The following is a 71494-nucleotide window of genomic DNA, read 5'->3' as shown; positions in this document are numbered from 1 at the left end:
ACTGTCAGTCCACTGATGGACCCTGATGACGACTGCTTGTCCACTGATGGACCCTGATGAGGACTGTCAGTCCACTGATGGACCCTGATGAGGACTGGTGGTCCACTGATGGACCCTGATGAGGACTGGTGGTCCACTGATGGACCCTGATGAGGACTGTTGGTCCACTGATGGACCCTGATGAGGACTGGTGGTCCACTGATGGACCCTGATGAGGACTGGTGGTCCACTGATGGACCCTGATGAGGACTGTCAGTCCACTGATGGACCCTGATGACGACTGTTGGTCCACTGATGGGCCCTGATGAGGACTGTTGGTCCACTGATGGACCCTGATGACGACTGTTGGTCCACTGATGGGCCCTGATGAGGACTGTTGGTCCACTGATGGACCCTGATGACGACTGTTGGTCCACTGATGGGCCCTGATGACGACTGTTGGTCCACTGATGGGCCCTGATGAGGACTGTTGGTCCACTGATGGACCCTGATGACGACTGTTGGTCCACTGATGGGCCCTGATGAGGACTGTTGGTCCACTGATGGACCCTGATGACGACTGTCGGTCCACTGATGGGCCCTGATGAGGACTGTTGGTCCACTGATGGGCCCTGATGAGGACTGGTGGTCCACTGATGGACCCTGATGACGACTGTCGGTCCACTGATGGACCCTGATGACGACTGTCGGTCCACTAGGAACAGTCTCAGTCGGGGTTAGGCCTAACAATCAGTCATTAATGTTGTTATTACCTGATAATCTGAATTCCATGTAAAGGATTGTCAAACATCATCATCAGTTTGAATGATTTTCTTTTTGTTGATTAAGATGTGAATAAATCAGTTTTCTCTCCGTCACGTCTGTGAACTGGCCCTGGACACCAACACAGTGAACAGATTTCTCACACTGTCGGACAACAACAGGAAGGCGATGTTCGTGAAACAGATCCAGGCGTATCCTGATCATCCGGATAGGTTTGACTACTGGCCTCAGCTGCTGTGTCGGACTGGTCTGACTGGTCGCTGTTACTGGGAGGTGGAGTGGAGAGGATGGGTTTATATATCGGTGAGTTACAGAGGAATCAGACGGAGAGGAGACATAGACGACTGTGTGTTTGGATAAAAAACGATCAGTCCTTGAGTCTGTACTGCTCTGATGACGACGGTTTCTCTGTCTGTCACAATAATAGAGAGACACACCTCTCCTCCTCCTCCTCCTCCTCCTCAAACACAAAACCACAAAGATACAAGACATATTGTCTAAAAAACAACTACTTTGAGTATTTTCTGAAGCACAGAGTTGTTGACTAGAGATGATACGCCGTCTCATGGTGGTCACTTCCTGTCAACCAGCAACTTTACAGAATAGAACATTGACAGTAGTTTGTTTCTTTCAACTTGTCTGATCGTGAATCTTTGGTCTGAACTGGACTTTACACTTAATTGGTTCTTTTCTAATGACTTTCGGCTTATACTTTTATTTACACACACACACACACACACACACATATATATATATATATATATACATATATATATATATATGTATATAAATTGTACATTTCTGTTAATTTACTTTAATTTCTTGGTCTGGATCTCTTGTTCAGTTCTGCAGTCTTTGCTTTTATCTTTCTGCTTTTATGCATGATTGTTGATATTTCATAGAGGAGGTATTTTCATGAGCCATTTTAGCTCCGAACCTCTGCTGCACAATGTTTTAACTTCTAATTTCTTTTTCCGTCTTTTCGATATGTGTATGTGCAAATAAATAAACTAAACTAACATGTCAGGAGGATTTATTTCTCTTTCTTCCTTAGCAGCATTACACTAGTTTAAGAATACCAACAGGCCTAATAAAAATGACAATTAAAAATAATTATAATAATTGGTCGTTGTGCTATATAAATAAATAAAGTAAGTAATTATTCCTTTTAGCAGACCTTACTGAGATAAAAAACAAAAATCCGTGGCTGTCTCGGCACCACAGATATAAAATATAAAAGTTTCAGAACATGTGACTCAAACTTATAGTACGACAGGTAAATTAAAAAAAACTCTGGAGATCACCAGGAGAACATGTGGCGGCTTTATTTACTTGTATATTTCAGTGTTTGTTTTTGGTGTTAAACACACAGACTGCTTACACAGCTGCTCACCTTTGTTTCCTGTGTTGACACTGTGTGCCGTCACAGAAGGGTGTGACGCAAGAAGGGGGGGGCGGTATTTCCAGGGTGAGATTAAAAGATATGACATGAAGAAAAGTGCGCTCTTCATCTTATTTTTTATTGTGTGTTCAAGATGTTTTCATCAACAGGGAGCGGCAGAGGAACACGACGCTCTAACCAACAGGTCTGGTGTTTGTGTTTGAAACCTTCTGTCGCTCCTCGAGTCGCTTCGTCTTCGTCAGGATAAATACTGGATCATTGGACTGTGTTTCTGAAGCTCAGTTTCAAAGGTCAAAGTCATTTATTGTCAAATGTGCAACAGTTACTGAAGCAGGGGTGTCTGACTTCCTCCAATCATGCAGTTTAAATAGTAAAAACAGAAAAAATGACAATGATGTAGCTGGTACAGAAAATACCCAGAGAAACTTTGGGTGGAAACATGTCTAATGGCGGGTTCAGACTACATGATATCAGCCTTATTACAGCTCGTGTCGTACGGTGTCGGCTCAGATCATGAAAGACAATGAGTGTCTTACATGATAATCCATGGTTTCATCTCGTGTAGTGTGTCATAGTAGACGACAACCAACGCCACGTCTGAGACGCCTCATGACATCCCGACAGAAACTCTAGCATGTTTGATTTTCCTTTTGTTGTTCACGACTTCTCCCGTCACAGCCGTCGCTTTGACCAATAGGAACACAGAGCGATCTGTTTCCATGGAAACTGTGGGACAACAACAGCCCAGCCTTTTAGATATTTCCTGTAGGGATGTTAGCACACAGAGTAAAAAGGAAACAGCAGAGGCACTTTATCAACCCGCTGAGTACTGCCATTAGCATCAAGCTAGCAAACAATGTTCTTTCTTCATAATGGAGGATATAAAGGAATCAAACTCACGGATAGTGTCTGGGCCTTTACTCAGCACAGCTGCAGAGGCTACCAGCTGCATCTCAAACACACCACACCATTTATCATTCTGGTTTTAGTTTGAATCCTGTTACATTTAATGCATCACGCTGTCATTTCAAACTCAGCACTTCCTGTAGGTGTTGTTGTTGTTCAGCACTTGTATTTGTCCTCCGTGATGGTTGGTCTTCATTGTGTTTGTCCTGGCTCTTCTTTGCTGTGATTGGACAGCTGGTGACAGTGACGAGCGTTTTACCCAACATTTTTCAACTCTCATATTTAATCGGAAAACGGATCACAGATCACCACCAGCTGAACCAGCACCCTGCTAGGAACCGTACCAACATTCATCAGGAACTGAAGTGTCTTTTGATCAGTGGTGTAGTTTAGGGTATACGGAGGTTAACAGGGTATACCCACTTCTTCTTCTGGCTGTTTACACTGTACCCACCTATCAGACAAAATGCCATTGGAATATACAGGAGAGCAAACCGACTTCCACCTCGGTAACTTACCTCTCTGCCTAGAAGTACACTCACCTCGTCAACTACCTCTGCACCACTGCCTTTGATTCACAGAAACTTGGCTAAATCCTGGACAGCGCCACTCAACCAGGCAGCTCCTTTTCTATACGCTGATCTGATGGAGCAGAGGACTCTGGGAGAGAGGAAGAGAAGGTGAATAAGGACTGGTGTGACTGTGGGCATGTGAGCTGCGGTCCTGTTCCTGCTGTGGATCACTGCTGTACACCGTTCAGAGGTGACTGCGGTGATCAGGAAGAGCAACCGTGCGGATCGTGTTGTTGAGGTCTGGATGTGTGGACAGTTAAATCATTCATCCACCAGAACTATCCAGAAACATGGACGATTATAAAGCAGCAGCCGACAATGTAGGAAGTAGAAAAGGACTGAGCCACAGTGAACAGGTTCAAGGAGCTGATGGATCACATGGAGTCGCACCGCGTATTATTTCCATTTGACTAAATGTATGATGATGATGATGATGCTGCAACAACTACTGGATGAATCGCTCTTAAATTTAGAGGATGAATCTTCTGGCAATGTGCGAATGTTGCCATGCCAACACGCTAAACTTAGATGAAATAACGAATAAAAAGAAAAAAATAAATTCGACTTGCTAGACATCAGCATGTTAGCATTGTCGCTAATGCAGCAACTGTGCTCTTACAAAACAGGTCCGGAGGATGTTTGTTTTTTGTGAATTATTTGCATAGTAGGAGACGAGCCTCGGGGCACTTGCTTCAAAATAAACAAGTGGTGCTCAGATATGGAGATACACGCTAAAAAATACTAGTTCAACTCACTAACCTGGTTTCAGGGTACGTGGGCTCTGGGTTATTATCTGATGAGTCATGAATAAGACCCAAACACTGGTTCATATATCCGACCTCGTTGACCCAGTACACCTGTACTACAGTTTTTTACAATCCCTTTAGCACTAATTTCAGAACCTTGATGTCATTTTTCACAACTCTAGACACAAAACTCAAAACGGTCATCCCTTGTAACGCAGGCTGTCCAGTGCTCAAAACATTGCATTGTGCATCCATATCTTTAAAGAAACCGTACACCTGCAGAATCACTGTTTCAAATGACGCATTGTATCATGAAATACCATATGAACTTAATTTAGATCACCCGCACACAAGATACAGATAGTTTCATTGTTTATCACTTTGAACAATCATTAAATATTGTAGTTCAAAATATGTGAACGATGTTTCATTATGGTACTACATCACTCTAAATGAAGTTTACTGAAGTTTACTGAAAAAATACAACATAGATTTCTTTGAATCAAAGCAAAATAATTGGCTACAAAAAAGAAAAAACCGACAGTACTATAAAATGCATGTAAAAAAATAAATAAATAAAAATCACTCAATCCGAAAAAAGGATTGATTACTGTACTGCGATTTGGCCACAGGTTCTCATCCACATCACAGCTGATCTTCTGAGGTTTGGTTGAATCATTCTCGCTGCCTCAGTCATTGTCATGCCATGATTTACAACATGGTCTACAACTATTGCCTGGATTTCATTGGACACTCCTTGCTGTTGCTGTCTTGGTCTGTGGCCTTGTCCTCTACCACGTTCCCCCACACTTCTCACACAACGCCCACGACCACCTCTCAGAAGGGGTACGTGACCCCTGCCAATCCTTTGACCACAATGTCTTCCTTGTCTTCCTCTTCCCATTGCTTGACCTCTGTTGTGATCACCTGCCGGCTCCATGTTACTGAAGTCGCTCGTGCTGTCATGGATCCCACTCATTTATACTCATAGCACAAGGTGAAATCAATCATCAGTAATGAGGCCTTTCATGATCTAAACATTACTGTAAATGTTGTTCAGCAGTTTCCATAAAACTGTGTGTTAAGAGAAATGCAAGTTTAACTTATTATTTTGAGCAGTTGTGTCCATTGATAGTTAGATCATTGTAATGAAATGAATAGACAGCCATCTCACATGTAATGTGTGAATTGCATTTTGAAATGGTAATACTTTGATGTTAAGTTGTGTCATTTTGAACTCGTGATTTTAGTTAAATGAATAAATGATCTTAGGTTAATGTGTATAGTATCCAAGCAACTGGAAAAGTTGTTTGAAAAAATGTGCATTTTGATCATTAGTTTGTGTCTAGAGTAGTGAAAAGAGATATCAAGGTTCTGAAATTAGAGCTGAAGTCATTGTAAAAAAACTGTAATAACATAATGCATCAAGCCGTCATTTCAAACTGTATCTGTTTCAAATCAAATGTCCCTTATCATTTCATTTTTATTTTATTTTTTCATTTTGTGTTTTTTTTTATCTTCTTCTGAGTAATAAATAATAACCCAAACATTGGTTCATATATCCGACCTCGCTGACCCAGTACAAATATGGCCAGTTTGTTTTAACCACCATTGGGTCATTTTTCACACCATTGTTTTTCTGCCCCTGCATCAGCTGGACTGTGGAGGAGGGTGTAGAAACAACAAACCCAGGGTGCTTAGATGAGTTACACAGAACAGATTAACACAGAGAGCAGATCTCTCTGATTATCATCTACACGGATATATTTCACATTTTAAGTGGTCTCTTATCCAGGTTTCCCTTAAATGACCAGCTGGATACAGGAAAACAGAAGCCACATTATATTTCATCATTGAATGGATCTAAATCTATAAAAACTAAAACGGTGTGTGACAGACGTCAGTGGGAGGATTTTGATCCACAGCTGATAAAAACATGCGCACACACTTACAGTTACCTTTACAGAGGTGACAGTAGTCAGAGCCGCAGCACAGCTCACACAGCAGGGATGCATGATGATAATGTTCATCATCTGTAGGTGTTTATTTTTAACCTCACCCTGAGCCTCAAGGCCCCGAGACGCTAACATCTTGGGGCCAAAACTGCCGATCAGTAATGTTATTTACAAAGGAAAACAAAACAAACAATGACGATCTTTGCTGACAAATACATTTCTTAGGTGACAACGCACAAGGTAAACTCTGACTCCTGCTGCTTTTAGATAGCGAGCTTCTCTCTACCGCTGTGTCTGCTGACAGGTGTGACACTGAAACCTGAGACCTGTCAGATCCTGTGACCCGGTACCAGACTCCAGCAATACACTGATGGGTTGTGTGAGCTGTTGAGTGGTCAGGGTTATGAGTTTCTTGGCTGGGTCACAGAATCTGACGGGTCACAGAGTCAACTGTAACACCAGCAACATTGTGTTAGTGACATAGCTGCTGATGCAGTATGACCTGAAAGATGGGAGGCAATGGATCGTAAAAAACCTGGTGGACGTGATGGCGGAGTTGTGTCCTGCTGCTGTCCTGTTAAAAACAAATACGTTTAGCGTGTTGGCATGGCAACATTCACAGATTGCCAGAAGATTCATCTTCTAAATTTAAGAGCGATTCATCCAGTAGTTGTTGCAGCATCATCATCATCATCATACAATTAGTCAAATGGAAATAATACGCGGAGCGACTCCATGTGATCCATCAGCTCCTTGAACCTGTTCACTGTGGCTCAGTCCTTTTCTACTTCCTACATTGTCGGCTGCTGCTTTATAATCGTCCATGTTTCTGGATAGTTCTGGTGGATGAATGATTTAACTGTCCACACATCCAGACCTCAACAACACGATCCGCACGGTTGCTCTTCCTGATCACCGCAGTCACCTCTGAACGGTGTACAGCAGTGATCCACAGCAGGAACAGGACCGCAGCTCACATGCCCACAGTCACACCAGTCCTTATTCACCTTCTCTTCCTCTCTCCCAGAGTCCTCTGCTCCATCAGATCAGCGTATAGAAAAGGAGCTGCCTGGTTGAGTGGCGCTGTCCAGGATTTAGCCAAGTTTCTGTGAATCAAAGGCAGTGGTGCAGAGGTAGTTGACGAGGTGAGTGTACTTCTAGGCAGAGAGGTAAGTTACCGAGGTGGAAGTCGGTTTGCTCTCCTGTATATTCCAATGGCATTTTGTCTGATAGGTGGGTACAGTGTAAACAGCCAGAAGAAGAAGTGGGTATACCCTGTTAACCTCCGTATACCCTAAACTACACCACTGATCAAAGGACACTTCAGTTCCTGATGAATGTTGGTACGGTTCCTAGCAGGGTGCTGGTTCAGCTGGTGGTGATCTGTGATCCGTTTTCCGATTAAATATGAGAGTTGAAAAATGTTGGGTAAAACGCTCGTCACTGTCACCAGCTGTCCAATCACAGCAAAGAAGAGCCAGGACAAACACAATGAAGACCAACCATCACGGAGGACAAATACAAGTGCTGAACAACAACAACAACAGCTGTCGATTTTCAGCTCAGTAAAGAAACACTTGAACGCAGCGGCCTGATTAAAGTCACACCAGCGACGACCAGTGAGAATTTGGTCAAAAACCACAACAACCAAACGGTCGACTAATCAACCAGAAGTTTGGTACTGGACCAGAGAGTTTCACCTGAGTCCAGTTTCTAATGTCAGGTTCAGACATTGTTGTTGGTTTCAACAGTTGCTCTGTCAGATTAGACCAGTCATTGCTGGTCATGTTTCACAGCGTGCACGATGTCATCAGGTTATTCTTGTCCTATTTTTATGATTGTTATTATTATTATCTCAGTCACTGTGTGTGTTCATGTCCCAGCTGAACTGTTATTATGGTAACGTGAAAAGTGTCACCAGATGGGCGGAGCTACATTTGAAGTACCCCATGAAAACTATGCAAGTCACTGAATCCACCACAGGAAGTTCCTGCAAATGTTTCAAAATAAAAGCTTGATTCTGACGGGTGTCAGAAAAATGTTAATGTTTCCAACTAAGCTATGTATATTAACATTTACCTTTAATGTTTGCAACGTTTCCCAGAAACATGTCTATAAAGTCAAATATTAACAATATTAAAGCTAGCCAAACATTAAATTTCATCACAAATATTAACGTACCTTCAGCGGTGTTGAAAAAACATTAAACAAGGCACCGGTTTCACCGGTGCAAATATCTAAGAATGATTAACGTATGTAACGTTAACATAAGGTAACATTCATAACATCTTTTACACTGCTGCTGAAGTGTCTAACATTAACGGTTAAAGAGTGTGTTAACATTACTGACTAAGCTATGTACCTTATTGACAGTTACCTCTAACATTAGCTAAGTTTACCCGTAAACACGTTGAGACAGTCAAACATTAACAATATTAAAGCTAGCCAAAGTCAAATGTAACCACTAAATAATGCAAATTTAATATTAACGTATCTCCAGTGAACAGTTCCTCTCACTCCTCCACAGTCCAGCTGATGCAGGGGCGTACGAAAGAAAAAAGGGACAGAGAAACAATGGCGGGAAAAATGTCCCAGTGGTGGTTAAAACAAACAGGTCACATGTGTACTGGGTCAGCGAGGTCAGATATATGAAGCAATGTTTGGGTTATTATTTATTGCTGATCAGAAAAGAAAACATGAAAGTATGAAAAAAAAAAGAGCAAATTATATGGGACTTTTAATTTGAAACAGAAACAGGAAGTGTTGAGTTTGAAATGACTCAGTGATGACTGATGCTAATGGCAGTACTCAGCGGCTTGAAAAAGTGCCTCTCCTGTTTCCTTTTGCCATTGATTATCACGCACAACACTTGTCGCTCACGTTATTCCAGGCCGACACTGTGCGACGCTGTGTCGGGTGTTATTAGTTGGGGAGTTTTGGCTGTGCAAACAGACGGCAACTTTGAGTCTGTTCTCAGACTGGTATGATTCAACGTTAGCTTAACTGTGTCAACTAAAATGTTGCCTGTGGCACATCAGGACTTTGTTATCTGAAAAACAAATGTTTGCGAATGACAGCCAGCGAACTATTGAAGTGATCTGCATGTCAGACAAATATTTGATGGCGGGCATTTTCTCTGAACATTTGACATGACATTTGATTTCTACTTCAGCGGTGTCTCAACCCAAATTAACTTCAGTGCCCACGTTGATCGTAATAAAGAAACACATCACTGTGTGTTTTAAATAGTTTATAGACGACAGTGGAGCTGTACAGCACAGAGCTATAATGTCAGGGTTTGAAGACACAGACTGCTGCGGGAACAGCTCATTACTGGTTTGGGTCTTTACATGGAAATTACAGTCAGGTTTGTTGCCAGGTGGGTTTTCACCCTACAGGCCTTGGTATCCTGGTGCATTATGGTCACAATAAACAGTCAAAGAAAAGGAAGACTTTGAACAGAAACAGAAAGAGTTCTGCACGTTGCAAAATGCAAGGTGCACCGCACTGCCTTTTTTAATTGAATGCCACTAGTGGAAAAAAAGCTTGCTGCGCCTTTTTATTGTTGCCAGGCAACCACTACTGTTTATTTATTTACTGTGTGTATCCTGCAGTAATCAGTGTGTAGCTGCTGCCATGTTGAGGCAGAGGGTGCTGTCTGTAGCTCTGGTTGAGGGTGAGAGGCTGTCAGCAGATAAACAGAGATCTGTGTGGGTACATGAGACCCTAAAAAAGAGGCTGGATCATGGGGAGTACCACCAGTTGGTCCAGGAGCTTCTCCTCCATCATGGACGTTTACAGTACTGCACTTATCTGCTGTTTTCTATTCAGATGGTGCTAACTGTGCTTTGTAAAGTCGTATAGCTCTGGGCATCCAGCAACCACTACTGTTTATTTATTTATTGTATGTATTTTGTTTTAGGATGACTCAGGGGCAGTTTGACAACCTATAGCTCTGGGTATCCAGCAACCACTACCACCAGTTTTTCCTCCATTGTTTCTCTCCTGAAGGAGAAGCGGAGAGTTTTTAACTCTGGAACCAAGGAGGAGCTGAAGGCCGTGCAGAAGGAGCTACAGAGAAACATCAGGCGGGGAAAGGAAGGATATAAAAAGAAGATGGGGGAACAGCTGCTGCAGAGCGACGTCAGCGGAGTCAATCAATCAATCAATCAATTTTATTTATAAAGCCCAATATCACAAATCACAATTTGCCTCACAGGGCTTTACAGCATATGACATCCCTCTGTCCTTATGACTGATCACAGCTGATCAGGAAAAACTCCCCCAAAAAAACCTTTAACGGGGAAAAAAAACGGTAGAAACCTCAGGAAGAGCAACTGAGGAGGGATCCCTCTTCCAGGACAGACAGACGTGCAATAGATGTCGTACAGAACAGATCAGCATAATAAATTAACAGTAATCCATATGACACAATGAGACAGAGAGAGAGACAGAGAGAGAGAGAGAGAGAGAGAGATGCAAGTAATGACAGTAGCTTACAACAACATTATCGAAAGTAATAATATTATAATTATAGTACTACTATAGTGCTATTGTGGTACAATATGTTGAAAGTATATATTAATATCTGATAGTATTTCATTTTCATTTATTTGTTTATTTGTACAGGGACAGTGCACATTAATGAACATTTCTATAAATGTGTTTTAGCTGAGTAGCTAGTTTCCAACTGCAGTCCCCAGGCAAGGTGTTAAATGCCAGCTAAAAGAAAAAACATTACAATCAACATTTCGTAATAACAGTAAAATATACAGCACAGCACGTATAAAAGCACATGGATCAGAATAGAAAGCATAACACACACAGTAAAAGACAAGAAGTGGCACATAATCACAATGGAAACCACATCAAGCACATTAAAAGACAGGAAAATAAGCTTTGGCCGGCAGGTAGGTTACATCAGGCAAACAGACAAACATAGTAGCAATGCAGCATATTGGCAGGACACCAGGAACAAACAGTACAGAACAATACAAAACAGAACGCAATGCACATTTAAGCAACATGTAAGCAAGCGAAACAGACAAGCAGATAGGCAGTCAAGCAGGCAATATGGAGGCAGAGAGGTACATGTGTGACAATAGTCATATGTGTATAATAACAGTAGAAGTATGACTAATGACTAATGATGGCAGCAGCAGCAGGAGGCATCTGGCAGGACCACGGCAGCAGCACAACCACACACGTCACGCTGTCCAGGCACCGCTGTGATATGAGTTAATCTGAGAGACAGTGGAGCACAAAGGCTCCGGAGAAGAAGCCGAGTTAGTGACATCCAGAATGGCCGAGTTAGCAAGATGCAGTAATAGGAGTCTGGAGAGGTCTGAAAACCATCTCAGGACACAAACAACCGGACTCCCAGGCCAGAGGCGACCAGCAGTGGGTGAATGATCTGAAACTGTTCTTCAATACATTTGATCAGTCTGCCCCTCCCCTGGCCCAGACATCACTGCTGCAACCCCCCTCATCCTCCCCCAGACATCTCACCATCTCACTTTCAACACCATACAGCCTGCGCTTCTGAGGGACAAACTGGAGCACATAGGGGTGGCTAATCACCTCACATCCTGGATCCTGGACTACCTCACGGACCAGCCGCAGTATGTCAGGACCCAGGATTGTGTATCGGACTTGGTTGTCTGCAGTACGGGGGCCCCGCAGGGAACAGTACTGGCACCGTTCCTCTTCACCCTCTACACTGCAGACTTTTCATACCACACCCCCACCTGTCATCTGCAGAAGTTCCAGGACTTTGTGGACTGGTGCCTGAGGAACCACCTTCAGATCAACGCGGGGAAAACCAAAGAGCTGATGGTGGATTTCCGCAGGCGCAGACTCCTCCCCCCAACACCGGTGAACATCCAGGGAAAGGACACTGAGATGGTGACATCTTATAAGTACCTGGGTGTTCATCTTAACAATAAACTGGACTGGACTGATCACATAACAGCACTGTACAGGAAAGGCCAAAGCAGACTCTACCTGCTGAGGCGGCTCAGGTCTTTTGGAGTGCAGGGGGCGCTCCTGAAGACCTTCTTTGACACTGTGGTGGCATCAGCCATCTTTTACAGAGTGGTCTGCTGGGGCAGCAGTGTCTCGGCTGCAGATAGGAAGAGACTGGACAAGCTGATCAAGAAGGCCAGCTCTGTCCTGGGATGCTCTCTGGACTCTGTGCAGGTGGTGGGAGAAAGGAGGATGACAGCCAAGCTGTCGTCTCTGAGGACTAATGACTCCCATCCTCTGCAGGAGGAGATAAAAGCTCTGGAGAGCTCCTTCAGCGATAGACTGATTCACCCAAAGTGTGTGAAGGAACGCTATCACAGGTCCTTCCTGCCTGCTGCTGTCAGGCTACATAACCAGCACTACTCAATATGCAAGCACTAAACAGGGCCAAGAAGATCCTGTCTGACCCATCCCACCCAGGCCATGGCCTCTTCAATCTCCTGCCCTCTGGGAAGCGATACAGGGTATTGGAGAGCAGGACAAACCGGCTTGGAAGCACCTTCTATCCATGGGCAATCAGACTTTTGAACACTTAACCTACAGCGGGTGGTGAGGACCACAGAAAAGATCATCGGGACCACACTGCCTCCTCAGAGACACTTACACTGGCCGACTTCTCAGGAAGGCCAGAAACATCAGCACAGACCCAACTCACCCCGGGCATTCCCTATCCTCCCCCCTCCTCTCTGGAAAGAGATACTGCTCTCTTAAAGCCAGAACAGCCAGACTCATTAACAGCTTCTTCCCCCAGGCCGTCAAAGCCATCACCCCAACCCTCCTCCCCATCCCACCCAAAAACTGACACTGGAACACACTAAAATACTGAGTGCAATACACTCAGTATAGTGGTTAGTGTGGGTAGTCAGACAAGCATGAACTGCTGAAGCCTCTTGGATAAGAGGTGAAAGGTCTTCTAAGACAAAACTAAGTCCAATTGTGTTCGATTCAATTGCCTTGAGAATGTGAGTTCTTCTTTGAACACAGGCGTATTTCCAGGTGGCAGTCGGGCCTCTCCACCCCATGGGCCCCAGTGCAACCCCACTGCCTGCACTGTCTATATTTACGCCCCTGAATATAAGAATATATGATTTCAAAGTCTTGTATTTATGCAACATGTCCTTTAACTGCCCGTCCACTCTGTGTTCTCCATAAATATTGAAATGCTGTGTCATGAATAAACAATGTTTCTGCCTCTGGCTATTTGCTTCACACCTGATACTTTTATGCCTCAGGACTTTTACAGTGGAGCCCTCTCAGTATGGAAATGTTTTCTCAAGACTAATAGGTTTGTTATTGGTTAGGAACAAAAGTGGGCAGGGAAACACCAGGACTGACAGAATAAAATCAGCTTATGAGTGCCAGACGTGTGTCAGTGCTTACTGTCAGACATCCAGCTCTGTTTTATAGGAATGCTTAGGTGACACTTAACTCCAGTTTGGAATTGAAGAGTTTCTGGGTTGCATCATAATGGAGGACAACATGCGCCGAGGTAGGATGGAAGAAACTCTAAGTGATGTTTAAAGTGATGTAACGTGTGATCCAGCCTTGAATTAACAGTATGTATTTATTAATTTTATGCTTTCGTCTTTTTCTTGCAGCACCACTGACTACGAACGGATCAGTCATTTTCTCACCTGAGAGTTGTGACATTGATGTTTTAGACGATGGGAGGACCATCAGTGACTTCATAGACTATAAAATAAAAGAGCGTGGTTTGTTGGTGAGTATCACAGAGTGTACACTTAAGTTTTCCCAACTATGCGCCCCAGGAGTGAGTCCTAAACCTGGAAATGAGTTCGCATTCTTGCACTTCCAATTCCTTTATTTCAAGGTCAATGAGTTCTTCGAATGTTCTTTTGGTTAGACGTCTGAAAAAAGGTCTGTGGTAACACAAGCTGAAGACAGTTTTACATTTTGCGCTATGAAATATATTATGTCAGTAAATAGCCCACTGTGAATTTAGGAGCTTTTAAGTGTCTTAAAAAAGTTGGTCACAAACAAGTGACTAAATGAGACTATAGAACATCATCACGCTGAACACGGCTTTACAGCCTTGTTGTGGTGGTGCAACACGTTCTCATCCCAAGTCGTCACGTAGTGCTACTTTGTCAGTGGACTTTCATGTCTACATATTACATGCTAGGTATCCTCCTGCGTCTGCTGCTGATATTCTGGTTTGCTGCAGCTAACGCCAGGACGTAAACCAAAGCACGTGGTTGGGTTTAGAAATAAACGCCATGATTTGGCTCTACATTCACGTAGGAAGCAAACTTCGGCTCCCAGGTGAAAGTCTGGGGTTTGTTGGACCCACCTACCTTATAAAGACTCTCCAGCTCCTTATCTGACTCTTTCCCCTTGACTGCCGTAACACTGGAATTTCTCACTTGTGGGATCAATAAAGGTGTATCTTATATTATCTGATCTTATCTTATATTACATTGTTACCGGCAGCGTTTCAAACTGACACTGTCCAGCTTTGAAATTTGCATCACCTGGCCTTTCCTAACGATGACTGTGAACAAGCTGATTAAAGGGATAGTGCACCCAAAAATGAAAATTCAGCCATTATCTACTCACCCATATGCCGAGGGAGGCTCAGGTGAAGTTTTAGAGTCCTCACATCACTTGCAGAGATCCAAGGGGAGAGGAGGTAGCAACACAACTCCACCTAATGGAGGCTGATGGCGCCCCAGATTCAAACGTCCAAAAACACATAATTGAAACCACAAAATATCTCCATACTGCTCGTCCGTAGTGATCCAAGTGTCCTGAAGCCCCGACATAAAAAGTTGTTTGGAAAAACCTCATTTGAACTCTGTTTTTAATGGGCACTGCCTTCATGTGTGTTCACGTGCTTTCCCGTGCAAGTGCACACACATGAGCACGGTGCCCAGAGAGGCAGTCAGAGCTACAGGCTACAATGAGGCTAAAAACAGAGTTCAAATGAGGTTTTTCCAAACAACTTTTTATGTCGGGGCTTCAGGACACTTGGATCACTACGGACGAGCAGTATGGAGATATTTTGTGGTTTCAATGATGTGTTTTTGGACGTTTGAATCTGGGGCGCCGTCAGCCTCCATTAGGTGGAGTTGTGTTGCTACCTCCTCTCCCCTTGGATCTCTGCAAGTGATGTGAGGACTCTAAAACTTCACCTGAGCCTCCCTCGGCATATGGGTGAGTAGATAATGGCTGAGTTTTCATTTTTGGGTGCACTATCCCTTTAAGGTCTGAGGCCCTGGGAAAAGTTGTCTGAGAGCTCAAATGCCTTGGGGTGTCCAAACATTTGGATGGTGCTCCTTATAAGTTTTTTTTTTTTTTTTCACTCTAAAATTGTTCAAAACAAAAAAAGTAAAACACTGATCTTGATTAAAATGTTGAAAAGCATGTTTAACGTCGTGTCTTTATGAGATCAGTTCATCTTCTACTCACTTAACTGCTCATAGTAAAGGAAATTTTGACCAAACTCTTGCATACCACTGTTTATTCTTAACAAAATATATAAGTATCATAAACTTAAGCACGATATCTTTGCCAATTGGACCTGCTTGAGTTTCTTGAACACGTTTCACCTTTCATCCAAGAGGCTTCTTCACTTCTAACGGACTGGTGCAGAGTCGCAGGCATTAAACTCTGTGTGGATGTGAACCCTTACAGTGTCAAGAGTCAACATTTCACACCCACAGAGTTTAAAGCCTGCGACTCTGCACCAGTCCGTTAGAAGTGAAGAAGCCTCTTGGATGAAAGGTGAAACGTGTTCAAGAAACTCAAGCAAGTCCAGTTGCCTATGATATAGCACTCAGGACTACCATGACCTGGATGACTGAGAATCTTCACCGACAAGTATCATAAGTGTTTGGTTGCCACAGAGTTTATTTTCTGCAATAATCCAAGATCCAATGGAAAAGTCCTGTTGGCTTTTTGATGATGGCGACTCTAACTTCCATGTTAACCTACAAATAAACGCCCCTACAGCACTCTGTTCTGTCAAAGTATTATGAGGTAGCTGAGATTCCTGAGATGTGCATTTTAACAATGAAATGTAATCTTTGCTTTATTCCTCCAGGACAATGAAGAGCCTTTCCATGTGGCAAATCTAGACAACATAGTGTCGAGGTACTACAGGTGGATCACTAACCTCCCCCGAGTCAAGCCTTTCTATGCAGTGAAGTGCAACAACACAGCAGCAGTTCTGAGGATGATGAATGTTTTGGACACTGGTTTCGACTGTGCTAGCAAGGTATCTCAGAGATCGTCTAGCTCTGTTTTCTTTGTCATAGAGAAACGTTGTCTCCTTCTCAGCTGCTCATCTGAAACATGTTTGGGTCTAACACAGGGTGAGATCCAGATGATGCTGTCCCTCGGAGTGACACCTGAGAAAATCATTTACGCACATACAACCAAACCGATGTCACACATCAGATACGCCTGTGCTCATGGAGTCGATAAGATGACTTTTGATAATGAGGATGAACTCCTAAAAATTTCTCTGTGCCACCCCAAAGCCAAGTAAGTGACCAACTACTAATGTTTTTGTTTCTGTTGAGTGTAGACTCTTTTTAGTGTATTAATACTTTTGAATCTTTCCAGACTGGTACTCCGCATCGCAGTGGATGACTCCAAATCGTTGGTGAGACTCAATTCAAAGTTCGGAGCCAGTCTGGAGTCAGTTGGTAAGCTGCTGGAACGTGCCGGAGAGCTCGACTTGGAGGTCATCGGGGTCAGCTTTCATGTCGGCAGTGGCTGCACTGACGGCGGGGCGTTCAGGCAGGCCATAGCAGATGCACGACGTGTCTTTGACATGGGGGTAAGTCATTGTCGTAGCAACAGAACACAAGAATTAAACTGAATGTTTTGGTCAATTTTGAGTCCTTAGGTCTTATTTGGAAGATATTCACCCATTCTTCCTGCAGAAGGCTTCTAGCTCTGTGAGAGTCTTGGGCCGTCTTCATGCTCTGCTCTTTGAGGTCTGTCCACAGATGTTTAATGATGTTCAGGTCGGGGGACTGTGAGGGGCGTGGCTCTCTTCATCCCTCTACCCGTGAAATGTTTCCCGTGCCAGTGGCTGCAACACAAGCCCAAAGCATCATCCATCCACCCCCGTGTTTAACAGTTTTTTTTCTCCAAACATACCTTTGCTCATTGTGTCCAAAAAGTTCTGTTTTACCTTCATCAGTCCACAGGACGTGTTTCCAGAAAGCATCAGGCTTGTTTCAGTGTTTCTTTGCAAAGTTGTGAGGCTGAATTTAGTGGTGAGGACACAGGAAAGGTTTTCTTCTGATGACTCTTCCATGAAGGTCATACCTGTCCAGGTGTGTCTGCACAGTAGAACAGTGCACAACCACTCTTCCTTTCTAACAATCAACATGAACACTAACAACTGATTGTTGTCTTTTTCAGAATTTGCAGGGATTCCAGATGAGACTCTTGGATATTGGTGGAGGGTTCTCTGGGGCCGGAGGTGTTCAAGGATCATTTGAGGAGGTGAAGTTAAAAAAATACACAGTGGTAGCGCTCATTCATGGTTGTGCTGCGCCTTTATTATGCCGGTCAAACAAATGACAAAATGAACAAAAAAACAAAAACATATATAGGTCCACAGAATGATGCAGAAGTAATGACTACATCTAAACGCCCTGATATTGACCTGGTGATGCTGTTGGGTCATTTTCCTCCGAAGAGCAAAATTCATACATATCCCATGTATTTTGAAAGGCTGCGATCATGTGACCAATGGGGTGATGGCGCTAAACAAGGAAGCAGTCCTGAGTGCTTGTAAGGAGGCAGGTTGGGGTGGTGGATGGGTCACATAAAAACAGACTTTAGCCCGGGACTTTTCCCTGGAGTCACGTGTTCATCCGTCTTAACTTTGAGTCATTTTAAGGTGCATCCTCACCATGTTTGTTTTCCTAAATCTAACCTCCGCACCTTAACATTAATTACATAACTAAGGATGTGACATCATTCGTGGGGCCCAATACGTTGCAACATTTAATGCAATGTTGGTGACGTTTTATCCAACATTGTCATTTGTCATTTGTCAGTATATAGTGTAGATGATGACTAGGCTTAAACTGTTGTTGTTATCCTGCCGACAATGCCAAATATGTTGTAGCATAAACAAGACTTAAAATGAGAGAGACTAAGACATGGAGTTACACATTGGAGCGTCCACTCGTGAGAAAGCCAAATAATTAAATCGTCCTGACAATTTATAGTGTGTGACAAACAAGCATTGTAGGAACTGAAGGTACTGTCCAAGGGCCATTTCCTGCCATTATAGCTCAGAGAGCAATTGATTCTCCCAGTTTAGCCAGAAACATGCCAAACCATGGCTGAAGTCACTGCAGGATAACAACAGCAGTTTAAGCCAGGTCATCATCTACACTATAGTTTTCATCCAGGTTTTCTGTGATGCTGGTTACAGTTGGTCACTTCGTATTGAAGTGTCAGCAAAATGTCTGGATTATTGATAGAATATTTCACAGGTCATAAACTATCAACCCATTGTGTTTTTCCCTCCTAGTGTTCAGAAGTCATTAATGAAGCACTGGATAAATTCTTCCCGCCTGACTGCGGGGTGAAGATCATGGCAGAACCAGGCCGATTCTTTGTGGAATCAGCCTTCACAGTGGCACTGAACGTCATTGCCAAAAGAGTAATCTTAGATGATATGGACGACCACAGCGGTAATGTTTATGTGTCTTTTGAAGCCACATGACTGTTGAGTATCTAGGGTTAGCGCAATCAAGACTTGCAGTACTTACTTTGTGCAGAACTCCAGATACCTGGTTGCATGTGGTGTAGGGGCAAAGGTACCAACGATAAAAAGGACCATTAGGGCTCAAAATCTGACCAGTGCAAGGAAGTATTATTATTTATTGACGGGCTAATGATGCTCGAAAAGATGCTTAAGAGAGCCCCCCTACAACATTTCAACAAAGTAGCACTCACTGTATGTTTCATCAAGATGTATGAAATTTAGGAGACACAAGTCCCTTGCAAAGAATCAAAAGGCCTCTTGGAGCCCTACGCTAACGTTAGGTCAGCCGTTTTAAATCACTGGTGCAATTTTGGTGTATCTTTGGCCATTAAAACTGGGCTGTCACATCATAAGACCATTAAACACCATTAAACACCATTAAACAGGAAGCTGCTGTAACTTGGGGGGACATTGTAATTAATGAGAGTTCAGCTTGAAGGCATCTGCATACCAATACTGAGTCAAAGTAACTGTGCCACCCACTGGCAACAGTGGATTTACAGGAATTCTACGTTGTGTAATTGACACTTGACATGTAGCGACTTCACGCATGTTCAGCACATGTGTTCTGGCACCACATAATGTCCAATTTGTGCGCGCAGTATCAAACGGTCCCATCGACCAGCATCCTGCCAGCACCCCCGACACACAGGAAGCTCCAAGGGCCTGTTGATCGCTGCTTACAGCTTTAATGTTTATTATAATTGTCCTTTTATTTTCAAAGTGTTTGCTGAATGAATGATAGTTGCCATTTTAATAATGTTTATTTGCATGTATTTTTTCCAGATGATGAGGAAAAGGGCTGTGACAGAATGATGATGTACTACCTTAACGATGGAGTGTACGGTTCCCTGAGCTGCATTATCTTTGACCCAGCTAACGCCGACCTTAAACCATATCCTCACAGGGTAATACAATACATCCTCATACCTTACCAGTGACTCCCAAAACAACATACATGACTGCTGGACAGCGCCAGCAACTTGTGCTTGTATTAACGATTGCTTTAACGAGAGACGATCCTGCGATGGGATCACTTCAGCCACGATACAGCAATATGAGACCTATATCCAATGTGGGCCAGGGGTGTACAGTGGGGGAGCCAATGGCCCTTTTATCACTTCCTACCCAACCTTTTCAAGCCCCTTTGCTCAGACCACATTCATCTTTGAACTCAAGCTTCATTTTCATCTCAACTACACACCTGTAAAGAAGGAAGGTGAATCTTGCGCAGTGGTGACACTGTTGGGTTGACAACAAATGTCCACAGACAACCAGACATAACACCTGGCAAAACACTCAAAACCAATTCTGTGGTAGTTGCCTCTGCAGTAGGTGCCATCTAGACCACAATTTTCCATGACAACTCACAAGGTGTGAACCATGCCAGCCATCACAAAGTTGTCACCGCTGGTAAACGTGGTTGCAAGGTTGCTAACGGTCCCAGTCATGCACCAGAAGTACTTGGTTATGTTTTGAAAAAAAGGTCAAAGTTTGGGTCAAAGTCATTATTACATTGACTTTTAGTTTCACACGGGACATGAACACCAGTCTCCAGGGTGAAAGTCCTGTGTTTGTTTGACCCATCCGTCTATGCCAATCTTGCTCCTATGTGATCTTTGTCAATCTTTATACTACGTCATCGCTCATGTCATAATTTACAACTGCAACGAGAGGTCGCCACCTAACAATAAATGTAAATATGGGTCATAATAAGTTACTTGCACCTATAGGGCCATTCTTTGGTTGAGGGCGGGCTGGTTAATATCAACCCTGTCACCATGTAAGAACTTCAGTGTTTGAAGGTTCTGTGAAACAAGATTATGAATGGAGCGTGAAATGGATCAGCGGTTTGGCATGGCATCTGCAGTGATGCGAGCGCTGTGCTGGATGTTCCTGGTGAAGAGAGAGCTGATCGCATCTGATCAGGATCCTCCTGGGTGCCTCCTGTTAGAGGTGTTTTCTGGACATGTCCAACTAGTAGCAGGCCCCGGGGCAGACCCAGAACACACTGGAGGGATTATGTATTTCGTCTGGCCTGGGAACACCCCAGAGTCCCCCAGGAGGAGCTTGAAAGTGTTGCAGGGGAGAGGGATGTCTGGAGTACTTTGCTCAGCCTGCTGCCCCCGAGACCCGGCTTCAGATAAGCGGTTGAAAATGAATGGATGGATGCTTAGGTTCCTGAGTTATAAATGAACAAACCTGATGTCCTCTTCATGCACAGTTACTGAGAATTGTTTGTTTAAAATAAGATCTGGAACAGTAGGTTGGAGGCTGTCACTTTCCATCTGGCCGAGAACATTTTAAAACTTGATGTCATATATGAGATGAAAGGAGTAGGTTGAGAGAGAATATGACAACATGTGTGATGTGGATTTTTCTTTTTACTGTTTGTGCAGGCTGTTGAGAACGGCGAGCGGCGATACCAGTCTGTCATCTGGGGTCCAACCTGCGACAGCATCGACAAAGTAACAAGCAACTACTGGATGCCTGAGTCTTACGTGGGGGACTGGCTTCTCATCGACAACATGGGCGCTTACACTCTTAGTGCATCCACTGACTTCAATAGCTTTGAAAGAGCTCACGTCTATCCTGTCGTGACAGCTGAGACATGGCACGCCTTAGACCTTTCTCACCTCTACAACATTTATTGATAAGTCTGGGGCCGTATTCACAAAGCTTCCTCGTACGAAGAGTTGCTCCTAGTGACGAAATTCTTAGAACTGTGAAGTTTTCTTAGAATTTCCTCATAACGTCAAGCCTAGGTCCTCGTAAAGATGAAAGTTATTCACGAGCATCTTAGACCTGAAAAGAGCTCAAAAGGTGAAAAACTGTTCAGAGCAGGAAGGAGAACCTTAAAGAGGCTTAAGAGTTTCTTAAGCAGGGGAGAAAATGGTGGAAACACAAAGAGGTCTGAGATGTTTTCTCCAAACCTTAGATCGTGCAGGGATAATATGTGTGGTCGATCCCAGAAGAGATATGCACACGTTTTCCACCTAATGCTGGAAACACATTGGTGCTGCACCGCCATGTGATGCCAAGTGCTGGTCCTAGCACACTGGACACGTCGTTCTGCAGCTGGTCAACAGACGACCACGCAAAGTTATTGTTACTGAAAGATGCATACTTCTTCCACCTTTGCGTTAGCTTCAAATTATGTGTGGACAGCCACTAAGTTGATTTCTCACCTGAAGAGCCAATCAACAGAGCTATGACTCGCCAGGAAGTATCTGTCTTTATAATGACAGGACTGTGGGTCGTTTAGCTCAGGATATTTCTCGACCTCAACAACGAGGTCTCTCTTCATCCATTCGTCGTCGCACAGGAGACACAGCAATAGCTACAGAGCTCTCTTTATACATCCATGGTAAGGAGAGGAGTCGAGCTGCTACAGGAGCTTGTCTGTACAAGCAGAGAGCGAGTGGGGAGAAAAGCATTTAATTCCAGGTGTAGTGAAGCTGAAAATAGGACAGTGGCGTGAAGTCCTTTCACAGTCTCATACTGTGATGCAGTTCATTTCATGTCCACTGGGGGTCCTCACACCTTACAGGCTCACAAAGGGTGTGACTGTGACAACCAATCACACCTGTTTATAAAAGCATACCTAGCAACAGGGTCAACCACACCTCCTCGCTACAGTAAAACATTTTGTCCCTTCCTTGCTCAGCGTTGCTCTGAGAACTTTCCTAAATCCCTCAATCAGGACTCTTTATTAAAACATTTAGGCTGAGTTAGGAGCTCTCTGACATGATTCATAGGATGTTTGTGAATACGGCCCCAGATGACTTCTGTTGGACAATGACTCAATACATGGTAAATGGTAAATGGTAAATGGACTGCACTTGTATAGCGCTTTTCTAGTCCTCCAATTACTCAAAGCGCTTTTACACTACATGTCACATTCACCCACTCGCACACATTCACACTCTGATGGCCGAGGCTACCATACAAGGCGACACCTGTGACTCAGTAACCATTCACACGTGCTCACTCACTGATGAAACAGCCATCAGGAGCAATTTGGGGTTCAGTATCTTGCACAAGGATACTTCGACATGCGGACTGGAGGAACCAGCGATCGACCTGCCGATCTTCTGATGAGTGGACGACCCGCTCTACCTCTGAGCCCCAGCTGCCTGAACAAACACAGGCATTTAACATCTGTCATCGATTGTTCAGTTTGTCAGGCCTAGTGTGAAGATTTTGTCAGGTATATTAATTGCGCTGCACCTGCAGTCAGGGTACCCAAATATGCTCTGATTGTGTTGTCAATGTGCTAACTGGCTAACTAGCATCAAGACGCTCTTCCTGTTTCCCTTTTTCAATGATGAATACAGACGACCGCCATCTGCTGCTGTGGAGACTTATTTCCTCTCAGCAGGAGCACACCATATGTGCTGGTTGGCTGTCAGCTGGAGTCTTTGCTGTGTGTTGATGTGCAAATTTTTGGCCGGGACACAGGCAACATAAAGCAACACAAAAGTCCGCTTTCGTTGATGCTAGTTCTGTGAAGTCGGTTTGGTGCATCTGGGCCTTGATCAAGACATCTTTCACCCTTCATCCGGTTAAAACATGTAGTTAAAAATGACTAAGATCTAAAAAGTCTATCATAAAAGTAAGTTTTTGACAGCTTTTGTGAGAAATTGAAATTTCATCTGAAAAATTTGTTCTTTTTTTTCTCTTTTTAAACATCTTGATGTTTTGTGGCAGTCTGATGTAAACAAGAGTTATCTCAACCAAGTTTGTTGGCCCAGATCTGGATCTGAGTCCTCTAACTTCAACACATTCTCACTCCCATCACGTCAAAAAACAACGGGCTCGGTAGCCGCATGCATCAGTTTTGGACATTTAGGGATGGCGAGTCAGTCTTTGCTCGTTACATGCATTGTCTCTTTTATTACACTTACACTTTTGTTGGAAATGTAAAGTTTCTGTTCGTTAAATGTGTACAGTCTTTTTTTTAAATAAAGTCTCATGTAGGCAAAACACTTTTTTTGGTTTACTTCCTTAGGTTTGGAAAAACCCCCACAATGGTTTGGCTTAAAAATAAGGATGCTTGTAAGGAACATAATAACATTATGTGACATACGACCCTAGCCTAGGATGCTAAACATTCTACGTTGTTATTGAAACAACTCCAACACGACACGAACAGTGGGCTCCCAGATTAAAGTTTACTTCACCCATCCACCTCCCCTCTTTCCTGCCCTGTGCGGACTTTCTTGCTCTTAAACTGCCCTTGTTGCCTGGATTGTTAACAAATGCTGCCACCCAGGTCATCTTGTAACGCTGCTAAACGGTGCGTCAGTTTCTGACACCGATGGGCCAGTGAAAGAGCATCTGTTTTCGACGAGTTGGGAGTAAGACAGGGTTGTTGATTTTGGGTATCTTGTAAGACTGAAGATGTTTCACAATGGAGATGTTAAGACTTCAATAAAAGTCCACTCTCTGCCGAACAGTGGTGTCACAGAGTTGTGCTTCTTTACCACAGACACACAAAGAGAAAACACAAACCTGACAATAGAGACCTTAATTTTAAAGGGATAGTGCACCCAAAAATTTAAATTCAGCCATTATCTACTCACCCATATGCCGAGGGAGGCTCAGGTGAAGTTTTAGAGTCCTCACAACACTTGCAGAGATCCAAGGGGAGAGGAACTGTGTGCACACACGTGAGCGCGGTGCCCAGAGAGGCAGTCAGAGCTACAGGCTACAATGAGGCTAAAAACAGAGTTCAAATGAGGTTTTTCCAAACAACTTTTTATGTCGGGGCTTCAGGACACTTGGATCACTACGGACGAGCAGTATGGAGATATTTTGTGGTTTCAATTAGGTGTTTTTGGACGTTTGAATCTGGGGCGCCGTCAGCCTCCATTAGGTGGAGTTGTGTTGCTACCTCCTCTCCCCTTGGATCTCTGCAAGTGATGTGAGGACTCTAAAACTTCACCTGAGCCTCCCTCGGCATATGGGTGAGTAGATAATGGCTGAATTTTCATGTTGGGTGCACTATCCTTACATGGAACTAAAGAAGAGTCTTTCTATTTGTCTTTGAGTTTGTGCATTTTCAGAAAAAAAAAAACATTTCAGATTTCATGTTTTGTTTTTTTGCATTTCCTTTCGTCAGTTTGAAGTGTATAAATGAAAACAATGATAATAATAATGATGATGAAAACAATATTCTCTTTGAGGTGTAGCGGACAAGCTGTCACATTCAGTGATCTGTTGTCACCATCATGGAGATCCCATTTCGTCCCACCAAACTCATTTGCTTCTTCGTCCAAACAGATTTAGAATGTTGATCAAAACAGGAGCGTTTTGCAGCTGAGTGTGAAGCAGTGGGGATGAGAGTCAGCACCTCCAAGTCTGAGGCCGTGGTCCTCTGTCGGAAACCAGTGGTTTGCCCTCTCTGGGTTGGGAGAGAGTCACTGCCTCAAGCGAGGGAGTTCAAGTATCTCAGGGTCTTGTTCACAGTGCCGGTCTGTTGTGGTAAAGAGGGAGCTGAACCAGAAGGCAAAGCTTTCGATTTACTGGTCCATCTGCGTCCCAACCCTCACCTATGGTCATGAGCTCTGGGTAGTGACTGAAAGAATGAGGTCACAGATACAAGCGGTGGAAATGAGTTTCCTCTGTAGGGTGTCTGGGCTCAGCCTTAGAGATAGGGGGAGGAGTCAGACATCTGGAGGGAGCTTGGAGTAGAGCCGCTGCTGCTTCATGTTGAGGTGGCTCAGGCATCTGATCAGGATCCTCCTGGGCGCCTCCTGTTAGAGGTGTTCTGGGCACGTCCCACTGGTAGGAGGCCCCGGGGCAGACCCAGAACACACTGGAGGGATTATATATCTCATCTGGCCCTCGGAATATTTTGAAGTCCTCCAGGAGGAGCTGGAAAGAGTTGCCGGGGAGAGGGACGTCTGGGGTGCTTTGCTTGGCCTGCTGCCCCCACAACCCGGCCCCGGATCAGCGGATGAAAATGGATGGATGGATGAAAACCGGAATTGTCAGACTTTTCCATTTTGTCTAAATAAATAGAAAGACTGTGTATGTAAATTATTACCTTTGCATTTCTATGTTTACACTGTGAGCTATCATGTCCTCATTCGCTGAAGGTTGTGTGTCTCTGATCAGGTGACATGGACCGCCTTCTTGTTAGGAGGGTTAGCACAGATACACATCCAGGCATCTGTCATTCCCATACTGGACTTAACAGTTCATTTTAGAGTCATTCTGCTGTTTCACAAAACTGTGAAAACTGAAATTCCATTTTAGACAAGGAGAACATGACACAAGGGCAAGGCACCGTTTCTTGGATGAGAGAAATACAACTGGCACCACGTAAGCCCTTCATTTTATTGCAATGAATTATGCCTTTAACATTTTCCCATAACATCCTGCATGTAATGGCAGAGCAGTGTTTTGACAACACAGATTGGGAACTGTTTGCAGGGGGAAAGACTGAAGGAATATATGGTTTCAGTTTTGGGATACATTAACTTTTGCATAAAGAATGTGACAGCACTGAGAACAATAAAGGTGTTTCCCAACCAAAAGCTATGGATGAACAGCAATGTCAGGGAGCAGGATGCAGCCTTCAGGTCAGGAGACAAAACGTTAACTGACTAGTCTGGTGTGTGCATGTTAAGGTTTTAGTTTTAGTTAAGGTAAATAATGGATTATTGTACGAGTGTAATGGCTTTGTATATAAAAAAGCTGTATACAAGGTTAATAGTTCAAAAGCTTGTGACCCGTTTAAAGTTTAAGAGAAGTTTGTAGCTTAAAGTGTGTGGTAGCAGGAGCATTTCAAAGTGGAGTAAGTTTAAGAAGTTTTGAAGATTTTCTCCATAGTAAAAAAAAGTTTAATAGCATAAAAAGTTGAGTACGTCTGTAAGGTTTCTGTAGCTGGAAGTATGCAGAAGTAATGTGTATGGAAGGTTGAATAAGAATAAAGATTCAAATCTCAATAATGATAATGCTAAATCAGCATTCACACACGTAAAATATATGTTAAAATGTAAAAAGCTGTACAGAGTGTTAAAATGAAGAGGATGGAGTGTGCAGAATACTGAATAGCGTACAAATGCTCACAGTGTGAGAATGTGAAAATATATGCAATTAAGAATTTAATTTATGTAATATGTCCTTTAACTTCCCCATACTGTACCTCCTGACTGTGACAGAACATCAACAAAAATGCCGTAACGACCAGAATAAACAGCTTGTTGCCCTCTGGCAAACGGATTAACACCTAATTTGTTAGTTTGTTTTAGGATACTGAGAGACCTCTCAGAGGAAAGGGAAAAGTTAGTTGGATGTATGTCAGTACTTTATGTCAAACTCACTTCCAGCTAATAGTTTCATAGGAATGCTAAGATAACACTTACACTAATTTGGAATTTAAGATTCTCAGGTTTGCATCATAATGGAGGGGCACTTGGGCCTTGGTAAGGAGAAAGAAAAACTTGAACTTGAGCATGAAACTCTGTGATGTTTAACGTGATATAATGTGAGGCAGATGTTTGATATGTTGTGATATTTTGGGTTTTTAAAGTGTCTAGCATGGCACAATAAAGGTAAATAGCTCTTAAATACATTTAAGGCTGATTTTGATTATGATCCAACCTCAAATTTACAATATGTATTCATTTTATGCTTTTGTCTTTTACTTCTTATCATCTCTCTAGTGAATCAGAACTTTGTTGAAAAGCCACGGTTAAACAAGTGTATACAAAAAGTGTGCAAGAAATGTTGGTTCTGGTAGTAGAGATGATGTGGGAAGTAAAGATATTCAAATAAAAACCTCAGCGTTTATTGAGGGAGCAGATTAAAAAGAAGTTACTGATATTGTTAAAACACTTAAAGGGATAGTGCACCCAAAAATGTAAATTCAGCCATTATCTACTCACCCATATGTCGAGGGAGGCTCAGGTGAAGTTTTAGAGTCCTCACATCACTTGCAGAGATCCAAGGGGAGAGGAGGTAGCAACACAACTCCACCTAATGGAGGCTGACGGCGCCCCAGATTCAAACGTCCAAAAACACATCATTGAAACCACAAAATATCTCCATACTGCTCGTCCGTAGTGATCCAAGTGTCCTGAAGCCCCGACATAAAAAGTTGTTTGGAAAAACCTCATTTGAACTCTGTTTTTAGCCTCATTGTAGCCTGTAGCTCTGACTGCCTCTCTGGGCACCGCGCTCACGTGTGTGAGACCAGCGAAAGCACGTGAACACACATGAAGGCGGTGCCCATGTCTCACGGTCTCATGATCATTTGATACGGCTGACCATAATTTATTATTAAAGAAACTACAAAAATGGAATTAGCACTTTCTTGGTTAAGCAGTTACTTGGAGAATAGGTTTCCCTATGTACACATAAATAACTGTGATTCACAACTATAAAAGATCACCTGTGGGGTTCTCCAAGGCTCAGTGTTGAGGCCATTGTTTATTATTTTGGATATTAATAATATATGTGAGGTTTCCAAAGTATTAAAAATTATATTAATTGCAGATGATGCAAATTTATTTTATAGTGGTAAGAAGTCAAAACAACTTTTGGATACAATGGGGAAATAATTGGAAACGCTAAAGAGATGGAAATATATAGTTTTAGAATATATTATTAATATAGTTTTTGGTACTCAAACAGCAAACTTGTGGTAAATAAAGTTGAAATTGAAGGCGTATTGGATATTAAATTTCTAGGTGTTTTAATCGATAATATCTGGGCTGGAAGCCTCACATAAACTGTATCAAAGCCAAAATTTAAAAGTCAACTGCAATATTATATAAAGATCCTCTGAATCAAGCCTCATTATACACTAGTCTGTCATACATTACTTAATATGTGGAAGTGTGTGGAAATACATATAAAATACAACTCCAATTTTCATACTTCAAAAGAGAGACCTAAGAATTGTGAACAAAACCTCACACAGAGAACCAACAGACTCATTATTTATTAAAGACTTAAATTTGAACATTTAGTTGACTTTAAAACGGCTCAAATGATGTACAGAGCAAAAAAACAGTTGTCGCCTAAAAGCATCCAAAAGTTGTTACAGAAGAGCGAAGGTCAAGTCAGTGTGCTAAGATTGGTATTTTCATGTTAAGGTGAGGACCAACGTCAAACTACATTGTATCTCAGTTAAAGGAGTGAGTTTATGGAACAGGTGTGGTGAGGAACTGAAAACATGTCTAACATTGAATAGGTTTAAACAAAAGGTTAAAAAGAACATATTGATGAAATATGAAAATGGATGATCACACTGTAGTACTGACGTAGAAGAACAGGATACAGGAACTTGTGTGTGTGTTGTATTTTGTCTTTGTTGCTGTTTTGCCTTGTTAACCTATTTTGGTTTGTTTTCTTGTTGATTGCTAAATATGATATGATATATGTGATATTTTATTGTAATGTTTTGCACTGTGAGAGGATTTGACTTTATTTACATGAATTTGTGGATTAATACACGATGTTCGCATTTCTATTTGCAGACCGAAATAAATTCTAAATTCTAAAACTCTTGCAGCGCCAGTAACTACAAACGGATCAGTTGTCTCCCCTGAGAAATATCACATTGACATCTTAGACAACGGAAGGACCATCAGTGATTTCATAGACTATAAAATAAAAGAGCGTGGTTTATTGGTGAGTATCAGAGAGTTAACTCTTAAGTTTTCTGAATTATTTATCTGTGTAATTCTCTGCTTGCACAATGTAGTGTTTTGTATATCTGTTTAACAAACTGCTCGTCTCTTTACTTCCTGTCAGCTCTATTGTAACATTTACGTCAGACCTTAGCCTTCGATCTCAGTGGCTTTTCATCCATTAGTTAGTTAACGCCATTTCAGTTTTCACAGTTAGCTTTATACATATAAGTACAGTTTGTGTTTGTGTATATGTGGTGTTGATCATTTTGATATGCACCTCAGTCTTGAAATAGCCAGTCAGCTAACCAGAGCTTTACTGCTTGCTTTCTTAAGACAGACAGTCACTTCAATATTTTTGGCAGCTCTTCTAAAAACTGAGTGTAAAAATGGGCCGTAGCAACGTAATGTTGGCTAAGCTCCAAAGATTGTGTTGCACTGAGTGACTAACCCAACATTATCAGTTATCTTGTATGAAACTAAGGTGATAATCAAAATGATTTAAAAAAAAAAACAAAAAAAAAACACAACATACAAAAACCCCAGTAAATACTATCAACAATACTGGAATATCTGTTGACTTCCTGTCAACTCTACAATAACATTATTACATTCTTCTCCAACCTTAGTAATCACAGTGCTTTTTAATTTAATCCTTACGTTAGTTGTTACTCCACTTTTCATTGTGATTTTTGTACTCATTGTTTAGAGTATTTACCATTTGTTACGTCGTTAGCCTGATTTTCAGACATTAGCTATTGTTAGCTTGATGTTTTTTTCACACTTGCTTTGAAAAGCTTTCAAAAATATTACGAGACCGACACAAACCATCTTGCGAAAGCGAGCTATAAAGCTCCATAGAGCTGTCCACATCATAAACTTTACGGTGCTCCTCTTCATTTTAGTTGCCAGCTATGCAAGCTGACTGGCTAACGTCGCTATTGAAATGATCAAAAACAGTATATGCAAAAACAAATGGTAAATACTATTAACAATATGTATGTCAGAGGGGGTGGGGTATACGTAGTGGGTTCTAAAATCAGGTGGAGAGCAACACCAAGGGGTGGAGGTGAGGTAAAAAAACAAAAGTTACAAAAATGAAAATAATTGCAGTACTAAAAACCCACTAGTGGTATATATAAGAACCTACACAAAAATCTAAAATACTAAATTACTGTTTTCTCAAAACAAAGCAATAGTCATAAAGAATATAAAAGGCCCAAGTAAAATGTTCTTAAAAATGTCTGGGAAGAAGCTCGAGGATTAAAACAATCATTGTCCTTATCTCAGTCCAGCAGAGTTATCTGGCAACAGGGTCTGGCCAAATTGGCGTCGCAGCACCTGCAGCTCCACTCCTCCATGTCCAAAGTCCATGCGTCCACAGGCAACCTGTTATAAAGACAGTGGGCAGTCATTGGTCGACAGCACTATTACCCACTACACCTAAGTTGAGGTGAGGCACATTCACGTAATCAGACAGAGCTCCCAATTCTGCCCGACAACTATGATGCCTCGTACTGCTGTGGCTGCCGGTTGCTCCTCTGCACCAGCTTCTCTCGGAGGATCACCCCTGGATAGACTGCCAACTGCCACGCTGCTTCCAACACAGTGACGTCTCGTCACTGTCCCCTGATGCTGCTTCCTTTGTGCATCCTCTGCTCTGGTTCGAGCACTCTCCTCGAGCTGTCCTCCCGGCTGTTCTCTCGGTTTCACCCGATCCAGCACACCTGGCCTCTTTATTCCAAACTTATTTTTGCTGAGGCCTTCCTTCCCCACCACCTCGTTGGTTGTTATTCAACACAGTCTTGTCTGGTTGGGTGGCTTCACTGTCCATCTGTAACAGACTTTTCTGCCAGGTGCAGGTATTTGGCACCACAACAACTTTACGATTATAAAATGAAAGCATGCAAATGAAAATAGTAAAACCAAGCACAATAAAAACATGCAAGACAAAGCAAAATATATAAAAACACAAAAAAGATAAACACAATAAAACTAGCGCTTCCACCTTGTGACATATACAAAGCTAACTGAGAGAAGTGAAGTAACTAAAAAGCGATTTGATCACAAGGTCGGAGACGAAGGTAACCTTACTGTAGAAGTGAGGGGAAGCAAGTGGACGTGAAATCCATGAAACAGATATACATCAGACTACACTGTACAAGGTGAGAGCTGTGTGGAAGAATTGTGAGATAGTTGAGATTCTTGGGATGTTCATTTTTCCAAAATAAAATGTTATGGTATTTTTTTTTTATTTTATTCAGGACAATGAAGAGCCTTTCCATGTGGCAAATCTAGACAGCATACTGAAGAGGCACCACAGGTGGATCACTAACCTCCCCCGAGTCAAGCCTTTCTATGCAGTGAAGTGCAACAACACAGCAGCAGTTCTGAGGATGATGAATGTTTTGGACACTGGTTTCGACTGTGCTAGCAAGGTATCTCAGAGATCGTCTAGCTCTGTTTTCTTTGTCATAGAGAAACGTTGTCTCCTTCTCAGCTGCTCATCTGAAACATGTTTGGGTCTAACACAGGGTGAGATCCAGATGATGCTGTCCCTCGGAGTGACACCTGAGAAAATCATTTACGCACATACAACCAAACCGATGTCACACATCAGATACGCCTGTGCTCATGGAGTCGATAAGATGACTTTTGATAATGAGGATGAACTCCTAAAAATTTCTCTGTGCCACCCCAAAGCCAAGTAAGTGACCAACTACTAATGTTTTTGTTTCTGTTGAGTGTAGACTCTTTTTAGTGTATTAATACTTTTGAATCTTTCCAGACTGGTACTCCGCATCGCAGTGGATGACTCCAAATCGTTGGTGAGACTCAATTCAAAGTTCGGAGCCAGTCTGGAGTCAGTTGGTAAGCTGCTGGAACGTGCCGGAGAGCTCGACTTGGAGGTCATCGGGGTCAGCTTTCATGTCGGCAGTGGCTGCACTGACGGCGGGGCGTTCAGGCAGGCCATAGCAGATGCACGACGTGTCTTTGACATGGGGGTAAGTCATTGTCGTAGCAACAGAACACAAGAATTAAACTGAATGTTTTGGTCAATTTTGAGTCCTTAGGTCTTATTTGGAAGATATTCACCCATTCTTCCTGCAGAAGGCTTCTAGCTCTGTGAGAGTCTTGGGCCGTCTTCATGCTCTGCTCTTTGAGGTCTGTCCACAGATGTTTAATGATGTTCAGGTCGGGGGACTGTGAGGGGCGTGGCTCTCTTCATCCCTCTACCCGTGAAATGTTTCCCCTGCCAGTGGCTGCAACACAAGCCCAAAGCATCATCCATCCACCCCCGTGTTTAACAGTTTTTTTTCTCCAAACATACCTTTGCTCATTGTGTCCAAAAAGTTCTGTTTTACCTTCATCAGTCCACAGGACGTGTTTCCAGAAAGCATCAGGCTTGTTTCAGTGTTTCTTTGCAAAGTTGTGAGGCTGAATTTAGTGGTGAGGACACAGGAAAGGTTTTCTTCTGATGACTCTTCCATGAAGGTCATACCTGTCCAGGTGTGTCTGCACAGTAGAACAGTGCACAACCACTCTTCCTTTCTAACAATCAACATGAACACTAACAACTGATTGTTGTCTTTTTCAGAATTTGCAGGGATTCCAGATGAGACTCTTGGATATTGGTGGAGGGTTCTCTGGGGCCGGAGGTGTTCAAGGATCATTTGAGGAGGTGAAGTTAAAAAAATACACAGTGGTAGCGCTCATTCATGGTTGTGCTGCGCCTTTATTATGCCGGTCAAACAAATGACAAAATGAACAAAAAAACAAAAACATATATAGGTCCACAGAATGATGCAGAAGTAATGACTACATCTAAACGCCCTGATATTGACCTGGTGATGCTGTTGGGTCATTTTCCTCCGAAGAGCAAAATTCATACATATCCCATGTATTTTGAAAGGCTGCAATCATGTGACCAATGGGGTGATGGCGCTAAACAAGAAAGCAGTCCTGAGTGCTTGTAAGGAGGCAGGTTGGGGTGGTGGATGGGTCACATAAAAACAGACTTTAGCCCGGGACTTTTCCCTGGAGTCACGTGTTCATCCGTCTTAACTTTGAGTCATTTTAAGGTGCATCCTCACCATGTTTGTTTTCCTAAATCTAACCTCCGCACCTTAACATTAATTACATAACTAAGGATGTGACATCATTCGTGGGCCCAATACGTTGCAACATTTAATGCAATGTTGGTGACGTTTTATCCAACATTGTCATTTGTCATTTGTCAGTATATAGTGTAGATGATGACCAGGCTTAAACTGTTGTTGTTATCCTGCCGACAATGCCAAATATGTTGTAGCATAAACAAGACTTAAAATGAGAGAGACTAAGACATGGAGTTACACATTGGAGCGTCCACTCGTGAGAAAGCCAAATAATTAAATCGTCCTGACAATTTATAGTGTGTGACAAACAAGCATTGTAGGAACTGAAGGTACTGTCCAAGGGCCATTTCCTGCCATTATAGCTCAGAGAGCAATTGATTCTCCCAGTTTAGCCAGAAACATGCCAAACCATGGCTGAAGTCACTGCAGGATAACAACAGCAGTTTAAGCCAGGTCATCATCTACACTATAGTTTTCATCCAGGTTTTCTGTGATGCTGGTTACAGTTGGTCACTTCGTATTGAAGTGTCAGCAAAATGTCTGGATTATTGATAGAATATTTCACAGGTCATAAACTATCAACCCATTGTGTTTTTCCCTCCTAGTGTTCAGAAGTCATTAATGAAGCACTGGATAAATTCTTCCCGCCTGACTGCGGGGTGAAGATCATGGCAGAACCAGGCCGATTCTTTGTGGAATCAGCCTTCACAGTGGCACTGAACGTCATTGCCAAAAGAGTAATCTTAGATGATATGGACGACCACAGCGGTAATGTTTATGTGTCTTTTGAAGCCACATGACTGTTGAGTATCTAGGGTTAGCGCAATCAAGACTTGCAGTACTTACTTTGTGCAGAACTCCAGATACCTGGTTGCATGTGGTGTAGGGGCAAAGGTACCAACGATAAAAAGGACCATTAGGGCTCAAAATCTGACCAGTGCAAGGAAGTATTATTATTTATTGACGGGCTAATGATGCTCGAAAAGATGCTTAAGAGAGCCCCCCTACAACATTTCAACAAAGTAGCACTCACTGTATGTTTCATCAAGATGTATGAAATTTAGGAGACACAAGTCCCTTGCAAAGAATCAAAAGGCCTCTTGGAGCCCTACGCTAACGTTAGGTCAGCCGTTTTAAATCACTGGTGCAATTTTGGTGTATCTTTGGCCATTAAAACTGGGCTGTCACATCATAAGACCATTAAACACCATTAAACACCATTAAACAGGAAGCTGCTGTAACTTGGGGGGACATTGTAATTAATGAGAGTTCAGCTTGAAGGCATCTGCATACCAATACTGAGTCAAAGTAACTGTGCCACCCACTGGCAACAGTGGATTTACAGGAATTCTACGTTGTGTAATTGACACTTGACATGTAGCGACTTCACGCATGTTCAGCACATGTGTTCTGGCACCACATAATGTCCAATTTGTGCGCGCAGTATCAAACGGTCCCATCGACCAGCATCCTGCCAGCACCCCCGACACACAGGAAGCTCCAAGGGCCTGTTGATCGCTGCTTACAGCTTTAATGTTTATTATAATTGTCCTTTTATTTTCAAAGTGTTTGCTGAATGAATGATAGTTGCCATTTTAATAATGTTTATTTGCATGTATTTTTTCCAGATGATGAGGAAAAGGGCTGTGACAGAATGATGATGTACTACCTTAACGATGGAGTGTACGGTTCCCTGAGCTGCATTATCTTTGACCCAGCTAACGCCGACCTTAAACCATATCCTCACAGGGTAATACAATACATCCTCATACCTTACCAGTGACTCCCAAAACAACATACATGACTGCTGGACAGCGCCAGCAACTTGTGCTTGTATTAACGATTGCTTTAACGAGAGACGATCCTGCGATGGGATCACTTCAGCCACGATACAGCAATATGAGACCTATATCCAATGTGGGCCAGGGGTGTACAGTGGGGGAGCCAATGGCCCTTTTATCACTTCCTACCCAACCTTTTCAAGCCCCTTTGCTCAGACCACATTCATCTTTGAACTCAAGCTTCATTTTCATCTCAACTACACACCTGTAAAGAAGGAAGGTGAATCTTGCGCAGTGGTGACACTGTTGGGTTGACAACAAATGTCCACAGACAACCAGACATAACACCTGGCAAAACACTCAAAACCAATTCTGTGGTAGTTACCTCTGCAGTAGGTGCCATCTAGACCACAATTTTCCATGACAACTCACAAGGTGTGAACCATGCCAGCCATCACAAAGTTGTCACCGCTGGTAAACGTGGTTGCAAGGTTGCTAACGGTCCCAGTCATGCACCAGAAGTACGTGGTTATGTTTTGAAAAAAAGGTCAAAGTTTGGGTCAAAGTCATTATTACATTGACTTTTAGTTTCACACGGGACATGAACACCAGTCTCCAGGGTGAAAGTCCTGTGTTTGTTTGACCCATCCGTCTATGCCAATCTTGCTCCTATGTGATCTTTGTCAATCTTTATACTACGTCATCGCTCATGTCATAATTTACAACTGCAACGAGAGGTCGCCACCTAACAATAAATGTAAATATGGGTCATAATAAGTTACTTGCACCTATAGGGCCATTCTTTGGTTGAGGGCGGGCTGGTTAATATCAACCCTGTCACCATGTAAGAACTTCAGTGTTTGAAGGTTCTGTGAAACAAGATTATGAATGGAGCGTGAAATGGATCAGCGGTTTGGCATGGCATCTGCAGTGATGCGAGCGCTGTGCTGGATGTTCCTGGTGAAGAGAGAGCTGATCGCATCTGATCAGGATCCTCCTGGGTGCCTCCTGTTAGAGGTGTTTTCTGGACATGTCCAACTAGTAGCAGGCCCCGGGGCAGACCCAGAACACACTGGAGGGATTATGTATTTCGTCTGGCCTGGGAACACCCCAGAGTCCCCCAGGAGGAGCTTGAAAGTGTTGCAGGGGAGAGGGATGTCTGGAGTACTTTGCTCAGCCTGCTGCCCCCGAGACCCGGCTTCAGATAAGCGGTTGAAAATGAATGGATGGATGCTTAGGTTCCTGAGTTATAAATGAACAAACCTGATGTCCTCTTCATGCACAGTTACTGAGAATTGTTTGTTTAAAATAAGATCTGGAACAGTAGGTTGGAGGCTGTCACTTTCCATCTGGCCGAGAACATTTTAAAACTTGATGTCATATATGAGATGAAAGGAGTAGGTTGAGAGAGAATATGACAACATGTGTGATGTGGATTTTTCTTTTTACTGTTTGTGCAGGCTGTTGAGAACGGCGAGCGGCGATACCGGTCTGTCATCTGGGGTCCAACCTGCGACAGCATCGACAAAGTAACAAGCAACTACTGGATGCCTGAGTCTTACGTGGGGGACTGGCTTCTCATCGACAACATGGGCGCTTACACTCTTAGTGCATCCACTGACTTCAATAGCTTTGAAAGAGCTCACGTCTATCCTGTCGTGACAGCTGAGACATGGCACGCCTTAGACCTTTCTCACCTCTACAACATTTATTGATAAGTCTGGGGCCGTATTCACAAAGCTTCCTCGTACGAAGAGTTGCTCCTAGTGACGAAATTCTTAGAACTGTGAAGTTTTCTTAGAATTTCCTCGTAACGTCAAGCCTAGGTCCTCGTAAAGATGAAAGTTATTCACGAGCATCTTAGACCTGAAAAGAGCTCAAAAGGTGAAAAACTGTTCAGAGCAGGAAGGAGAACCTTAAAGAGGCTTAAGAGTTTCTTAAGCAGGGGAGAAAATGGTGGAAACACAAAGAGGTCTGAGATGTTTTCTCCAAACCTTAGATCGTGCAGGGATAATATGTGTGGTCGATCCCAGAAGAGATATGCACACGTTTTCCACCTAATGCTGGAAACACATTGGTGCTGCACCGCCATGTGATGCCAAGTGCTGGTCCTAGCACACTGGACACGTCGTTCTGCAGCTGGTCAACAGACGACCACGCAAAGTTATTGTTACTGAAAGATGCATACTTCTTCCACCTTTGCATTAGCTTCAAATTATGTGTGGACAGCCACTAAGTTGATTTCTCACCTGAAGAGCCAATCAACAGAGCTATGACTCGCCAGGAAGTATCTGTCTTTATAATGACAGGACTGTGGGTCGTTTAGCTCAGGATATTTCTCGACCTCAACAACGAGGTCTCTCTTCATCCATTCGTCATCGCACAGGAGACACAGCAATAGCTACAGAGCTCTCTTTATACATCCATGGTAAGGAGAGGAGTCGAGCTGCTACAGGAGCTTGTCTGTACAAGCAGAGAGCGAGTGGGGAGAAAAGCATTTAATTCCACGTGTAGTGAAGCTGAAAATAGGACAGTGGCGTGAAGTCCTTTCACAGTCTCATACTGTGATGCAGTTCATTTCATGTCCACTGGGGGTCCTCACACCTTACAGGCTCACAAAGGGTGTGACTGTGACAACCAATCACACCTGTTTATAAAAGCATACCTAGCAACAGGGTCAACCACACCTCCTCGCTACAGTAAAACATTTTGTCCCTTCCTTGCTCAGCGTTGCTCTGAGAACTTTCCTAAATCCCTCAATCAGGACTCTTTATTAAAACATTTAGGCTGAGTTAGGAGCTCTCTGACATGATTCATAGGATGTTTGTGAATACGGCCCCAGATGACTTCTGTTGGACAATGACTCAATACATGGTAAATGGTAAATGGTAAATGGACTGCACTTGTATAGCGCTTTTCTAGTCCTCCAATTACTCAAAGCGCTTTTACACTACATGTCACATTCACCCACTCGCACACATTCACACTCTGATGGCCGAGGCTACCATACAAGGCGACACCTGTGACTCAGTAACCATTCACACGTGCTCACTCACTGATGAAACAGCCATCAGGAGCAATTTGGGGTTCAGTATCTTGCACAAGGATACTTCGACATGCGGACTGGAGGAACCAGCGATCGACCTGCCGATCTTCTGATGAGTGGACGACCCGCTCTACCTCTGAGCCCCAGCTGCCTGAACAAACACAGGCATTTAACATCTGTCATCGATTGTTCAGTTTGTCAGGCCTAGTGTGAAGATTTTGTCAGGTATATTAATTGCGCTGCACCTGCAGTCAGGGTACCCAAATATGCTCTGATTGTGTTGTCAATGTGCTAACTGGCTAACTAGCATCAAGACGCTCTTCCTGTTTCCCTTTTTCAATGATGAATACAGACGACCGCCATCTGCTGCTGTGGAGACTTATTTCCTCTCAGCAGGAGCACACCATATGTGCTGGTTGGCTGTCAGCTGGAGTCTTTGCTGTGTGTTGATGTGCAAATTTTTGGCCGGGACACAGGCAACATAAAGCAACACAAAAGTCCGCTTTCGTTGATGCTAGTTCTGTGAAGTCGGTTTGGTGCATCTGGGCCTTGATCAAGACATCTTTCACCCTTCATCCGGTTAAAACATGTAGTTAAAAATGACTAAGATCTAAAAAGTCTATCATAAAAGTAAGTTTTTGACAGCTTTTGTGAGAAATTGAAATTTCATCTGAAAAATTTGTTCTTTTTTTCTCTTTTTAAACATCTTGATGTTTTGTGGCGGTCTGATGTAAACAAGAGTTATCTCAACCAAGTTTGTTGGCCCAGATCTGGATCTGAGTCCTCTAACTTCAACACATTCTCACTCCCATCACGTCAAAAAACAACGGGCTCGGTACCCGCATGCATCAGTTTTGGACATTTAGGGATGGCGAGTCAGTCTTTGCTCGTTACATGCATTGTCTCTTTTATTACACTTACACTTTTGTTGGAAATGTAAAGTTTCTGTTCGTTAAATGTGTACAGTCTTTTTTTTAAATAAAGTCTCATGTAGGCAAAACACTTTTTTTGGTTTACTTCCTTAGGTTTGGAAAAACCCCCACAATGGTTTGGCTTAAAAATAAGGATGCTTGTAAGGAACATAATAACATTATGTGACATATGACCCTAGCCTAGGATGCTAAACATTCTACGTTGTTATTGAAACAACTCCAACACGACACGAACAGTGGGCTCCCAGATTAAAGTTTACTTCACCCATCCACCTCCCCTCTTTCCTGCCCTGTGCGGACTTTCTTGCTCTTAAACTGCCCTTGTTGCCTGGATTGTTAACAAATGCTGCCACCCAGGTCATCTTGTAACGCTGCTAAACGGTGCGTCAGTTTCTGACACCGATGGGCCAGTGAAAGAGCATCTGTTTTCGACGAGTTGGGAGTAAGACAGGGTTGTTGATTTTGGGTATCTTGTAAGACTGAAGATGTTTCACAATGGAGATGTTAAGACTTCAATAAAAGTCCACTCTCTGCCGAACAGTGGTGTCACAGAGTTGTGCTTCTTTACCACAGACACACAAAGAGAAAACACAAACCTGACAATAGAGACCTTAATTTTAAAGGGATAGTGCACCCAAAAATGTAAATTCAGCCATTATCTACTCACCCATATGCCGAGGGAGGCTCAGGTGAAGTTTTAGAGTCCTCACAACACTTGCAGAGATCCAAGGGGAGAGGAACTGTGTGCACACACGTGAGCGCGGTGCCCAGAGAGGCAGTCAGAGCTACAGGCTACAATGAGGCTAAAAACAGAGTTCAAATGAGGTTTTTCCAAACAACTTTTTACGTCGGGGCTTCAGGACACTTGGATCACTACGGACGAGCAGTATGGAGATATTTTGTGGTTTCAATGATGTGTTTTTGGACGTTTGAATCTGGGGCGCCGTCAGCCTCCATTAGGTGGAGTTGTGTTGCTACCTCCTCTCCCCTTGGATCTCTGCAAGTGATGTGAGGACTCTAAAACTTCACCTGAGCCTCCCTCGGCATGTGGGTGAGTAGATAATGGCTGAGTTTTCATGTTGGGTGCACTATCCTTACATGGAACTAAAGAAGAGTCTTTCTATTTGTCTTTGAGTTTGTGCATTTTCAGAAAAAAAAAAACATTTCAGATTTCATGTTTTGTTTTTTTGCATTTCCTTTCGTCAGTTTGAAGTGTATAAATGAAAACAATGATAATAATAATGATGATGAAAACAATATTCTCTTTGAGGTGTAGCGGACAAGCTGTCACATTCAGTGATCTGTTGTCACCATCATGGAGATCCCATTTCGTCCCACCAAACTCATTTGCTTCTTCGTCCAAACAGATTTAGAATGTTGATCAAAACAGGAGCGTTTTGCAGCTGAGTGTGAAGCAGTGGGGATGAGAGTCAGCACCTCCAAGTCTGAGGCCGTGGTCCTCTGTCGGAAACCAGTGGTTTGCCCTCTCTGGGTTGGGAGAGAGTCACTGCCTCAAGCGAGGGAGTTCAAGTATCTCAGGGTCTTGTTCACAGTGCCGGTCTGTTGTGGTAAAGAGGGAGCTGAACCAGAAGGCAAAGCTTTCGATTTACTGGTCCATCTCCGTCCCAACCCTCACCTATGGTCATGAGCTCTGGGTAGTGACTGAAAGAATGAGGTCACAGATACAAGCGGTGGAAATGAGTTTCCTCTGTAGGGTGTCTGGGCTCAGCCTTAGAGATAGGGGGAGGAGTCAGACATCTGGAGGGAGCTCGGAGTAGAGCCGCTGCTCCTTCATGTTGAGGTGGTTCAACATCTGATCAGGATCCTCCTGGGCGCCTCCTGTTAGAGGTGTTCTGGGCACGTCCCACTGGTAGGAGGCCCCGGGGCAGACCCAGAACACACTGGAGGGATTATATATCTCATCTGGCCCTCGGAATATTTTGAAGTCCTCCAGGAGGAGCTGGAAAGAGTTGCCGGGGAGAGGGACGTCTGGGGTGCTTTGCTTGGCCTGCTGCCCCCGCGACCCGGCCCCGGATCAGCGGATGAAAATGGATGGATGGATGAAAACCGGAATTGTCAGACTTTTCCATTTTGTCTAAATAAATAGAAAGACTGTGTATGTAACTTATTACCTTTGCATTTCTATGTCTACACTGTGAGCTATCATGTCCTCATTCGCTGAAGGTTGTGTGTCTCTGATCAGGTGACATGGACCGCCTTCTTGTTAGGAGGGTTAGCACAGATACACATCCAGGCATCTGTCATTCCCATACTGGACTTAACAGTTCATTTTAGAGTCATTCTGCTGTTTCACAAAACTGTGAAAACTGAAATTCCATTTTAGACGAGGAGAACATGACACAAGGGCAAGGCACCGTTTCTTGGATGAGAGAAATACAACTGGCACCACGTAAGCCCTTCATTTTATTGCAATGAATTATGCCTTTAACATTTTCCCATAACATCCTGCATGTAATGGCAGAGCAGTGTTTTGACAACACAGATTGGGAACTGTTTGCAGGGGGAAAGACTGAAGGAATATATGGTTTCAGTTTTGGGATACATTAACTTTTGCACAAAGAATGTGACAGCACTGAGAACAATAAAGGTGTTTCCCAACCAAAAGCTATGGATGAACAGCAATGTCAGGGAGCAGGATGCAGCCTTCAGGTCAGGAGACAAAACGTTAACTGACTAGTCTGGTGTGTGCATGTTAAGGTTTTAGTTTTAGTTAAGGTAAATAATGGATTATTGTACGAGTGTAATGGCTTTGTATATAAAAAAGCTGTATACAAGGTTAATAGTTCAAAAGCTTGTGACCCGTTTAAAGTTTAAGAGAAGTCTGTAGCTTAAAGTGTGTGGTAGCAGGAGCATTTCAAAGTGGAGTAAGTTTAAGAAGTTTTGAAGATTTTCTCCATAGTAAAAAAAAGTTTAATAGCATAAAAAGTTGAGTACGTCTGTAAGGTTTCTGTAGCTGGAAGTATGCAGAAGTAATGTGTATGGAAGGTTGAATAAGAATAAAGATTCAAATCTCAATAATGATAATGCTAAATCAGCATTCACACACGTAAAATATATGTTAAAATGTAAAAAGCTGTACAGAGTGTTAAAATGAAGAGGATGGAGTGTGCAGAATACTGAATAGCGTACAAATGCTCACAGTGTGAGAATGTGAAAATATATGCAATTAAGAATTTAATTTATGTAATATGTCCTTTAACTTCCCCATACTGTACCTCCTGACTGTGACAGAACATCAACAAAAATGCCGTAACGACCAGAATAAACAGCTTGTTGCCCTCTGGCAAACGGATTAACACCTAATTTGTTAGTTTGTTTTAGGATACTGAGAGACCTCTCAGAGGAAAGGGAAAAGTTAGTTGGATGTATGTCAGTACTTTATGTCAAACTCACTTCCAGCTAATAGTTTCATAGGAATGCTAAGATAACACTTACACTAATTTAGATTCTCAGGTTTGCATCATAATGGAGGGGCACTTGGGCCTTGGTAAGGAGAAAGAAAAACTTGAACTTGAGCATGAAACTCTGTGATGTTTAACGTGATATAATGTGAGGCAGATGTTTGATATGTTGTGATATTTTGGGTTTTTAAAGTGTCTAGCATGGCACAATAAAGGTAAATAGCTCTTAAATACATTTAAGGCTGATTTTGATTATGATCCAACCTCAAATTTACAATATGTATTCATTTTATGCTTTTGTCTTTTACTTCTTATCATCTCTCTAGTGAATCAGAACTTTGTTGAAAAGCCACGGTTAAACAAGTGTATACAAAAAGTGTGCAAGAAATGTTGGTTCTGGTAGTAGAGATGATGTGGGAAGTAAAGATATTCAAATAAAAACCTCAGCGTTTATTGAGGGAGCAGATTAAAAAGAAGTTACTGATATTGTTAAAACACTTAAAGGGATAGTGCACCCAAAAATGTAAATTCAGCCATTATCTACTCACCCATATGTCGAGGGAGGCTCAGGTGAAGTTTTAGAGTCCTCACATCACTTGCAGAGATCCAAGGGGAGAGGAGGTAGCAACACAACTCCACCTAATGGAGGCTGACGGCGCCCCAGATTCAAACGTCCAAAAACACATCATTGAAACCACAAAATATCTCCATACTGCTCGTCCGTAGTGATCCAAGTGTCCTGAAGCCCCGACATAAAAAGTTGTTTGGAAAAACCTCATTTGAACTCTGTTTTTAGCCTCATTGTAGCCTGTAGCTCTGACTGCCTCTCTGGGCACCGCGCTCACGTGTGTGAGACCAGCGAAAGCACGTGAACACACATGAAGGCGGTGCCCATGTCTCACGGTCTCATGATCATTTGATACGGCTGACCATAATTTATTATTAAAGAAACTACAAAAATGGAATTAGCACTTTCTTGGTTAAGCAGTTACTTGGAGAATAGGTTTCCCTATGTACACATAAATAACTGTGATTCACAACTATAAAAGATCACCTGTGGGGTTCTCCAAGGCTCAGTGTTGAGGCCATTGTTTATTATTTTGGATATTAATAATATATGTGAGGTTTCCAAAGTATTAAAAATTATATTAATTGCAGATGATGCAAATTTATTTTATAGTGGTAAGAAGTCAAAACAACTTTTGGATACAATGGGGAAATAATTGGAAACGCTAAAGAGATGGAAATATATAGTTTTAGAATATATTATTAATATAGTTTTTGGTACTCAAACAGCAAACTTGTGGTAAATAAAGTTGAAATTGAAGGCGTATTGGATATTAAATTTCTAGGTGTTTTAATCGATAATATCTGGGCTGGAAGCCTCACATAAACTGTATCAAAGCCAAAATTTAAAAGTCAACTGCAATATTATATAAAGATCCTCTGAATCAAGCCTCATTATACACTAGTCTGTCATACATTACTTAATATGTGGAAGTGTGTGGAAATACATATAAAATACAACTCCAATTTTCATACTTCAAAAGAGAGACCTAAGAATTGTGAACAAAACCTCACACAGAGAACCAACAGACTCATTATTTATTAAAGACTTAAATTTGAACATTTAGTGGACTTTAAAACGGCTCAAATGATGTACAGAGCAAAAAAACAGTTGTCGCCTAAAAGCATCCAAAAGTTGTTACAGAAGAGCGAAGGTCAAGTCAGTGTGCTAAGATTGGTATTTTCATGTTAAGGTGAGGACCAACGTCAAACTACATTGTATCTCAGTTAAAGGAGTGAGTTTATGGAACAGGTGTGGTGAGGAACTGAAAACATGTCTAACATTGAATAGGTTTAAACAAAAGGTTAAAAAGAACATATTGATGAAATATGAAAATGGATGATCACACTGTAGTACTGACGTAGAAGAACAGGATACAGGAACTTGTGTGTGTGTTGTATTTTGTCTTTGTTGCTGTTTTGCCTTGTTAACCTATTTTGGTTTGTTTTCTTGTTGATTGCTAAATATGATATGATATATGTGATATTTTATTGTAATGTTTTGCACTGTGAGAGGATTTGACTTTATTTACATGAATTTGTGGATTAATACACGATGTTCGCATTTCTATTTGCAGACCGAAATAAATTCTAAATTCTAAAACTCTTGCAGCGCCAGTAACTACAAACGGATCAGTTGTCTCCCCTGAGAAATATCACATTGACATCTTAGACAACGGAAGGACCATCAGTGATTTCATAGACTATAAAATAAAAGAGCGTGGTTTATTGGTGAGTATCAGAGAGTTAACTCTTAAGTTTTCTGAATTATTTATCTGTGTAATTCTCTGCTTGCACAATGTAGTGTTTTGTATATCTGTTTAACAAACTGCTCGTCTCTTTACTTCCTGTCAGCTCTATTGTAACATTTACGTCAGACCTTAGCCTTCGATCTCAGTGGCTTTTCATCCATTAGTTAGTTAACGCCATTTCAGTTTTCACAGTTAGCTTTATACATATAAGTACAGTTTGTGTTTGTGTATATGTGGTGTTGATCATTTTGATATGCACCTCAGTCTTGAAATAGCCAGTCAGCTAACCAGAGCTTTACTGCTTGCTTTCTTAAGACAGACAGTCACTTCAATATTTTTGGCAGCTCTTCTAAAAACTGAGTGTAAAAATGGGCCGTAGCAACGTAATGTTGGCTAAGCTCCAAAGATTGTGTTGCACTGAGTGACTAACCCAACATTATCAGTTATCTTGTAAGAAACTAAGGTCATAATCAAAATGATTTTAAAAAAAAACCAAAAAAAAAACACAACATACAAAAACCCCAGTAAATACTATCAACAATACTGGAATATCTGTTGACTTCCTGTCAACTCTACAATAACATTATTACATTCTTCTCCAACCTTAGTAATCACAGTGCTTTTTAATTTAATCCTTACGTTAGTTGTTACTCCACTTTTCATTGTGATTTTTGTACTCATTGTTTAGAGTATTTACCATTTGTTACGTCGTTAGCCTGATTTTCAGACATTAGCTATTGTTAGCTTGATGTTTTTTTCACACTTGCTTTGAAAAGCTTTCAAAAATATTACGAGACCGACACAAACCATCTTGCGAAAGCGAGCTATAAAGCTCCATAGAGCTGTCCACATCATAAACTTTACGGTGCTCCTCTTCATTTTAGTTGCCAGCTATGCAAGCTGACTGGCTAACGTCGCTATTGAAATGATCAAAAACAGTATATGCAAAAACAAATGGTAAATACTATTAACAATATGTATGTCAGAGGGGGTGGGGTATACGTAGTGGGTTCTAAAATCAGGTGGAGAGCAACACCAAGGGGTGGAGGTGAGGTAAAAAAACAAAAGTTACAAAAATGAAAATAATTGCAGTACTAAAAACCCACTAGTGGTATATATAAGAACCTACACAAAAATCTAAAATACTAAATTACTGTTTTCTCAAAACAAAGCAATAGTCATAAAGAATATAAAAGGCCCAAGTAAAATGTTCTTAAAAATGTCTGGGAAGAAGCTCGAGGATTAAAACAATCATTGTCCTTATCTCAGTCCAGCAGAGTTATCTGGCAACAGGGTCTGGCCAAATTGGCGTCGCAGCACCTGCAGCTCCACTCCTCCATGTCCAAAGTCCATGCGTCCACAGGCAACCTGTTATAAAGACAGTGGGCAGTCATTGGTCGACAGCACTATTACCCACTACACCTAAGTTGAGGTGAGGCACATTCACGTAATCAGACAGAGCTCCCAATTCTGCCCGACAACTATGATGCCTCGTACTGCTGTGGCTGCCGGTTGCTCCTCTGCACCAGCTTCTCTCGGAGGATCACCCCTGGATAGACTGCCAACTGCCACGCTGCTTCCAACACAGTGACGTCTCGTCACTGTCCCCTGATGCTGCTTCCTTTGTGCATCCTCTGCTCTGGTTCGAGCACTCTCCTCGAGCTGTCCTCCCGGCTGTTCTCTCGGTTTCACCCGATCCAGCACACCTGGCCTCTTTATTCCAAACTTATTTTTGCTGAGGCCTTCCTTCCCCACCACCTCGTTGGTTGTTATTCAACACAGTCTTGTCTGGTTGGGTGGCTTCACTGTCCATCTGTAACAGACTTTTCTGCCAGGTGCAGGTATTTGGCACCACAACAACTTTACGATTATAAAATGAAAGCATGCAAATGAAAATAGTAAAACCAAGCACAATAAAAACATGCAAGACAAAGCAAAATATATAAAAACACAAAAAAGATAAACACAATAAAACTAGCGCTTCCACCTTGTGACATATACAAAGCTAACTGAGAGAAGTGAAGTAACTAAAAAGCGATTTGATCACAAGGTCGGAGACGAAGGTAACCTTACTGTAGAAGTGAGGGGAAGCAAGTGGACGTGAAATCCATGAAACAGATATACATCAGACTACACTGTACAAGGTGAGAGCTGTGTGGAAGAATTGTGAGATAGTTGAGATTCTTGGGATGTTCATTTTTCCAAAATAAAATGTTATGGTATTTTTTTTTTATTTTATTCAGGACAATGAAGAGCCTTTCCATGTGGCAAATCTAGACAGCATACTGAAGAGGCACCACAGGTGGATCACTAACCTCCCCCGAGTCAAGCCTTTCTATGCAGTGAAGTGCAACAACACAGCAGCAGTTCTGAGGATGATGAATGTTTTGGACACTGGTTTCGACTGTGCTAGCAAGGTATCTCAGAGATCATCTAGCTCTGTTTTCTTTGTCATAGAGAAACGTTGTCTCCTTCTCAGCTGCTCATCTGAAACATGTTTGGGTCTAACACAGGGTGAGATCCAGATGATGCTGTCCCTCGGAGTGACACCTGAGAAAATCATTTACGCACATACAGCCAAACCGATGTCACACATCAGATACGCCTGTGCTCATGGAGTCGATAAGATGACTTTTGATAATGAGGATGAACTCCTAAAAATTTCTCTGTGCCACCCCAAAGCCAAGTAAGTGACCAACTACTAATGTTTTTGTTTCTGTTGAGTGTAGACTCTTTTTAGTGTATTAATACTTTTGAATCTTTCCAGACTGGTACTCCGCATCGCAGTGGATGACTCCAAATCGTTGGTGAGACTCAATTCAAAGTTCGGAGCCAGTCTGGAGTCAGTTGGTAAGCTGCTGGAACGTGCCGGAGAGCTCGACTTGGAGGTCATCGGGGTCAGCTTTCATGTCGGCAGTGGCTGCACTGACGGCGGGGCGTTCAGGCAGGCCATAGCAGATGCACGACGTGTCTTTGACATGGGGGTAAGTCATTGTCGTAGCAACAGAACACAAGAATTAAACTGAATGTTTTGGTCAATTTTGAGTCCTTAGGTCTTATTTGGAAGATATTCACCCATTCTTCCTGCAGAAGGCTTCTAGCTCTGTGAGAGTCTTGGGCCGTCTTCATGCTCTGCTCTTTGAGGTCTGTCCACAGATGTTTAATGATGTTCAGGTCGGGGGACTGTGAGGGGCGTGGCTCTCTTCATCCCTCTACCCGTGAAATGTTTCCCGTGCCAGTGGCTGCAACACAAGCCCAAAGCATCATCCATCCACCCCCGTGTTTAACAGTTTTTTTTCTCCAAACATACCTTTGCTCATTGTGTCCAAAAAGTTCTGTTTTACCTTCATCAGTCCACAGGACGTGTTTCCAGAAAGCATCAGGCTTGTTTCAGTGTTTCTTTGCAAAGTTGTGAGGCTGAATTTAGTGGTGAGGACACAGGAAAGGTTTTCTTCTGATGACTCTTCCATGAAGGTCATACCTGTCCAGGTGTGTCTGCACAGTAGAACAGTGCACAACCACTCTTCCTTTCTAACAATCAACATGAACACTAACAACTGATTGTTGTCTTTTTCAGAATTTGCAGGGATTCCAGATGAGACTCTTGGATATTGGTGGAGGGTTCTCTGGGGCCGGAGGTGTTCAAGGATCATTTGAGGAGGTGAAGTTAAAAAAATACACAGTGGTAGCGCTCATTCATGGTTGTGCTGCGCCTTTATTATGCCGGTCAAACAAATGACAAAATGAACAAAAAAACAAAAACATATATAGGTCCACAGAATGATGCAGAAGTAATGACTACATCTAAACGCCCTGATATTGACCTGGTGATGCTGTTGGGTCATTTTCCTCCGAAGAGCAAAATTCATACATATCCCATGTATTTTGAAAGGCTGCGATCATGTGACCAATGGGGTGATGGCGCTAAACAAGGAAGCAGTCCTGAGTGCTTGTAAGGAGGCAGGTTGGGGTGGTGGATGGGTCACATAAAAACAGACTTTAGCCCGGGACTTTTCCCTGGAGTCACGTGTTCATCCGTCTTAACTTTGAGTCATTTTAAGGTGCATCCTCACCATGTTTGTTTTCCTAAATCTAACCTCCGCAACTTAACATTAATTACATAACTAAGGATGTGACATCATTCGTGGGGCCCAATACGTTGCAACATTTAATGCAATGTTGGTGACGTTTTATCCAACATTGTCATTTGTCATTTGTCAGTATATAGTGTAGATGATGACCAGGCTTAAACTGTTGTTGTTATCCTGCCGACAATGCCAAATATGTTGTAGCATAAACAAGACTTAAAATGAGAGAGACTCAGACATGGAGTTACACATTGGAGCGTCCACTCGTGAGAAAGCCAAATAATTAAATCGTCCTGACAATTTATAGTGTGTGACAAACAAGCATTGTAGGAACTGAAGGTACTGTCCAAGGGCCATTTCCTGCCATTATAGCTCAGAGAGCAATTGATTCTCCCAGTTTAGCCAGAAACATGCCAAACCATGGCTGAAGTCACTGCAGGATAACAACAGCAGTTTAAGCCAGGTCATCATCTACACTATAGTTTTCATCCAGGTTTTCTGTGATGCTGGTTACAGTTGGTCACTTCGTATTGAAGTGTCAGCAAAATGTCTGGATTATTGATAGAATATTTCACAGGTCATAAACTATCAACCCATTGTGTTTTTCCCTCCTAGTGTTCAGAAGTCATTAATGAAGCACTGGATAAATTCTTCCCGCCTGACTGCGGGGTGAAGATCATGGCAGAACCAGGCCGATTCTTCGTGGAATCAGCCTTCACAGTGGCACTGAACGTCATTGCCAAAAGAGTAATCTTAGATGATATGGACGACCACAGCGGTAATGTTTATGTGTCTTTTGAAGCCACATGACTGTTGAGTATCTAGGGTTAGCGCAATCAAGACTTGCAGTACTTACTTTGTGCAGAACTCCAGATACCTGGTTGCATGTGGTGTAGGGGCAAAGGTACCAACGATAAAAAGGACCATTAGGGCTCAAAATCTGACCAGTGCAAGGAAGTATTATTATTTATTGACGGGCTAATGATGCTCGAAAAGATGCTTAAGAGAGCCCCCCTACAACATTTCAACAAAGTAGCACTCACTGTATGTTTCATCAAGATGTATGAAATTTAGGAGACACAAGTCCCTTGCAAAGAATCAAAAGGCCTCTTGGAGCCCTACGCTAATGTTAGGTCAGCCGTTTTAAATCACTGGTGCAATTTTGGTGTATCTTTGGCCATTAAAACTGGGCTGTCACATCATAAGACCATTAAACACCATTAAACACCATTAAACAGGAAGCTGCTGTAACTTGGGGGGGACATTGTAATTAATGAGAGTTCAGCTTGAAGGCATCTGCATACCAATACTGAGTCAAAGTAACTGTGCCACCCACTGGCAACAGTGGATTTACAGGAATTCTACGTTGTGTAATTGACACTTGACATGTAGCGACTTCACGCATGTTCAGCACATGTGTTCTGGCACCACATAATGTCCAATTTGTGCGCGCAGTATCAAACGGTCCCATCGACCAGCATCCTGCCAGCACCCCCGACACACAGGAAGCTCCAAGGGCCTGTTGATCGCTGCTTACAGCTTTAATGTTTATTATAATTGTCCTTTTATTTTCAAAGTATTTGCTGAATGAATGATAGTTGCCATTTTAATAATGTTTATTTGCATGTATTTTTTCCAGATGATGAGGAAAAGGGCTGTGACAGAATGATGATGTACTACCTTAACGATGGAGTGTACGGTTCCCTGAGCTGCATTATCTTTGACCCAGCTAACGCCGACCTTAAACCATATCCTCACAGGGTAATACAATACATCCTCATACCTTACCAGTGACTCCCAAAACAACATACATGACTGCTGGACAGCGCCAGCAACTTGTGCTTGTATTAACGATTGCTTTAACGAGAGACGATCCTGCGATGGGATCACTTCAGCCACGATACAGCAATATGAGACCTATATCCAATGTGGGCCAGGGGTGTACAGTGGGGGAGCCAATGGCCCTTTTATCACTTCCTACCCAACCTTTTCAAGCCCCTTTGCTCAGACCACATTCATCTTTGAACTCAAGCTTCATTTTCATCTCAACTACACACCTGTAAAGAAGGAAGGTGAATCTTGCGCAGTGGTGACACTGTTGGGTTGACAACAAATGTCCACAGACAACCAGACATAACACCTGGCAAAACACTCAAAACCAATTCTGTGGTAGTTACCTCTGCAGTAGGTGCCATCTAGACCACAATTTTCCATGACAACTCACAAGGTGTGAACCATGCCAGCCATCACAAAGTTGTCACCGCTGGTAAACGTGGTTGCAAGGTTGCTAACGGTCCCAGTCATGCACCAGAAGTACTTGGTTATGTTTTGAAAAAAAGGTCAAAGTTTGGGTCAAAGTCATTATTACATTGACTTTTAGTTTCACACGGGACATGAACACCAGTCTCCAGGGTGAAAGTCCTGTGTTTGTTTGACCCATCCGTCTATGCCAATCTTGCTCCTATGTGATCTTTGTCAATCTTTATACTACGTCATCGCTCATGTCATAATTTACAACTGCAACGAGAGGTCGCCACCTAACAATAAATGTAAATATGGGTCATAATAAGTTACTTGCACCTATAGGGCCATTCTTTGGTTTAGGGCGGGCTGGTTAATATCAACCCTGTCACCATGTAAGAACTTCAGTGTTTGAAGGTTCTGTGAAACAAGATTATGAATGGAGCGTGAAATGGATCAGCGGTTTGGCATGGCATCTGCAGTGATGCGAGCGCTGTGCTGGATGTTCCTGGTGAAGAGAGAGCTGATCGCATCTGATCAGGATCCTCCTGGGCGCCTCCTGTTAGAGGTGTTTTCTGGACATGTCCAACTAGTAGCAGGCCCCGGGGCAGACCCAGAACACACTGGAGGGATTATGTATTTCGTCTGGCCTGGGAACACCCCAGAGTCCCCCAGGAGGAGCTTGAAAGTGTTGCAGGGGAGAGGGATGTCTGGAGTACTTTGCTCAGCCTGCTGCCCCCGAGACCCGGCTTCAGATAAGCGGTTGAAAATGAATGGATGGATGCTTAGGTTCCTGAGTTATAAATGAACAAACCTGATGTCCTCTTCATGCACAGTTACTGAGAATTGTTTGTTTAAAATAAGATCTGGAACAGTAGGTTGGAGGCTGTCACTTTCCATCTGGCCGAGAACATTTTAAAACTTGATGTCATATATGAGATGAAAGGAGTAGGTTGAGAGAGAATATGACAACATGTGTGATGTGGATTTTTCTTTTTACTGTTTGTGCAGGCTGTTGAGAACGGCGAGCGGCGATACCAGTCTGTCATCTGGGGTCCAACCTGCGACAGCATCGACAAAGTAACAAGCAACTACTGGATGCCTGAGTCTTACGTGGGGGACTGGCTTCTCATCGACAACATGGGCGCTTACACTCTTAGTGCATCCACTGACTTCAATAGCTTTGAAAGAGCTCACGTCTATCCTGTCGTGACAGCTGAGACATGGCACGCCTTAGACCTTTCTCACCTCTACAACATTTATTGATAAGTCTGGGGCCGTATTCACAAAGCTTCCTCGTACGAAGAGTTGCTCCTAGTGACGAAATTCTTAGAACTGTGAAGTTTTCTTAGAATTTCCTCGTAACGTCAAGCCTAGGTCCTCGTAAAGATGAAAGTTATTCACGAGCATCTTAGACCTGAAAAGAGCTCAAAAGGTGAAAAACTGTTCAGAGCAGGAAGGAGAACCTTAAAGAGGCTTAAGAGTTTCTTAAGCAGGGGAGAAAATGGTGGAAACACAAAGAGATCTGAGATGTTTTCTCCAAACCTTAGATCGTGCAGGGATAATATGTGTGGTCGATCCCAGAAGAGATATGCACACGTTTTCCACCTAATGCTGGAAACACATTGGTGCTGCACCGCCATGTGATGCCAAGTGCTGGTCCTAGCACACTGGACACGTCGTTCTGCAGCTGGTCAACAGACGACCACGCAAAGTTATTGTTACTGAAAGATGCATACTTCTTCCACCTTTGCGTTAGCTTCAAATTATGTGTGGACAGCCACTAAGTTGATTTCTCACCTGAAGAGCCAATCAACAGAGCTATGACTCGCCAGGAAGTATCTGTCTTTATAATGACAGGACTGTGGGTCGTTTAGCTCAGGATATTTCTCGACCTCAACAACGAGGTCTCTCTTCATCCATTCGTCGTCGCACAGGAGACACAGCAATAGCTACAGAGCTCTCTTTATACATCCATGGTAAGGAGAGGAGTCGAGCTGCTACAGGAGCTTGTCTGTACAAGCAGAGAGCGAGTGGGGAGAAAAGCATTTAATTCCACGTGTAGTGAAGCTGAAAATAGGACAGTGGCGTGAAGTCCTTTCACAGTCTCATACTGTGATGCAGTTCATTTCATGTCCACTGGGGGTCCTCACACCTTACAGGCTCACAAAGGGTGTGACTGTGACAACCAATCACACCTGTTTATAAAAGCATACCTAGCAACAGGGTCAACCACACCTCCTCGCTACAGTAAAACATTTTGTCCCTTCCTTGCTCAGCGTTGCTCTGAGAACTTTCCTAAATCCCTCAATCAGGACTCTTTATTAAAACATTTAGGCTGAGTTAGGAGCTCTCTGACATGATTCATAGGATGTTTGTGAATACGGCCCCAGATGACTTCTGTTGGACAATGACTCAATACATGGTAAATGGTAAATGGTAAATGGACTGCACTTGTATAGCGCTTTTCTAGTCCTCCAATTACTCAAAGCGCTTTTACACTACATGTCACATTCACCCACTCGCACACATTCACACTCTGATGGCCGAGGCTACCATACAAGGCGACACCTGTGACTCAGTAACCATTCACACGTGCTCACTCACTGATGAAACAGCCATCAGGAGCAATTTGGGGTTCAGTATCTTGCACAAGGATACTTCGACATGCGGACTGGAGGAACCAGCGATCGACCTGCCGATCTTCTGATGAGTGGACGACCCGCTCTACCTCTGAGCCCCAGCTGCCTGAACAAACACAGGCATTTAACATCTGTCATCGATTGTTCAGTTTGTCAGGCCTAGTGTGAAGATTTTGTCAGGTATATTAATTGCGCTGCACCTGCAGTCAGGGTACCCAAATATGCTCTGATTGTGTTGTCAATGTGCTAACTGGCTAACTAGCATCAAGACGCTCTTCCTGTTTCCCTTTTTCAATGATGAATACAGACGACCGCCATCTGCTGCTGTGGAGACTTATTTCCTCTCAGCAGGAGCACACCATATGTGCTGGTTGGCTGTCAGCTGGAGTCTTTGCTGTGTGTTGATGTGCAAATTTTTGGCCGGGACACAGGCAACATAAAGCAACACAAAAGTCCGCTTTCGTTGATGCTAGTTCTGTGAAGTCGGTTTGGTGCATCTGGGCCTTGATCAAGACATCTTTCACCCTTCATCCGGTTAAAACATGTAGTTAAAAATGACTAAGATCTAAAAAGTCTATCATAAAAGTAAGTTTTTGACAGCTTTTGTGAGAAATTGAAATTTCATCTGAAAAATTTGTTCTTTTTTTTCTCTTTTTAAACATCTTGATGTTTTGTGGCGGTCTGATGTAAACAAGAGTTATCTCAACCAAGTTTGTTGGCCCAGATCTGGATCTGAGTCCTCTAACTTCAACACATTCTCACTCCCATCACGTCAAAAAACAACGGGCTCGGTAGCCGCATGCATCAGTTTTGGACATTTAGGGATGGCGAGTCAGTCTTTGCTCGTTACATGCATTGTCTCTTTTATTACACTTACACTTTTGTTGGAAATGTAAAGTTTCTGTTCGTTAAATGTGTACAGTCTTTTTTTTAAATAAAGTCTCATGTAGGCAAAACACTTTTTTTGGTTTACTTCCTTAGGTTTGGAAAAACCCCCACAATGGTTTGGCTTAAAAATAAGGATGCTTGTAAGGAACATAATAACATTATGTGACATACGACCCTAGCCTAGGATGCTAAACATTCTACGTTGTTATTGAAACAACTCCAACACGACACGAACAGTGGGCTCCCAGATTAAAGTTTACTTCACCCATCCACCTCCCCTCTTTCCTGCCCTGTGCGGACTTTCTTGCTCTTAAACTGCCCTTGTTGCCTGGATTGTTAACAAATGCTGCCACCCAGGTCATCTTGTAACGCTGCTAAACGGTGCGTCAGTTTCTGACACCGATGGGCCAGTGAAAGAGCATCTGTTTTCGACGAGTTGGGAGTAAGACAGGGTTGTTGATTTTGGGTATCTTGTAAGACTGAAGATGTTTCACAATGGAGATGTTAAGACTTCAATAAAAGTCCACTCTCTGCCGAACAGTGGTGTCACAGAGTTGTGCTTCTTTACCACAGACACACAAAGAGAAAACACAAACCTGACAATAGAGACCTTAATTTTAAAGGGATAGTGCACCCAAAAATGTAAATTCAGCCATTATCTACTCACCCATATGCCGAGGGAGGCTCAGGTGAAGTTTTAGAGTCCTCACAACACTTGCAGAGATCCAAGGGGAGAGGAACTGTGTGCACACACGTGAGCGCGGTGCCCAGAGAGGCAGTCAGAGCTACAGGCTACAATGAGGCTAAAAACAGAGTTCAAATGAGGTTTTTCCAAACAACTTTTTATGTCGGGGCTTCAGGACACTTGGATCACTACGGACGAGCAGTATGGAGATATTTTGTGGTTTCAATTAGGTGTTTTTGGACGTTTGAATCTGGGGCGCCGTCAGCCTCTATTAGGTGGAGTTGTGTTGCTACCTCCTCTCCCCTTGGATCTCTGCAAGTGATGTGAGGACTCTAAAACTTCACCTGAGCCTCCCTCGGCATATGGGTGAGTAGATAATGGCTGAGTTTTCATGTTGGGTGCACTATCCTTACATGGAACTAAAGAAGAGTCTTTCTATTTGTCTTTGAGTTTGTGCATTTTCAGAAAAAAAAAAACATTTCAGATTTCATGTTTTGTTGTTTTGCATTTCCTTTCGTCAGTTTGAAGTGTATAAATGAAAACAATGATAATAATAATGATGATGAAAACAATATTCTCTTTGAGGTGTAGCGGACAAGCTGTCACATTCAGTGATCTGTTGTCACCATCATGGAGATCCCATTTCGTCCCACCAAACTCATTTGCTTCTTCGTCCAAACAGATTTAGAATGTTGATCAAAACAGGAGCGTTTTGCAGCTGAGTGTGAAGCAGTGGGGATGAGAGTCAGCACCTCCAAGTCTGAGGCCGTGGTCCTCTGTCGGAAACCAGTGGTTTGCCCTCTCTGGGTTGGGAGAGAGTCACTGCCTCAAGCGAGGGAGTTCAAGTATCTCAGGGTCTTGTTCACAGTGCCGGTCTGTTGTGGTGAAGAGGGAGCTGAGCCAGAAGGCAAAGCTTTCGATTTCCTGGTCCATCTGCGTCCCAACCCTCACCTATGGTCATGAGCTCTGGGTAGTGACTGAAAGAATGAGGTCACAGATACAAGTGTCTGAAATGAGTTTCCTCTGTAGGGTGTCTGGGCTCAGCCTTAGAGATAGGGGGAGGAGTCAGACATCTGGAGGGAGCTCGGAGTAGAGCCGCTGCTGCTTCGCGTCGAAAGGGGTCAGTTGAGGTGGCTCAGGCATCTGATCAGGATCCTCCTGGGCGCCTCCTGTTAGAGGTGTTCTGGGCACGTCCCACTGGTAGGAGGCCCCGGGGCAGACCCAGAACACACTGGAGGGATTATATATCTCATCTGGCCCTCGGAATATTTTGAAGTCCTCCAGGAGGAGCTGGAAAGAGTTGCCGGGGAGAGGGACGTCTGGGGTGCTTTGCTTGGCCTGCTGCCCCCGCGACCCGGCCCCGGATCAGCGGATGAAAATGGATGGATGGATGAAAACCGGAATTGTCAGACTTTTCCATTTTGTCTAAATAAATAGAAAGACTGTGTATGTAACTTATTACCTTTGCATTTCTATGTCTACACTGTGAGCTATCATGTCCTCATTCGCTGAAGGTTGTGTGTCTCTGATCAGGTGACATGGACCGCCTTCTTGTTAGGAGGGTTAGCACAGATACACATCCAGGCATCTGTCATTCCCATACTGGACTTAACAGTTCATTTTAGAGTCATTCTGCTGTTTCACAAAACTGTGAAAACTGAAATTCCATTTTAGACGAGGAGAACATGACACAAGGGCAAGGCACCGTTTCTTGGATGAGAGAAATACAACTGGCACCACGTAAGCCCTTCATTTTATTGCAATGAATTATGCCTTTAACATTTTCCCATAACATCCTGCATGTAATGGCAGAGCAGTGTTTTGACAACACAGATTGGGAACTGTTTGCAGGGGGAAAGACTGAAGGAATATATGGTTTCAGTTTTGGGATACATTAACTTTTGCACAAAGAATGTGACAGCACTGAGAACAATAAAGGTGTTTCCCAACCAAAAGCTATGGATGAACAGCAATGTCAGGGAGCAGGATGCAGCCTTCAGGTCAGGAGACAAAACGTTAACTGACTAGTCTGGTGTGTGCATGTTAAGGTTTTAGTTTTAGTTAAGGTAAATAATGGATTATTGTACGAGTGTAATGGCTTTGTATATAAAAAAGCTGTATACAAGGTTAATAGTTCAAAAGCTTGTGACCCGTTTAAAGTTTAAGAGAAGTCTGTAGCTTAAAGTGTGTGGTAGCAGGAGCATTTCAAAGTGGAGTAAGTTTAAGAAGTTTTGAAGATTTTCTCCATAGTAAAAAAAAGTTTAATAGCATAAAAAGTTGAGTACGTCTGTAAGGTTTCTGTAGCTGGAAGTATGCAGAAGTAATGTGTATGGAAGGTTGAATAAGAATAAAGATTCAAATCTCAATAATGATAATGCTAAATCAGCATTCACACACGTAAAATATATGTTAAAATGTAAAAAGCTGTACAGAGTGTTAAAATGAAGAGGATGGAGTGTGCAGAATACTGAATAGCGTACAAATGCTCACAGTGTGAGAATGTGAAAATATATGCAATTAAGAATTTAATTTATGTAATATGTCCTTTAACTTCCCCATACTGTACCTCCTGACTGTGACAGAACATCAACAAAAATGCCGTAACGACCAGAATAAACAGCTTGTTGCCCTCTGGCAAACGGATTAACACCTAATTTGTTAGTTTGTTTTAGGATACTGAGAGACCTCTCAGAGGAAAGGGAAAAGTTAGTTGGATGTATGTCAGTACTTTATGTCAAACTCACTTCCAGCTAATAGTTTCATAGGAATGCTAAGATAACACTTACACTAATTTAGATTCTCAGGTTTGCATCATAATGGAGGGGCACTTGGGCCTTGGTAAGGAGAAAGAAAAACTTGAACTTGAGCATGAAACTCTGTGATGTTTAACGTGATATAATGTGAGGCAGATGTTTGATATGTTGTGATATTTTGGGTTTTTAAAGTGTCTAGCATGGCACAATAAAGGTAAATAGCTCTTAAATACATTTAAGGCTGATTTTGATTATGATCCAACCTCAAATTTACAATATGTATTCATTTTATGCTTTTGTCTTTTACTTCTTATCATCTCTCTAGTGAATCAGAACTTTGTTGAAAAGCCACGGTTAAACAAGTGTATACAAAAAGTGTGCAAGAAATGTTGGTTCTGGTAGTAGAGATGATGTGGGAAGTAAAGATATTCAAATAAAAACCTCAGCGTTTATTGAGGGAGCAGATTAAAAAGAAGTTACTGATATTGTTAAAACACTTAAAGGGATAGTGCACCCAAAAATGTAAATTCAGCCATTATCTACTCACCCATATGTCGAGGGAGGCTCAGGTGAAGTTTTAGAGTCCTCACATCACTTGCAGAGATCCAAGGGGAGAGGAGGTAGCAACACAACTCCACCTAATGGAGGCTGACGGCGCCCCAGATTCAAACGTCCAAAAACACATCATTGAAACCACAAAATATCTCCATACTGCTCGTCCGTAGTGATCCAAGTGTCCTGAAGCCCCGACATAAAAAGTTGTTTGGAAAAACCTCATTTGAACTCTGTTTTTAGCCTCATTGTAGCCTGTAGCTCTGACTGCCTCTCTGGGCACCGCGCTCACGTGTGTGAGACCAGCGAAAGCACGTGAACACACATGAAGGCGGTGCCCATGTCTCACGGTCTCATGATCATTTGATACGGCTGACCATAATTTATTATTAAAGAAACTACAAAAATGGAATTAGCACTTTCTTGGTTAAGCAGTTACTTGGAGAATAGGTTTCCCTATGTACACATAAATAACTGTGATTCACAACTATAAAAGATCACCTGTGGGGTTCTCCAAGGCTCAGTGTTGAGGCCATTGTTTATTATTTTGGATATTAATAATATATGTGAGGTTTCCAAAGTATTAAAAATTATATTAATTGCAGATGATGCAAATTTATTTTATAGTGGTAAGAAGTCAAAACAACTTTTGGATACAATGGGGAAATAATTGGAAACGCTAAAGAGATGGAAATATATAGTTTTAGAATATATTATTAATATAGTTTTTGGTACTCAAACAGCAAACTTGTGGTAAATAAAGTTGAAATTGAAGGCGTATTGGATATTAAATTTCTAGGTGTTTTAATCGATAATATCTGGGCTGGAAGCCTCACATAAACTGTATCAAAGCCAAAATTTAAAAGTCAACTGCAATATTATATAAAGATCCTCTGAATCAAGCCTCATTATACACTAGTCTGTCATACATTACTTAATATGTGGAAGTGTGTGGAAATACATATAAAATACAACTCCAATTTTCATACTTCAAAAGAGAGACCTAAGAATTGTGAACAAAACCTCACACAGAGAACCAACAGACTCATTATTTATTAAAGACTTAAATTTGAACATTTAGTTGACTTTAAAACGGCTCAAATGATGTACAGAGCAAAAAAACAGTTGTCGCCTAAAAGCATCCAAAAGTTGTTACAGAAGAGCGAAGGTCAAGTCAGTGTGCTAAGATTGGTATTTTCATGTTAAGGTGAGGACCAACGTCAAACTACATTGTATCTCAGTTAAAGGAGTGAGTTTATGGAACAGGTGTGGTGAGGAACTGAAAACATGTCTAACATTGAATAGGTTTAAACAAAAGGTTAAAAAGAACATATTGATGAAATATGAAAATGGATGATCACACTGTAGTACTGACGTAGAAGAACAGGATACAGGAACTTGTGTGTGTGTTGTATTTTGTCTTTGTTGCTGTTTTGCCTTGTTAACCTATTTTGGTTTGTTTTCTTGTTGATTGCTAAATATGATATGATATATGTGATATTTTATTGTAATGTTTTGCACTGTGAGAGGATTTGACTTTATTTACATGAATTTGTGGATTAATACACGATGTTCGCATTTCTATTTGCAGACCGAAATAAATTCTAAATTCTAAAACTCTTGCAGCGCCAGTAACTACAAACGGATCAGTTGTCTCCCCTGAGAAATATCACATTGACATCTTAGACAACGGAAGGACCATCAGTGATTTCATAGACTATAAAATAAAAGAGCGTGGTTTATTGGTGAGTATCAGAGAGTTAACTCTTAAGTTTTCTGAATTATTTATCTGTGTAATTCTCTGCTTGCACAATGTAGTGTTTTGTATATCTGTTTAACAAACTGCTCGTCTCTTTACTTCCTGTCAGCTCTATTGTAACATTTACGTCAGACCTTAGCCTTCGATCTCAGTGGCTTTTCATCCATTAGTTAGTTAACGCCATTTCAGTTTTCACAGTTAGCTTTATACATATAAGTACAGTTTGTGTTTGTGTATATGTGGTGTTGATCATTTTGATATGCACCTCAGTCTTGAAATAGCCAGTCAGCTAACCAGAGCTTTACTGCTTGCTTTCTTAAGACAGACAGTCACTTCAATATTTTTGGCAGCTCTTCTAAAAACTGAGTGTAAAAATGGGCCGTAGCAACGTAATGTTGGCTAAGCTCCAAAGATTGTGTTGCACTGAGTGACTAACCCAACATTATCAGTTATCTAGTAAGAAACTAAGGTGATAATCAAAATGATTTAAAAAAAAAAACAAAAAAAAAAACACAACATACAAAAACCCCAGTAAATACTATCAACAATACTGGAATATCTGTTGACTTCCTGTCAACTCTACAATAACATTATTACATTCTTCTCCAACCTTAGTAATCACAGTGCTTTTTAATTTAATCCTTACGTTAGTTGTTACTCCACTTTTCATTGTGATTTTTGTACTCATTGTTTAGAGTATTTACCATTTGTTACGTCGTTAGCCTGATTTTCAGACATTAGCTATTGTTAGCTTGATGTTTTTTTCACACTTGCTTTGAAAAGCTTTCAAAAATATTACGAGACCGACACAAACCATCTTGCGAAAGCGAGCTATAAAGCTCCATAGAGCTGTCCACATCATAAACTTTACGGTGCTCCTCTTCATTTTAGTTGCCAGCTATGCAAGCTGACTGGCTAACGTCGCTATTGAAATGATCAAAAACAGTATATGCAAAAACAAATGGTAAATACTATTAACAATATGTATGTCAGAGGGGGTGGGGTATACGTAGTGGGTTCTAAAATCAGGTGGAGAGCAACACCAAGGGGTGGAGGTGAGGTAAAAAAACAAAAGTTACAAAAATGAAAATAATTGCAGTACTAAAAACCCACTAGTGGTATATATAAGAACCTACACAAAAATCTAAAATACTAAATTACTGTTTTCTCAAAACAAAGCAATAGTCATAAAGAATATAAAAGGCCCAAGTAAAATGTTCTTAAAAATGTCTGGGAAGAAGCTCGAGGATTAAAACAATCATTGTCCTTATCTCAGTCCAGCAGAGTTATCTGGCAACAGGGTCTGGCCAAATTGGCGTTGCAGCACCTGCAGCTCCACTCCTCCATGTCCAAAGTCCATGCGTCCACAGGCAACCTGTTACAAAGACAGTGGGCAGTCATTGGTCGACAGCACTATTACCCACTACACCTAAGTTGAGGTGAGGCACATTCACGTAATCAGACAGAGCTCCCAATTCTGCCCGACAACTATGATGCCTCGTACTGCTGTGGCTGCCGGTTGCTCCTCTGCACCAGCTTCTCTCGGAGGATCACCCCTGGATAGACTGCCAACTGCCACGCTGCTTCCAACACAGTGACGTCTCGTCACTGTCCCCTGATGCTGCTTCCTTTGTGCATCCTCTGCTCTGGTTCGAGCACTCTCCTCGAGCTGTCCTCCCGGCTGTTCTCTCGGTTTCACCCGATCCAGCACACCTGGCCTCTTTATTCCAAACTTATTTTTGCTGAGGCCTTCCTTCCCCACCACCTCGTTGGTTGTTATTCAACACAGTCTTGTCTGGTTGGGTGGCTTCACTGTCCATCTGTAACAGACTTTTCTGCCAGGTGCAGGTATTTGGCACCACAACAACTTTACGATTATAAAATGAAAGCATGCAAATGAAAATAGTAAAACCAAGCACAATAAAAACATGCAAGACAAAGCAAAATATATAAAAACACAAAAAAGATAAACACAATAAAACTAGCGCTTCCACCTTGTGACATATACAAAGCTAACTGAGAGAAGTGAAGTAACTAAAAAGCGATTTGATCACAAGGTCGGAGACGAAGGTAACCTTACTGTAGAAGTGAGGGGAAGCAAGTGGACGTGAAATCCATGAAACAGATATACATCAGACTACACTGTACAAGGTGAGAGCTGTGTGGAAGAATTGTGAGATAGTTGAGATTCTTGGGATGTTCATTTTTCCAAAATAAAATGTTATGGTATTTTTTTTTTATTTTATTCAGGACAATGAAGAGCCTTTCCATGTGGCAAATCTAGACAGCATACTGAAGAGGCACCACAGGTGGATCACTAACCTCCCCCGAGTCAAGCCTTTCTATGCAGTGAAGTGCAACAACACAGCAGCAGTTCTGAGGATGATGAATGTTTTGGACACTGGTTTCGACTGTGCTAGCAAGGTATCTCAGAGATCATCTAGCTCTGTTTTCTTTGTCATAGAGAAACGTTGTCTCCTTCTCAGCTGCTCATCTGAAACATGTTTGGGTCTAACACAGGGTGAGATCCAGATGATGCTGTCCCTTGGAGTGACACCTGAGAAAATCATTTACGCACATACAGCCAAACCGATGTCACACATCAGATACGCCTGTGCTCATGGAGTCGATAAGTTGACTTTTGATAATGAGGATGAACTCCTAAAAATTTCTCTGTGCCACCCCAAAGCCAAGTAAGTGACCAACTACTAATGTTTTTGTTTCTGTTGAGTGTAGACTCTTTTTAGTGTATTAATACTTTTGAATCTTTCCAGACTGGTACTCCGCATCGCAGTGGATGACTCCAAATCGTTGGTGAGACTCAATTCAAAGTTCGGAGCCAGTCTGGAGTCAGTTGGTAAGCTGCTGGAACGTGCCGGAGAGCTCGACTTGGAGGTCATCGGGGTCAGCTTTCATGTCGGCAGTGGCTGCACTGACGGCGGGGCGTTCAGGCAGGCCATAGCAGATGCACGACGTGTCTTTGACATGGGGGTAAGTCATTGTCGTAGCAACAGAACACAAGAATTAAACTGAATGTTTTGGTCAATTTTGAGTCCTTAGGTCTTATTTGGAAGATATTCACCCATTCTTCCTGCAGAAGGCTTCTAGCTCTGTGAGAGTCTTGGGCCGTCTTCATGCTCTGCTCTTTGAGGTCTGTCCACAGATGTTTAATGATGTTCAGGTCGGGGGACTGTGAGGGGCGTGGCTCTCTTCATCCCTCTACCCGTGAAATGTTTCCCCTGCCAGTGGCTGCAACACAAGCCCAAAGCATCATCCATCCACCCCCGTGTTTAACAGTTTTTTTTCTCCAAACATACCTTTGCTCATTGTGTCCAAAAAGTTCTGTTTTACCTTCATCAGTCCACAGGACGTGTTTCCAGAAAGCATCAGGCTTGTTTCAGTGTTTCTTTGCAAAGTTGTGAGGCTGAATTTAGTGGTGAGGACACAGGAAAGGTTTTCTTCTGATGACTCTTCCATGAAGGTCATACCTGTCCAGGTGTGTCTGCTCAGTAGAACAGTGCACAACCACTCTTCCTTTCTAACAATCAACATGAACACTAACAACTGATTGTTGTCTTTTTCAGAATTTGCAGGGATTCCAGATGAGACTCTTGGATATTGGTGGAGGGTTCTCTGGGGCCGGAGACCTCAAAGGGAAATTTGAAGAGGTAAAATTAAAAAATATACAGTTGTAGTGCTTGTTAATTGGTAAATGGATCTGCACTTGTATAGCGCCTTTGTAGTCCTCTGACCACTCAAAGCGCTTTTTACACTGCTGAGTCACATTCACCCATTCACACACAGCCATTCACACACTGGTGGCTGAGGCTACCATACAAGGTGCCACCTGCTACTCAGTAACCATTCACATGCTCTTGGGGTTCAGTATCTTGCCCAAGAATACTTCGACATGCGGATTGGAGGAGCCAGGATCGAACCGATGTTCTTCTGATTGGTGGACGACCCGCTCTGCCTCTGAGCCACAGCCGCCAGTCGATGATCTGTCACGTGGGCTCTCTAATCACATGGCTCGTACTTCATAGAAACACATGTAGAAACTTTGCCTTTGTTGCCTGTAATGTCAGTGATACAGGTTACTGTAGGTCATGTTGTTTTAAAATGCCCCTGAAATGTCTGGAATATGAATAGAGGTTTAAATACCTATTGTTGGGACCTGACCTTGTAACAGGTCAGAACAGTAACTACAGAAATAATTAACAATTATTAATAATAATTATTAAATATATTAAATAATGTGACTCATTTTACATTAAATCACCCTGTGGGGCACCATTCCTCAAAAGGGGAAAAGTGATAGCCAGTTAATGAAATCAGTCTCATAAAATACACCAAACTATCAGTTTGGAACTCTGATTAATAATTGAATTATTTACTATAACTAGAATTACCATATTAATAGTGAAGGCTGAAGGATTTCGGAGTCCTAGACATGGCAGAGGATGATTGATCATTCACTCTTGTGAAATATTAAACAGACAGCAGGTCTGATTCCAAAACTATTTAGTCACTAGAAAGCAAAGCAAACAAAACACACCAATCTTAATTAGTCACAATGTACAAGCATGTGTGTGTGTGTGTGTGTGTGTGTGTGTGTCTGTGTGTGTGAAACAAAGGCCATCTAGCCGACAACAAAATGACTGACAACAGGAAGCTACAAGAGTTGCTGTGTGCTGCTTGTTGTAGCCCTGTAACCCAGCGGTCGTCCGTTGTGGATGACAGCTTTAAAAGGTGCAGATCCTTCTTGTGGCGGGAAAGTTAGCTGCAAACCATGTGTTTGGCTAACTTCTCTGGTCTTCAGGTTCTGTGTCTGCCGGGAGCAGGCCACATTCAGAACAAAGCTCCTGCTCCTGCTGTGAGCATGCAGAGGTGAGAAAGCAGGGGAAGTGCATACGAGGTCCTCCTGTCGGGCTTCCTACCTCTTCAGATGTCCAGGAGGAAAGTGCCAAATACCAACCCATTAACCCATTATTTTTTATCCCTCCTAGTTTTCAGAAGTCATTAATGGAGCACTGGATGAATTCTTCCCGTCTGACAGTGGGGTGAAGATCATTGCAGAACCAGGGCGGTTCTACATGGAGTCAGTCTTCACACTGGCAATGAACATCATTGCCAAGAGAGTGGTCTTAGAGGATATGGATGGACATGACGGTAATGTATAAATATGTCTTTTGAAGGTACATAAATGTTGAGTATCCAGTTTTAACACACGTGTGTTTGTATTTAAATGTGTCTTGACTTTAAAAACTAATGGTGTGGGTGACTTTTGTGTGTGGGGTGATTTTTGAATGTTTTTTTTTTTTCCCAGATGGAGAGGAAGACAGCCCTGACAGAATGATGATGTACTACCTTAACGATGGAATGTACGGCTCCATCAGCTGCGTTACCTATGACACTGCTCACAACAGTGTTGAACCATATCCTCACAGGGTAAATACAACATGTCCTCATACCTGGACAACAGAATAAGTCGTTTGCCAATCACTCTCAAAACAACATGAAACAGTTGCTGTTATCAAAACCACGTGGTTAGGTTTAGAAAAACGATCATGATTCAGGCTGAAATAAGTGCGTTTCTTACGCTGACTTTTGGGTTCATATGAATCATCTCCTGTGTCAATGATCCACCCACGACGACCTCGTCTTTATGTCGACTTTTTTGGTCTTTTGCTACGTCACCTGACTTTCTCCTTTGCTCCTGTCATAATCACTATGGCCACTAGAGGTCGCCGCCTTACAGTAAACATAAATATGGGTCAATTGCGGCCGTTTTTTGGGTGAGGGCGGGCTGGTTAATATCAACCCTGTCACCACATAAGAAGTATCTGAACATGTTTACAGCTGAATGGTTAAAGTCGATTACATATCGTGGTGGGTGGGTCGATATATTGATTATGGGCAATGTAATGCAGCTTGTTGAATTTATAAAATGACTGATTTTCCACCTAAAGAGGACAGTACTTCCACTTGGCACTGAATGTTGTCATTGGACATAAATCTTGCCCCCTCTTGATTGGGGGAGTTACTGGCCCAAGCAAAGGAGTTCAAGTATCTCTGGGTCTTGTTCACGAGTGAGGGTAGAGTGGAGTGTGAAATGGATCAGTAGTTTGGTGCGGCCTCTGCAGGGATGCAGCGATGTTAAAACGCAATGGCATATATGAGATTTCAAGGAGTAGATTGAGGGAGAATATGACAACATGTGTGATGTGGATTTTATTTGTCACTGTTTGTGCAGGCTGTTGAGAGCAGCGAGCGGAGATACCGGTCTGTCCTTTTTGGTCCAACCTGCAACAGCAATGACAAAATAACTGAAGACTACTGGATGCCTGAGTGTCATGTGGGGGACTGGCTTCTCATCGACAACATGGGTGCTTACTCTGTTTCTGTATTCACTGACTTCAATGGATTTGAGAGAGCTCACATTTACCCTGTTGTGACAGCTGAGACATGGCACGCCTTAAACCTCTCTCACTTCTACAACATCTGTTGATGATCTGGTGACACGTTTGTTGGAAAATGGTGTCAGGGTGTGCATTATGTATTAATATGGGTGTGCTTTCCACTTTCCAAACATTTTAACCTGATGAAGATATATTTCTGATTATTAATACACATTTCGTTTTGTATACCGGTGTACATTCATATGTTCATTGATCAACATATGATTGTGTATTCATGTCTGGTTATACTCAGGTAATCATATGTAATCAACCTGTAAATGTTGTACTCATTATTTTCTGTTGTTCACATAGTGAGGCTTCTGCAGCTCGAGTCTGTCTGGGTGTGAACGCTGGGTAAAATGTAAGAGGGATGTGACAGAGGGAACTTAACAACAGCTGCTCAGGACATTTTTGGTTACTTCTTCCTGTGTTGTTTTTGTTTTTTTTACTTATTTTTGGGGCGTTGGCTGCATTTTAAAATCTTTTTATTTTTTTTTATCTTTTACTCCATTAATTTTTAATGTTGTATTTTTCCTCTTTGATTTCTGTTTGACTCTGTATCACACATCGAGAAGTTTGATTGACGAAGTTTGAGTTTGGTTGAATAAAGAAAGTGAGACTTGACTGAGAAGGAAAAGTCTTTTTTGATTTCAGAGCGCGGTCCATCAGTCATATGATCCAAAAATGATGTAGAAATTTGAAACCTAAAAATGACTGGACCATGGAGAACGACAGGGCTCCTGAAAGTCGTCAGGTTTGTGCCGTTTATGAGCATTTGATTGTACGTAAACATTCAGGCCTGATTATTTGTCCCCTCCTGGGTTACCCCAAAGTTGCAATTTGAAAATTTTCTAGTTGAATTTTTGGATCTGAATTTGACCAATTTATTTATTAATTTATTTTAATTCTGTAATTTTGTAAGTTGTATTATTTTATCTGTATATGTGAACATTTGAAAAAAAAAATATAAATGATAATGAAAATATGATACAAAATATGATGTATAAAATACACACAATATTGAAATTCAGCTTTAAAAACTACAAATCAATATATTTTTCATTATAATTATTATTATAATTTCAGTTTTTCAAGTAAAATATTTACATGCTATGAATTCAGAAGCGTCTACATTTTAATATTAAGTTATCAATGGCTTTAAAAAATGCTTATGTCTCTTATTTGCTCACATATTTACCAGACTTCTTCTTTACTGGAAATATTTTAGTCTTACTTGCTTTTTTCCACCCCATGAGTCATAATCACATTGTTAATTATGATTTTAATTTTTGAGTTTATATATGTTCACTTTGGGTGAGTGTTGGTAAGCTGGGACAGAAGAAAATATATACTCATTATTCATTTGTATTGAAGTAATTTAAAATGAGTGTTTATTGGTTGTGTCTGAGCATTCAAGCACATTGTCTGTGAGTCCTCGATTGAGATTTCACTATTTAAGTCCTCATACTGTGCAAGTCTTTTCATTTCTGAGGAGATCTGGGAGCCGTCCATGATTGTTCTTCTTTGAGTGGTGTTTTGCAGCTATTTCTTCCACAGAGGAGAGAGTAGGTAAAGATGGAGCTCCTAATCTAAAGACATTTAAAAAATGTTTTTGCTGGATGTCAAACTTCTGTTTCAGATCTTCAAAGGACATGAGAGTGCCAGTCGAATAAATCTGTAATTTTACCCAGGCCTTTATCGGCCTTTTTAATCTCCACGCTTTTAATGCAAAAAAACGAAACATAACTAACTATGTAAGGCAGGTACCTGTTAAACCAGTAGGAGGCACTGCTGCAGTGTCTAGTTTGCAGCAATGTGGCAGTTCATACAGTTTGTCCCTGGCAGGATACGGTAGTTTTGAGATTTAATATAATAATATCACAGTTACTCCAAAATCCAAACTACTGGTGACACTGTTACATTTGTTATCACGTCACTGCTGACTTGAACTACAACAAGCACATCAATTTCATAATTGCTGTGCTGCGCAGGAACGTCACAAAGCAGAAAGATAGTTATGAAGATGGAAACACTTTCTACCTCAGCTGCTGAAAATATTCTCAGTACTTTTCATTATATTACGATTCTGTCGGGAGGAAAGACGACAAGAACTCTGCTGCTGCAGGAAGTCGGACTAAAGCACGTCCTCAAACATTCACTCTGAAACACCTACTACGACCTGAAGCTCCAGGAAATACACCCCACCAAAGTTGAGCCCTCCTTGGCGGCAGAGGTCAGCTGTAGCTCTGCACTGGCTAAACAAGCCAAACTGGACTTTACTGGTGGACAGCTGCAGACACAGAGAAGTGATGAAGCTGGTGGTTGGATACGTGCTGGATGAAATGTTGCTCCATGAGTGACTCTCTGTCTGTCAGACAGATCTCTGCGAAAACACCGCTCACAGGTAACTGAAGACCTCCAGGTAAAAAGAAGCTGTCTGTCCTCAGCTGCACTCACCTGTGGTCACTCCGACATTCACACAGAGACACATCAGGATTTTGGGGAGATGTGTGTAACATCTTTATTAAGGTCCAGGTTAAATCCAGCTAAATGTGATTACAGTGCTGTTATGTGTGCCCTGTTTGATTTAGTGTTGGTAGGGTAACAGTTCAACAACAAACGTGTCACCAGTTTTCTTTTTATAATTGATTTCATGCTTTCATGAAGTTTTGCTTACAATTTCGACAACAGCAAACTAACAATACCTTTACACACATAATACGTATTCCATAACATGTCCTATCCTAGAATGGTGTCAAGCAGCATAAAACATCACTCTGTCCATACATTTGTATACACAAGACACAAAACATTCATTACTACATCCTAAACGCTATTCACATACTTCTCTATCCAATTGACCTATGGCTAAGCCACGCCCCCTCCACTCACCTGGACAAACTATCAACATTCAGTGAGCGGCGCTATGGCAGGTGTCACAGTACACGGCATTTCACAGGAGGCAACTGATGATTTTTGGGGACTTAATGATCAGATGTCATTGAGAAGTAACCAAAAGGGCCTAAACTACGCATTGGAGGGATATATTCATCATTTTATTGTTGAGAAGGTCGATGAAAAGCTTAAATTACAAGCCAAAATTTACAGGTCACAGTGTACACTTGTGAACCGCATCTGGTTGCCGTCACCATCAAAGACAACAAGTTAAAGTGCCACTGAAGTTAAGGTTTTTGGCTCAGAATATGAGAAAAGGATAACGGCCTTTTTACCATCTTTACCAAGAGTGTCTCTCCGTTAGTTTGGTGCTACAGTATTTACACTGAATCATTCAGCATAACGTTTGCCAACCTTTGTTATCTCTGCCATTACAGATAAGTTAATGAAGCTAAGCTCCAGAAGTTAACGTTAGCTTAACTAGAGCCCTTTGGACAACAGCTAACAATGATGTACGATCACCAAAGTACAAAACTAGAACAAAATAGGCTAATGAACTCCCAGCAAACAAGGTGACATGATGAACAACGCAGCTAGGAGCTAACGTTAGGCTAACTTTAGCTAACGTTAGCTAGAGATGTTAAAGATAACTTTATATTTCTTTCCAGCAAAGTGACAATATGTTGCCTCAAACACAATGTTGACTTACCTTAGAACAGATGTAGACATCATTGTTAATCTTATTCACGTTGAGTTGATGTTGTGGTCTAACGTTACCACACAACTTTATCCAAAGGAGACACTTTTCTCGGTTGAGATGTGGTTTAAAGTGTAAAAAATACACCTGGTCGCCCAGCCTCTCAGGATACCTTGTGTCAGAGTTGCATGTACCCCATGCACACCGTTTGACCATTTTTAAACTTCAAATCTCAGAAAAAGCTCATAAAACCCAACAAACTGACTTTCTGTAATGCATTTCAATGGACGTCCAGGCAGAGAATGTCCCAGTGTATGGGAATGGCTATACGCACTGTGATTGGCTGATTGCGTTTGAGGGCGGGGCTTAGCCATAGGTCAATTCACCCCTGTCCCACAACATTCAAACACACACACACATTAACACACACCTCACAATAGTTCTAT

At 42.2% G+C, this 71494-nt stretch overlaps 4 protein-coding genes across 4 annotated transcripts; all 4 read left to right on the top strand.

The window, feature by feature from the left end:
• Positions 1–13720: 13720 nt before the first annotated feature.
• Positions 13721–24583, top strand: LOC117268721 (ornithine decarboxylase-like). The gene is made up of 9 exons (XM_078161459.1): positions 13721–13856; positions 13966–14087; positions 16431–16604; positions 16701–16873; positions 16955–17171; positions 17765–17848; positions 18891–19053; positions 19914–20035; positions 21527–24583. The coding sequence occupies exons 1-9, from the start codon at positions 13835–13837 to the stop codon at positions 21779–21781; spliced, it is 1332 nt and encodes a 443-aa protein (XP_078017585.1). The 5' UTR covers positions 13721–13834; the 3' UTR covers positions 21782–24583.
• Positions 24584–26323: 1740 nt separating this feature from the next.
• On the top strand, positions 26324–40188 carry LOC144458620 (ornithine decarboxylase-like). Its single transcript, XM_078161453.1, has 9 exons — positions 26324–26456; positions 29656–29774; positions 32038–32211; positions 32308–32480; positions 32562–32778; positions 33372–33455; positions 34497–34659; positions 35520–35641; positions 37133–40188. The coding sequence occupies exons 1-9, from the start codon at positions 26402–26404 to the stop codon at positions 37385–37387; spliced, it is 1362 nt and encodes a 453-aa protein (XP_078017579.1). The 5' UTR covers positions 26324–26401; the 3' UTR covers positions 37388–40188.
• Positions 40189–41919: 1731 nt separating this feature from the next.
• On the top strand, positions 41920–55787 carry LOC144458619 (ornithine decarboxylase-like). Its single transcript, XM_078161445.1, has 9 exons — positions 41920–42060; positions 45252–45370; positions 47634–47807; positions 47904–48076; positions 48158–48374; positions 48968–49051; positions 50094–50256; positions 51118–51239; positions 52731–55787. Exons 1-9 carry the CDS (start codon positions 42006–42008, stop codon positions 52983–52985), a joined length of 1362 nt encoding a protein of 453 aa, XP_078017571.1. The 5' UTR covers positions 41920–42005; the 3' UTR covers positions 52986–55787.
• A 695-nt stretch (positions 55788–56482) lies between these two features.
• LOC117269044 (ornithine decarboxylase-like) lies at positions 56483–68071 on the top strand. The gene is made up of 9 exons (XM_078161063.1): positions 56483–57674; positions 60866–60984; positions 63249–63422; positions 63519–63691; positions 63773–63989; positions 64583–64666; positions 66005–66167; positions 66325–66461; positions 67222–68071. Exons 1-9 carry the CDS (start codon positions 57620–57622, stop codon positions 67504–67506), a joined length of 1407 nt encoding a protein of 468 aa, XP_078017189.1. The 5' UTR covers positions 56483–57619; the 3' UTR covers positions 67507–68071.
• Positions 68072–71494: the final 3423 nt, after the last annotated feature.

This window comes from Epinephelus lanceolatus, chromosome 18 (assembly GCF_041903045.1).
Source record: "Epinephelus lanceolatus isolate andai-2023 chromosome 18, ASM4190304v1, whole genome shotgun sequence".
NCBI lineage: Eukaryota > Metazoa > Chordata > Actinopteri > Perciformes > Serranidae > Epinephelus > Epinephelus lanceolatus.
This window is presented reverse-complemented; position numbering and strand designations above follow the sequence as displayed.

What these genes read in the sequence shown, in the direction of transcription:
- LOC117269044 (XM_078161063.1), top strand. Translation starts at nt 57,620, where the DNA reads ATGACACAAGGGCAAGGCACCGTTTCTTGGATGAGAGAAATACAACTG. An exon ending in TAAAAGAGCGTGGTTTATTG is followed by an intron (nt 60,985 to 63,248) that starts GTGAGTATCAGA and finishes TATTTTATTCAG; the next exon opens with GACAATGAAGAGCCTTTCCA. An exon ending in TCAAAGGGAAATTTGAAGAG is followed by an intron (nt 64,667 to 66,004) that starts GTAAAATTAAAA and finishes TATCCCTCCTAG; the next exon opens with TTTTCAGAAGTCATTAATGG.
- LOC144458619 (XM_078161445.1), top strand. Translation starts at nt 42,006, where the DNA reads ATGACACAAGGGCAAGGCACCGTTTCTTGGATGAGAGAAATACAACTG. An exon ending in TGATATGGACGACCACAGCG is followed by an intron (nt 50,257 to 51,117) that starts GTAATGTTTATG and finishes TATTTTTTCCAG; the next exon opens with ATGATGAGGAAAAGGGCTGT. An exon ending in TTAAACCATATCCTCACAGG is followed by an intron (nt 51,240 to 52,730) that starts GTAATACAATAC and finishes CTGTTTGTGCAG; the next exon opens with GCTGTTGAGAACGGCGAGCG.
- LOC144458620 (XM_078161453.1), top strand. Translation starts at nt 26,402, where the DNA reads ATGACACAAGGGCAAGGCACCGTTTCTTGGATGAGAGAAATACAACTG. An exon ending in AGAAATACAACTGGCACCAC is followed by an intron (nt 26,457 to 29,655) that starts GTAAGCCCTTCA and finishes AAACTCTTGCAG; the next exon opens with CGCCAGTAACTACAAACGGA. An exon ending in TAAAAGAGCGTGGTTTATTG is followed by an intron (nt 29,775 to 32,037) that starts GTGAGTATCAGA and finishes TATTTTATTCAG; the next exon opens with GACAATGAAGAGCCTTTCCA.
- LOC117268721 (XM_078161459.1), top strand. Translation starts at nt 13,835, where the DNA reads ATGGAGGACAACATGCGCCGAG. An exon ending in GACGTGTCTTTGACATGGGG is followed by an intron (nt 17,172 to 17,764) that starts GTAAGTCATTGT and finishes TGTCTTTTTCAG; the next exon opens with AATTTGCAGGGATTCCAGAT. An exon ending in TGATATGGACGACCACAGCG is followed by an intron (nt 19,054 to 19,913) that starts GTAATGTTTATG and finishes TATTTTTTCCAG; the next exon opens with ATGATGAGGAAAAGGGCTGT.